This window comes from Xenopus laevis, chromosome 2L (genome assembly GCF_017654675.1).
Source record: "Xenopus laevis strain J_2021 chromosome 2L, Xenopus_laevis_v10.1, whole genome shotgun sequence".
Lineage (NCBI taxonomy): Eukaryota > Metazoa > Chordata > Amphibia > Anura > Pipidae > Xenopus > Xenopus laevis.
In genome coordinates this window covers 65046170-65118258 of record NC_054373.1, presented here as the reverse complement: position 1 = coordinate 65118258, position 72089 = coordinate 65046170, and the positions used below count along the sequence as shown (strand labels likewise).

The 72089-nt window shown below is 38.4% G+C and overlaps 2 protein-coding genes across 2 annotated transcripts; both read right to left on the bottom strand.

Moving 5' to 3' along the window:
- Positions 1 to 3805: 3805 nt before the first annotated feature.
- On the bottom strand, positions 3806 to 6172 carry LOC121399947. The gene is made up of 2 exons (XM_041581963.1): positions 6056 to 6172; positions 3806 to 5871 (listed from the first exon to the last, which is right to left on the bottom strand). Exons 1-2 carry the CDS (start codon positions 6059 to 6061, stop codon positions 4351 to 4353), a joined length of 1527 nt encoding a protein of 508 aa, XP_041437897.1. The 5' UTR covers positions 6062 to 6172; the 3' UTR covers positions 3806 to 4350.
- Positions 6173 to 18686: 12514 nt separating this feature from the next.
- hnf1b.L (HNF1 homeobox B L homeolog) lies at positions 18687 to 42646 on the bottom strand. The gene is made up of 9 exons (NM_001089811.1): positions 42178 to 42646; positions 34496 to 34695; positions 33725 to 33989; positions 32881 to 33125; positions 24572 to 24732; positions 22859 to 23000; positions 22282 to 22473; positions 21255 to 21373; positions 18687 to 19118 (listed from the first exon to the last, which is right to left on the bottom strand). Exons 1-9 carry the CDS (start codon positions 42516 to 42518, stop codon positions 19098 to 19100), a joined length of 1686 nt encoding a protein of 561 aa, NP_001083280.1. The 5' UTR covers positions 42519 to 42646; the 3' UTR covers positions 18687 to 19097.
- Between the last annotated feature and the right edge of the window lie 29443 nt (positions 42647 to 72089).

Here is a 72089-nt window from a genome sequence, read left to right as displayed (position 1 = left end):
TGACATTATTCCACATTAAATCACTAGTGCTCTGTAAACCATATAAACATAGACACATATATATTTATTCAGCCTTTCACTGACATATGGTTTATTTCCTTGTGTGTTTATACTTTTGGATATTTAACAATACCCATTGAGCCATCTTTCTCCTTCTAATTACTATCCTGTATCTTCCTCTTTTCTTAAATTCCCTTCTCCTAAAATAATTTGCAAAATCACTTGTGTCTTAAGTTTCTTTACTACAGTTCTATCTACCACTGTACACTCCAATCATCTGCTTCCCACCTACTCTTTAACTTGCCCCCCCAGTATGGGTAAAAATACACTGAAAATACATTCACATTGAAGTCAATCTGAAATACTTAACTCTAAGGGGGAAATTTACTAACCTGCGTAATTTACTAAAATGCAAAGTTGCGTCCAGTGCGCCGAATGCTGGCGAATTTTCGCTAGCGTTACGTTGGCAATCAAAGCAAAGATGCACTAGCGTTCAATTATGCTTAGCACAATTTCATAAGAGGTCTTCGCTCATGCTTATTTGCATACGGCGGGAAATTATAACGTTTAATGGACACATATGTTGCAGCAAATACATTACATTACAGAAGTCCAGGGAACCTTAATAAAGAAAATATAGTTGTTATAATGCCCTACACATGACCCACTGCATAGTTTGTGTTCCATATGTTAGAAAATGTATGGGGGAACCCAGTTACTCAAAAAATAAATTTTAAGCACTTTTGCAGGCTATCACTCTAAAAAAAGGAAAATACGCCAGAGGTTTTTTTTGGGACTTTGGGAACGTTTTTCCACTAATAATTGAGGAAGTTCTATGCACTCCCTTGCACATCACCTGGTCTGAGCTGGCGAAGGCAAGTCTTGCGAAAGAGGTAACGTTCAGTAAAATCTGCATCTTAGTGAATTTGCGGAGTTACATCCATTTGCCAGAGCGAAAATTTGGCTGGCATTTGAGTGCGAAGCAACGCTAGCGTCTATCTCCTTCGCTAGCGAAGTGACGCCTGCACCCGTTAGTAAATCGGCGAAGTAATGAAACAACGTCACGCTGGCGAATCATCACCAGCGTTAGTGACTTCGCCCTTCAGTAAATATGCCCCTATATATCAAGTGAAAATGCAGAAGAAGGCAATTTCACACAATTACATGACTCAAATCATGTCAGTTTTCTATGCATTAAATTAATAGGTTAACATATCACATGTTTGTGGACCAGATGATATAAATATAAAGATCTCATACTTAAAGCTATAGAGGAAGCAAACCCCATGGTTCTACACGCCTTATCCCTGGGCCCCCCACCCCACGACCATGGGGTCTGCTTCCTCTAGTTAAGCCACTGGCTGGAGCATAAATCCATATAGAGAGCAGAGAGACAAAGCTCATCACAGATAGAATGTCAGAATAAAATGCCACCACTCTATTCATTGTGTGAGATAATTAGGGACATATGTATAAAAGGTTAAACTCTCACCTTAAAATTCAATGCAAGTGAATAGAAAGGGGGGATTTCACTCAGACAGACTGTAGTGAACTCTATCTTAACTCTTTGATAGATATGCTTCAATTGAAGCTTGTGTCCCCTAATTAAATTTGAGTCCTACACTATTCATTTAGACCCTTTTATATCATTATGCACGTAAACCCCCTAAAAATATGAGTTGAGTAAATTTATTCAGAGTAATTCTCTGAGCATGTTTGCAATTTACATTTATATTTTATTTTATGTGGTTTCTGAGAAATTAGCAGTTTTAAATAATTTTCTACTGCTAGGCAGGCTTGGCTTTACTGCTTGTTTTGAAGGCCCAAAGTGCCAGTGACCCTGTCTATGACATAACTTATTTTCCTAAATTCATTTATTAGATAATGTCTTTGTATAAGTGTTTTAAGAAGTGTAGTGTAAGTAAGTAAAGAGAGTATTAAAACAAATTTATTAAAACAGCCCTGCCCTTTTTTGTCTGGATGACGTGTCCTAAAATTGTTGAATATCACTATGATTCATATTGACTTACCAATGTTTCCGTTTGTTAGTTTTGGTATTTATTATACAAATATATATGCATTTACCTGTATTTTTCATTTATCAACACTGTAAAATAATTCAATTTTATTTTATATGGTCCTATTGTTTTGACTGTAATTGTCAGCAATGGAGTAATGTAATAAAATTAGCCAACAGGTAGCATTTACGGGTCAGTTTACGGGAAACATAGGCCTTTTAATACATTACCCTTCCTTATCACATTCACACACACTAAGGTCAAATACATTAAGAGCCAATCAACCTTCCCATTTATTTTTGTAGTGTGTGAGGAAAACAGATGAAACACAAGCAGGAGGGGAATATATATAGTTTCAGCTCAGATCTGAAATGAATACCTCAATGCTGTTACCAGTGCTTGGCTGTGTAAAATATGTTTTTTATTACCGGTTGCATTTATTTTTCAGTTAATTTTTCAGTTAATCAGAAAAATTTAATCTAAAGCTTGATGCATGAATGGTGAGAAATTGTTTAATCACAGTGTTTTCACAGTGATTGGATGCTTTACATTACTTTTGTTGTATAGGTTTTCCCGCAATGCAGTGTTATTGCAATAATTCCAGTGTGATTGCAGCTGTAGCATTGCAATACACCTGATGCAATAGCCACACTGTGGTCACAAAAGATTGACTTTGGATTGAAGTATCTTAAATGAATAAAGAGTGCAGTAAACTGAGCTGGTTAAGCTGCCGATTAAATGAAAATAAATGAATCCAGTTATTTAACACACTTGTCAGATGAGCAACTATTTGCCTGATATGTGCAACCAGGTGGTCTGCCAAATCAGGAGGCAATTATTTGGTACACTTGATTAGGTAATTATTATAAGGTCTATGCCAACCCACTGGGAGAGGTTTGGGTGAAGCTTTAGTTGTATAGGATGGTTCTCCAAACTGACAAATCTGATACTCTACTACTGGTCATATATGTTGAAGGCAACATTATGTTCTGTTTGTTAGGGCCAATAGCATAATGCAGTAAGAGGAGCAACAGCTGTTTTTCTCTTCCCCAACTGCCAATGCAGCATACACTAACCAACATGGTGAATCAAATAAGAAAGTTTTTCAGAATGACAAGTCATCTGCACTCCTATGGGATCAAAACCTCAAACACATGCCCAGACAATCAGGCGGTATGGTCAAAATTGACTAAACTGCCTGACCAAATATTGGTATGTATGACCAGCTTAACATCTAATATCTTCTCTTAATATTTTTGATAGCTACCTTGCACCTCTTCTTATATTTAGCTACAATTTAAATGTTCATTTGGTTTGTCCAATGTCATTTCTATTAAGAAGCCATTTTAATGCATACAAATGACAAAAAAAAATATTTTAGTTGGAATTGTGACTTTTAAAACATGCAGCATTTAGAAGACTTCAGCCCCATAAAAAGTGTGAGCTTGAAATAGTCTCACTCACACTATAAAATAATTTGTTTGCATTGTAAAACTGGATTGGATATAATTGAACTTTGCAATGTACATCAGTTACTGTATTGTCCTCTAATTATTTCCATGGCAGGTAGGGACTAGAAAAAGAAAAAATTTATACTTACCGAAATTTTCTTTTTCTTTAGTCCGAAAGGCAGCACAGATACTAATGGGTTAAGTCCCTCACCATGCCTGTAGCACAGGAAAAAAACACAATCATGAATAATTAATCAGCCTACAATTACCCACCTCAGTACCTCCTTCCCCAGTGTTATATACAAGCCAATGAAAAAAACAAGCCAAAACACTATAGAATGCTTATAATTTTATTCAGGGAGGGAAAGAATGTGCTGCCTTTCGGACTAAAGAAAAAGAAAATTTCGGTAAGTATAAATTTTTTCTTTTCCTTAGTCCTCCAGGCAGCACAGATACTAATGGGATCTAGCAAGCTAGTATAACCAGGGTGGGTTTAAGGATCTTGAAGTACTGCCTCTAGGACCCGGCTGCCAAAGGCTGCATCATTCAAGGCTGCTAAGTCAAGGCGGTAGAATCTTGTAAATGTAGAAATGCTGCTCCATGTGGCAGCTTTACAGATTTCTTCCAAACTCAAGGCTGACTTTTCTGCCCAAGACGTAGCAACTGCCCTTGTTGAATGAGCTCTTAATTGATCAGGAGCATCTTTTCCTAAAGAAGTATAGGCCAAAGAAATCGTATTCTTCACCCAGGCTGCAATAGTGGATTTTGCAACCTTGTTTCCTTTCGACTTCTCCATAAAGGAAATAAAAAGATGTTCCGAGTCTCTGAAACTTTTTGTTCTCTCGATATAAATAGACAGACATCTTCTTACATCTAGCTTATTAAGCTCTTCTTCCTCCACAGTGGAAGGCACCGGAAAAAAAGGATGGAAGTATAATTTGAGCATTAATATTTTGCGTAGAAGGAACTTTTGGTCTAAAAAAAGGTAGAGTTCTGAGCACCACTTTTTCTGGAAAGAATAAAGTATATGGTGGATTAGCTGCCAGTGCTTGCAACTCTCCTACCCTTCTGGCAGATGTTATTGCAACTAGAAACGCTGTCTTCAATGCCAAAAGCTTTTGACTAATAGAATCCAAGGGCTCAAAAGGATGTTTGCATAATGCTGACAATACCAAATTGAGATCCCATGCTGCCACAGGAATTTTTACTGATGGTCTCAACCTCATCATTCCTTTAATAAAACGCTTGATCAAAGGATCTGAAGTTAAAACTCTAGAAGTAATAGCTGAGATGGCTGCTAAATGGACCTTTAAAGTAGCCGGCTTCAACCCTTTGTCAAATCCGTCCTGCAGAAATTGTAAGATCCCTGCCACCGGACAAGTCATAGACTGAAAATCTCTCTGGACACACCAAGAACTGAAGATCTTCCAAACTTTATTGTAAACTTTAGAAGTGGACTGTTTACGAGAATGTAGCAGTGTTTGTACAACTTCCTGAGAGAGGCCTTGATTAATTAACAAGTCCTTGTCAAATTCCATGCTGCCAGTTTCCATCTGGATGGATTTGGATGACACATTTGGCCTTGTACTAACAGATCTCTCCTCTGTGGCAGTATCCAATACGTCCCCTTGGATAGAACCATCAGGTCCGTGAACCAAACTCTCCTTGGCCAAAAGGGTGCTATCAAAATGATTGATGCCTGTTCGTGCTTGATCTTCTTCACTACTCTCTGTATCATGGCCAGAGGTGGAAAAATGTAGGCTTTCTTGAAATTCCATGGAAAAGACATTGCATCTAGGAAGTTTGGGTTCTCCAGTCTTGACAAGGAACAAAATTTGCCCACCTTCTTGTTGTGCTTGGTCGCCATCAGGTCTATCTGAGGCATTCCCCACCTCTTGACAATATCCAGAAACACTTGCTGATTCAGTTCCCATTCTTTTTGGTCTATGATCTCCCTGCTGAGATGATCTGCAAGACAGTTCTCGGACCCCTTTATGTAAACTGCTTTGATCAACTTCAAATTCTCTTCCGCCCAGAACATCAACTTCTGGCATTCCCTCATTAGTAAAGGAGCTCTTTTTCACATTAAATAAATACATATCTTTATTTTTAGTGGTTGAAGTAGAAGAGGAAAGTTCAGAAGAACTTATTTCACCCAATTCAGTCTCTGATTCAGACTCACTAACAGCTCTGGAATGACTGGGCACTGATCTTGACTTATGAAAAGCTCCAATTGACTTTTCCATAACATCTTTAAACCAAGACATAAATTCATCCGTTCTATCTTGGCTGGGGTTGGTACAGGCCTGGCAGCTGTTTGATGCCCATCCCTCAGGAATTGGTTGATCACAGCCTGAGCAAATCCTATGCCTGCTCTTTCTTTTTCTTTTGCCTTCTGACATCTAACAAAACACAAAAGAAAACAGGGATAAACAAAATGTCCAATCAGCAAAGTAGCCATAACCAACCCTGCTGCTACAAGATAAATACCTTAGCAGCCTTTGAAAACAGACTGGCAGCCCTTAGCCACAGTACTGCAACAAATGAGGCACAATACCACAGTTCCTGCAAGTTTAAATACCTTACCAGCATCAGAAAAAAATGCCTCCTTCTCCTTTAAAATCTGAGCCGCATCTCTCCCAACACATGTGTCTCACCGCCATAAGTGATGATGTCATCCTCCTGTGCATGCTTCTGTGCTGTGTACCCAGAGTTAGGGAGAAGAGAATAAACGGCTGCATTTTCATTTCCAGTCTGCCAAGCATCGCCTGCAGCCCTGAAAAGCTTTATTTGTCATGCCTAAGGGAACCTTCCCCTGGGGAACTCACCCTCAGGTAGTTCCCCATGCGGCCATCAGACACCTCAGTGCCTGGATCTTCGCCTACACGGCCTCTAGGACTTGTGCAATGGTATGGCGCAGGAAAAAGAACACTGGGGAAGGAGGTACTGAGGTGGGTAATTGTAGGCTGATTAATTATTCATGATTGTGTTTTTTTCCTGTGCTACAGGCATGGTGAGGGACTTAACCCATTAGTATCTGTGCTGCCTGGAGGACTAAGGAAAATAAGTTTTGCATGAGGTCTAGGACTAGGAAACCATTTTTCATTTCTAAACATGAAAACAACCAAAATAGTTAACAGCGTGAGTGGCCCAAGTATAAATATTGACACTGTGGGTTATGCGTGAAGTTTTTTAACTAAAGAATACACATAGCCTTTACCCCACCATAAATGAGCAAAAACAGTTATGAAACAAAACTTGTATGTTTATCCATTGTTTCTTGTTTGTTCTTTTTTATTTCTAAATCATATAAGATCATGCAAAAAAACACTAAAAAAATCACTATGAAGATTTTGTCAGTATCATAAAAATATAACATTATCAGCTTGTATTATTATATCATCCAGTCATATTTTTATCAGCGGCCCAAAATATGGCCTTTGCTTAAGTAATGTTGGCATCAAGGAGGGTGATTGCATTTAACCTAGTTCCCTGCACTCTCTGTAGTACTAGCCCCTCCTAGACTGAACTATGTCCAGAACATGATTGTAATAAGGTGAAGCTTTACTATTGCTATAAGTATTGCTATAAGGTTGACTACTGTAAAGCTCCATAAATCTAGTGCCAATTCTATCCCCCCATGCCACCCTGAGATTCAAATTGATGTCTACACCTCTCCCCTTCCACTCCTGTAGAGCCAATGAGGGGCTTCATCGCTAGTGCAGAGAGGGCAACTGCCTTCTGTACATGTCACTGTCACTTAGAAAATAAGTACAGGTATGGGACCTGATGCCTACAATGCTTGGGACCTGGGGTTTTCCAGATAATGGATCTTCATAACTTAAATCTACTATAAAATCATTTGAACTTTAAATAAATTCAACAGGCTAGTTTTGCTTCCAATAAGGATTAATTATATCTTGTATAGTTTTACCATTACAGAGAAAAAGGAAATCGTTTTTAAAAATTTGGATTATTTGGATAAAATGGAGTCTATGGTAGATGGCCTTTCCTTAATTAGGAGCTTTCTGGATAAAGGGTTTTTGGATAATGGATTCAATAACTATTCATAAGCATATATACATTTCTATAAACAACTGCATTATGACTTTTACACCATATAACACCAACCAAATGTTTAATGCCAGCATTTGCAGATCCTCAATGTATAGGGTTAGTTCATATAGAGAACTTTAACAAGTTAACTCAAGTTGATCTAATATTAGGATGCAATTATATAGCAGTATTATATTATATAGCAGTACTCTCTCATTTGATTCTCTGTTTTGAGCAAATATCTCCAATACATTTCCTCAGATGCTAATCTTTTGTGGGCTACAATATAGAGCCCATGTATAGACAGGTTCTGAATAGGTAAATATGGTTTAAGCCACAATATAGCTCAGGAATATTTCTTTTTTTTAATCTCCTTAATATATATATATATTTATATATTTGTATATTTTACTTTATAATGCAATTAGCATTTTATATTTAGGGGTGCTTTAATGTAAAACATTTCACTTGAGCCCTTGTTATCAAGAATGCTCTGGATCTGGGGTTTTCTTGATAAAAGATCATTCTGTAATTTGGATCTTCATACCTTAACTCTAATAGAAAATAATTAAGTAAACTCAAGAGACTGTTTTACTTCTAATAAGAAATACAGTATATCTTAGTTTGGATCAACTGGTACATTGGATACAAGGTATTGTTGTATTATTACAGAGAAAAGGGAGAAAAGATTTGGGGGCAGATTTACATATGGTCGAATATCGAGGGTTAATTAACCCTCGATATTCGACTGCCGAATGTAAATTCTTCGACTTCAAATATTGAAGTCGAAGGATTTACCGCAAATAGTTCAATCGAACGATTAAATCCTTCGAATCGTTCAATTCGAAGGATTTTAATCCATCGATCGAACGATTGTTCTTCAACCAAAAATTGTTAGGAAGCCTATGGGGACCTTCCCCATAGGCTAACATTGCACCTCAGTAGGTTTTAGGTGGCGAAGTAGGGGGTCGAAGTTTTTTTTAAAGAGACAGTACTTGGACTATCGAATGGTCGAATATTCGAATGATTTTTAGTTCAAATCGTTCGATTCAAAGTCAAAGTCGTAGTCGAAGGTCGAAGTAGCCAATTCGATGGTCGAAGTAGCCAAAAAGTTTTTTTTTATTCTATTCCTTCACTCGAGCAAAGTAAATGGGCCCCTTAGTCTATTGGAGATGGCCTTCCCATGATTCTGAGCTTTCTGGAAAATTGGTTTCCGGAAAACAGATCCCGTACCTGTAGTTTGTATATTTCTGATTTTTGTAATTCTCTCCCACTTCAGATGTAAGCCAAAGGTGTCCTACATTGCTGGGGCCTTTTTTAATTCTGGTCCTTCGTGTTTTATTATGTGAGCTAAAATACCAACCACCCAGGGACTGATGACAGGGACAGATATTAATACATTTGTCATTAGCGCAAGAGAAATGTGCATAATGATTATTTTGGAGCTACCATTTTCTCTTAGTGGCTGCCTACTTTATATGAAGTAAAAACAGATTATATGATAAGAATTCACCTTTCTTGTTCTTCATTATATGTTGACACATCTATCATTTTTGGTTCATTGCTTAGGAAAAAATCCAACACAACCTCTGAACTTGTGGTTTGCTCAGCAGACTATGTAAGAATTCTCAACAGATTATTTAACCCCCTTTAAATACTCCCTCTTGTGCTCTATAGTCTTGTTATGTTTTAGAGATACAAAATGCTTACAGAATATACTATACTATATGTAATAAAATGCATTCAATTTGCCCAGGTGCAGTAACCTATATTAACCAATCAGCAGGGAGCATTGACTGGTCACCTGTTTAAAAGAAACGTCTTGGTTTTTATAGGTTACTTTACCTGGGCAAATGTTGTTTTTAGTAGTAATAGTTGGGTGCTGTGAGCAATGCAGGAAAACATAGGTAAGACATGTCTGCACTCCTGGTTCTTGAAATAAGCAAAATTTGTTAACTGGCTTGACAACAGTGTGTATGTGTGTGCATGTGATAGGGACCAAAACTCCATTTGGAGGTACTGTTGTGAATGATATATAATATATGTAAAATGCAGTAGAACATAATAATAGTAATTGAAATTCTGCTTGTTGTGGTACTGTAATGGAAATGGAGGAACTTACCCCATGGGACATCCAAGATGGCGACCTCCTGCTCCACCATGCGGTTCTTCCTGGTCGCAGTGGGACTGCCGGCGTCAGAATGTGCGTCGGCGTCAGGACACCAACGTGAGGACGCCGGCGTCGGCGTCATGACGTCAGCGCGTCAAGTTTTGGCGCCAAACTATGGACTATTTAAATCCATTTGCCCATCCTGTCATTGCCCAATTATAGGTCTATCTTGTATAGTTCCTGGGTGCGATTTCTTGCTATTTGGATTCTCCGTGTATTGACTTATTGCCTGTTTAACGATTCTGATTCTTTGCTGCCTGTACCGACCAATTTGCCTGCTTTTGACCATTCTTCTGATAAACCCTCTTGTACTGCGAACTTGGTGTTGTTTTGTCTCCTCCTTGGTCCACACTACAACAGAGCCTTCGGGCCCTGACAGTATAATTGGGCCATGGACCCTTCTGAGGAGCCTCAAGTTCCTACTGATGTCGGCAGAGCTGTTCGTGGATTGGCTTCTCGCATGCAGACCTACGAAGCCCAACAAACCCACTTCGGCCAGGCACTAGAAGCAATCCTGGAGAAATTGTCTGCCTTGTCTCCAGTGGTTCCAGTTCCTCTGCCTGTCCCTGCTACTCCGCTCCAGGTTTCCGAGCCTCGCATCCCTGCACCTCCTCTGTACAGCGGTGATCCGGAATCATGCTGTGGTTTCATCAACCAGTGTGAGATCCAATTCACCCTGCTTCCAGGTCAGTTTGTCTCGGAGCGAGCGAAGGTGGGCTATATCATCACCCGCCTGCAAGGGAAAGCTCTGGAGTGGGCTTCTCCTCTCTGGGAGAAGGAGGATCCGGTTATTGACGATGCCAAGGCCTTCATCCATGACCTTCGCACGGTGTTCGATGCTCCTGGTCGGGCTACCTCTGCCTCGGCTCGTTTATTTCAGCTGCAGCAAGGGACTCGTTCTGTTCCGGAATACGCCATCGAATTCCGCACTCTTGTGGCTGAAACTTCTTGGAATAATGATGGTTACCATGCTGCCTTCTACAACGGCCTGGCAATGCGCATCAAGAATGATCTTGTATCACGGGAGATTCCTTCTCGCTGGGAAGATCTTGTTGCGTTGGCTGTGAAAGTTGACACCAGACAAAGGGAGTTCCAAGTCGAACTTGACAGGGAACGCGTTAGGAAGTTTTCCAGGTTCCAACCCACCATGGCTCCACGCTTCCAAAGACCCTTACTCTCCAGTCCGGCTTCCAACCTTCTTTCTCCACCTCCTGCGGCATCTGCTACTTCTTCTTTACCTCCTGAAGAATCAATGCAGATTGGACGGGCACGTCTTTCCGAACAGGAGAAGCTCCGGAGAAGGGCTGCTGGGTTATGTCTCTACTGTGGGGGAAAAGCCCACTTCGCCCATGAATGCCCAGTGAAGCCGGGAAACTCCAGAACCTAGGTAAGATTGGGGAGACTTACCTGGGTAGAATTTTTCATTCTCCCCATTCCTCTGCTCAACGTTTTCTCCTTCCTATACAAATCCAGTTCGGCTCCAAGAAAATCCTTTCTCAAGCCTTCCTCGATTCTGGCGATGCGGGCAACTTCATGGATCGAGCCTTTGCCGGTAAACATGCTATTCCGCTCCAACCCATGGCAACCCCTCTTCGAGTCCTGGCGATCGATGATCGTCCTCTTTCTTCTGCCATCATCTCGCAGTCTACTCAGGAACTTTCTTTCAAGGTGGGCACTATGCATTTGGAAAGACTGTCTTTTCTTCTTATCGATTGCCCTTCCACTCCTGTTGTCCTGGGATTGCCGTGGCTGTATGTTCACAATCCAGTCATTGACTGGTCCACCACACAAGTGTCCCGTTGGAGCTCATTTTGTCTACATAATTGTTTGCCTGCTGTTCCTGTTGTTAAAGTTTCTTCAGTATCTTCAAATTCTTCTCTTCCTCCTGTGTATCAAGCCTTCTCCGATGTCTTTGATAAGAAATCCGCTGAGATTCTCCCACCTCATCATCCCTATGATTGTCCTATTGAACTCTTACCCGGCTCAATGCCCCCCCGAGGCCGCACTTACCCGCTTTCTCCCTCTGAAACTTCTGCTATGAAGTCGTATATCCAGGAGAATCTTCAAAGAGGTTTCATTCGTCCTTCTACCTCCCCTGCTGGAGCAGGGTTCTTCTTTGTCGAAAAGAAAGACGGTAGTTTGCGGCCCTGCATTGACTACAGGGGGTTAAATAAGATCACCATAAAGAACAGATATCCTCTTCCTCTCATCTCCGAACTTTTTGATCGGCTTAAGGGTGCTAATTTCTTTACTAAGCTGGATCTACGTGGGACCTACAATCTCATTCGGATCCGTGAGGGAGATGAATGGAAGACCGCTTTCAATACTCGCGATGGACATTACGAGTACCTTGTCATGCCATTTGGTCTCTGCAACGCTCCTGCGGTCTTCCAAGAATTAGTCAATGACATTTTTCGTGATCTTTTGGGACAGTGTGTGGTCGTGTATTTAGACGACATTCTTATTTTTTCTAAGAATCTTCTGGATCATCGTTGCCAAGTGTGTGAAGTTCTTTCCAGGTTAAGGAAAAACAATCTCTTCGCCAAATTGGAGAAATGCATCTTCGAAGCTTCTTCCATTCCTTTTCTTGGCTACATCATTTCTCCACAATGCTTCAAGATGGATCCCGCCAAAGTCTCTGCGATCTTGGATTGGCCCCTTCCTACCAGCGTCAAGGCAGTTCAGAGGTTTATTGGCTTCGCCAATTATTATAGACAGTTTATCAAAGACTTTTCTTCCAAAATCTTTCCAATTCTTGCCTTGATCCGTAAAGGGAGTAAACCTCAACACTGGTCCCCTCTAGCTCTCGAAGCCTTCAAGACCCTCAAAGAAGCCTTTTCTTCTGCTCCAATTCTTAGACACCCTGAACCTCTACTACCCTTCTTCATGGAAGTTGATGCCTCTGATGTTGGAGCTGGAGCAGTTCTGTCTCAAAGATCTTCTTCTGATGGTAAACTTCATCCTTGTGCTTTTTTCTCTAAAAAATTTTCTTCCCCAGAGCAAAATTACGATGTTGGGAATCGCGAGCTACTTGCCGTTAAGTTGGCCCTGGAAGAATGGAGACATTTACTTGAAGGTTCTTCAGTTCCTGTGACCATCTTTACTGACCACAAAAATCTTGAATTTATTCAATCCCTCAAGCGCCTCAATCCCCGGCAAGCCAGGTGGGCACTTTTCTTTTCTCGCTTTAATTTTGTTATCACCTTTCGTCCTGGCTCCAGAAACAGGAAGGCTGATGCTCTGTCCAGAAGCTTTGTTCCTGAAGATTCCTGCCCTGAAGATCCTGAACCCATTGTGCCTTCTACCAAGATTATTGCCGCCTTGTTTCCCTCCTGTGCCTCTCAGTTACTTTCTGCTCAGTCTTCGGCTCCTGTAGAGACTCCTCTTGGTGTTGCTTTTGTTCCTCCGGAATTCCGTCATGCCATTTTATCCCAATCTCACAGTTCCAAACAGGCTGGTCATCCCGGGATTAAGAAGACAACCGAGCTCTTGTCTCGTTTGCTTTGGTGGCCGACCCTAAGGAAAGATGTTAAAGACTTTGTCTCTTCTTGTTCTATTTGTGCTATTTCCAAGTCCGGACTTTCCCCCCCCCAAGGGTTTACTCTTGCCGCTTCCCATTCCATCTCGACCTTGGACTCACCTGGCAATGGATTTCATTGTTGATCTCCCTGTTTCCTCTGGCCACACTGTCATCTGGGTGGTAATCGACAGATTCAGCAAAATGGCTCACTTCACGCCGCTTCGGAAACTGCCTTCTGCCCCTGAACTCTCTGAACTTTTTATTAAACACATTTTTCGTCTTCATGGTTTTCTTGCCGAGATTGTGTCCGACCGGGGTTCCCAGTTTGTTTCCAAGTTCTGGAGATCTCTTTGCAAGGCTCTTAACATCTCTCTTCAATTTTCTTCTGCTTACCACCCACAGTCTAATGGAGCCGCAGAACGGGTCAATCAGGCCTTGGAACAGTTTCTTCGTTGTCATGTGTCCCTGTGCCAGGATGATTGGTCGAATCTTCTTCCCTGGGCTGAGTATGCTCACAACAACGCTCTGCATTCTTCTTCCCAGAAGTCTCCTTTCTTCTGTGTGTATGGTCTGAATCCCTTGGCTTTTTCCCAGGATCTTCTGCTTACCAACGTTCCTGCGGCCAATGACCAAGCTGCTCACATGTTGGCTATTTGGCATGCTACTGCGGCAAACTTGGAGAAAAGTTCCCTGGTGCAGAAGAGGTTTGCCGATAAAAGAAGGATTTCGTCCCCTCCATATGTTCCTGGTTTTTCTTTCCACACGCAACATTCGTCTCAAGATTCCTACACCCAAGCTTGGTCCTAAATTCATCGGTCCTTTCCCTATCATCGAAATCATCAACCCTGTGGCTGTTCGTCTTCAACTTCCTCCTGAGCTGCGGATACCCAATGTTTTTCATGTTTCCCTGCTTAAACCTGCTGTGTCTTGCCCCTCTTCTTCTTCCTCTCCAGCTCCTGTCTTGGTCGACGATCATAAGGAATTCGAAGTCAAGAGAATCTTGGACTCTCGTATTTCTAGGGGCATTCTTCAATACCTTATCGAATGGAAGGGGTTCGGTCCAGAAGAGTGTTCCTGGGTGAGAAGTTCTGACGTTCATGCTCCTGTCTTGGTCCGTAAGTTCCACAGACTTTTTCCTTCTTCCCCTAGCCTCGGTGGTCCTGAGGCCCCCCCTAAGGAGGGGGGTACTGTAATGGAAATGGAGGAACTTACCCCACGGGACATCCAAGATGGCGACCTCCTGCTCCACCATGCGGTTCTTCCTGGTCGCAGTGGGACTGCATCAGAAACGTGTCGCCCCAGGATTGGTCGCCGGCGACGGAATGGACGCCGGCGTCAGAATGTGCGTCGGCGTCAGGACACCAACGTGAGGACGCCGGCGTCGGCGTCATGACATCAGCACGTCAAGTTTTGGCGCCAAACTATGGACTATTTAAATCCATTTGCCCATCCTGTCATTGCCCAATTATAGGTCTATCTTGTATAGTTCCTGGGTGCGATTTCTTGCTATTTGGATTCTCCGTGTATTGACTTATTGCCTGTTTAACGATTCTGATTCTTTGCTGCCTGTACCGACCCATTTGCCTGCTTTTGACCATTCTTCTGATAAACCCTCTTGTACTGCGAACTTGGTGTTGTTTTGTCTCCTCCTTGGTCCACACTACAACAGAGCCTTCGGGCCCTGACAGGTACATCATGCATACATAGAGTTGCCGGTAAAAATGATGCTTGATACCAATAGGAAAAAATGGCAAGAATATAGGAAGGCCGGTATTTTTTTCCAGAAAAGGTGGCAACCCTAAACAACATCCCAGGAAAAGTCTATCATCAGTTGCAGTCAAAAGCATAAGGGCCATTATACCTTAGTATATATTTAGTATATTTAGTAATTTTTGATTGGTCTGCTAAGATCAAATGTAGTATCTGTTCTTTGGAGGTGTTTCTGGCTAATTCTTCATATAAGGCAGACTACCTTGATCCTCTGGCCAAAGGGCAGGCAGAATGAAATAGATTTATAATTATTTAACTGTTACTTGCTTATGCCTAGTTTCTCTGAGGTTACTGGATTATTCACACATTTTGCTGAATTTTCCTGTCCGCACCCGCCACCCGCCATCCCGCACTCGCCCCGACTTCTGGGTTCCTTTTATAGACCCGTGCCGCCAATGGCATCACAAAAGGGGCACGCTGGCGCACATCTATAAAAGTTCAGGTATCGGGCCGGCCCGCAGATATTGGGCAGGCACGCTTATGACAACTTTGCATGGTGCAGTAACCCAAAGCAACCAATAAGATGTTTGCTTTTAAACAGGTGGCCAGTACATGTTGCCTACTGATTGGTTGCTGTGCATTAAAAGAACTGTAGCAAGCTTAATATTTTCTAAGTTTCCATTATTGAATTCCATAGCTCTGGGCACAGCCTAGTGGCCCAGAGAGTCTGTACAGTCAAACGTGGTCAGTTTGGCCATACTCCAAGCATGATAACAACAGAAGCAACTCCTAAAGTATGCTAATATGCAGTACAAAAGGGACATGCAATTTTACTAAAGGGCAAAGAGGCCATCGCTAGCGAAAATTCGTCACAAATCAAATCTGCAGGGACATCGCCAATTTTCTAACAAGCATAGAGGATAATTTGCTAGCAAAAGAGTACATCGCTAACAAATATTTCACCCTTTCGCCAGGCAAATTTCCGTTCAGGCAAATAATCGTGACTCCACAAATTCACAAATCAGTGCGAATTTTCCATTATGTTACCCCTTTCGCCAGAGTTTTGCCAGCTTATATCGATGACACCATATCCTGTGTGCCGAAAAGTTATAAATTAAGTAAAAACGCTGTTGTTTTTTCATATTTTATAGTGGGATTATGTTTAAAAGTTGTAACTGTTAAATATATATACATTTTTACATTTAAACCAATTGAAGGTCATACCAAATTTGTTTTAGGATTGGTTCAGGTCTAGGACAATAGAGGATTGTCCTAGACCTGATTTTGTTTTTATGTTGCTTCCTTGGACATTGTTTATGGTAAGTGGCCACTTCAAGTATTTGCACCAACATCACTAATAAAGTGTTAAAATATGTATTAATGGGTGTGCTCTCATACAGATCCCATGCTGATCTGATACTGATACAGTGTCATGTGACATGATCTTTTTCTGCTAATGAAGAAGTGTTAATAAAGTTATGTCTGCAGTTTCTCCTCTGTCTAAAAGAAAGCTGCAGGCTCATGTGAGATTGAGCTATCCCATCTCTTAAGCAGAATGGCAACATAAAGACATATATGACCCCGCCCTATTCAAATTGACCTAAGAGTAATTGTGGTAACGAAGTTTCAATGCGAATTAACATCTCATGAAATAGCACGAAGTGTTGCAGAGGCTTCTGAGGCGAAAATTTGCTCTTTAGTGAATGTCAGACATTTATTAAAAAGATACGAATAAAAAAAAGTAACGCTGAACAATGCACTAAAAAATCCGAAAACCTCTAAAAATTTTAGCTTTTCGGACTATTCCTAGCAAAAAAAATCAGAAAACCTCTGCAAGTCCAAATTGATTTAAAATGGTCCAATAGGATTAGCGCTGCTCCCACTGACTTCTATAGGACCTCGAAAACCACAAATTTGTGGGGGAAAATGAAATTCAATTGAAATAAATGGGCCCCTAAATTTTCATAATAGCTCCCCTTTAAATAAACAAATTTACATATAAAAGCCAGCAAGTTCATACAGAAGTTAATGGGAGTTTTATTTTCAAATTTCAAGCTGTTTTTCAATTCAACTTCTCAAGTTTCAAAATCTAAATTGACTCAAGTGAAATGAAGGGTAGAATGTGATTACACTGCATTTTTTCCCATATAATACATAGGGTGTTTTGCCAAACAGGTCTGTTTCTCCATAGTAGTCAAGGATAATAAACAAAAGCAGACAGTTGTTTATTTAATATTTGCACTTTACTTGAAACATTAGCTTTACAACAAATATAAATACAATTTTTTAATAGACTGATCTAAATTTTGTACAAAAATAATACAATAATACAAATGATTTGGAGAGAAACATTCCTTTCCAAAAATAGGTTTCAATCTTTGGCAGTGGGGAAATCGAAGTGAGATTTTGTGAAATGGCTAGGATGAAAACTTGAAATTGGAAGCAGTTGTGCAGTCAAAAAGCATGAATTACATGTAATTTTACAGGTGTACATGTTTTTTTTTTTTAGCTGGGAAAAGTACCCATGTCCATATATGGATTAATACTGTTGCATGCCAAACATTACTTAATGTTCTACTGAAAATGTAAGTTGTTCGTATATACTATTACGCAGGCATGATCGAAATCATTAAAAATTATAAAATAACACTGTTTAAATAACGCCTATTCTTTTTTAAACCAGTTTCAAAATACAGCTGTAAACGAATTAACCGTCATTTTTCCTGGACATTTATGAATTATGCCATTCATTTTAAGGCAATTAAAAAAATTGAGTTATAAATATTGTCAGTCTTATACAGGCAGTGTTATGATGATTGTCAGATAAGAGTAATAATAATTTGGCAATTGGAATAATTATGTAAACATTTTTTTTTTCCATGAAGTCCTAAATTATTTATTCTCTCTTGTATGTGGTAAAATGGCAGCCTGTTTATTACAGTGCCCTGTCATGATAAGGGTGTTTAGATAAGCCATTTTATGGGAGCCCTTTCAACAGACCTTTACCACAATAACAGAAGTGGGATCTTAATATTTGGTTTTCACAGCAGGTCTGCCATCCAATCTGTTGTACCATGGTCCAAGGGGCAAATTTGCATATGGCTAATTTGCATACGGCGGGAAGCTAAAGTTGAATGGACGTATATGTTGCAGCAAATACATTACATTACACAAGCCCAGGGAAGCTTAGTACAAGAAAATAGAGTTGTTATTTAAAAATGACATCACGCTGGTGAATTTTCGCCAGTGTTAGTCACTTCGCCCTTTAGTAAATTTGCCCCCAAGAGTATTACGTCAAGCTTTAAAAAAAAAAGCATACTGATACATCTTGGCAAATTTGTCAACATCTGTTTACTGTATATTAAATAAGAATGAATCTAATGAAATAGCATGCTTTGTTTTGTGAAATAGGTGTCTTTCGGTAAAACATTCACACATAAGGAATCTCTATGCATTTCTTAGTACATATTTTTGTTATGCCAGCTGGAAGTTTTGTGTCTCATGACTAGCAAATATTGGCAAATAAAAAATGTTACTTCTTTAATTGTGTGGAGAAATTGTACTATTATAATGCATGTACCAGCTAGAACTCATACACAAAAACACAAAAAAAGATGTTTATAACAGCACATAGTTTGTATAACCAATGGGTGGAATGTTTTCTCCTCTTTTGGATCATTGACCTTTTTTGTTTAAAAAATAAAAAAAAGAAAACAAACAGGCCCAAGCATTATTTTTTTTATATGTACAAAAAATTGTACTTTTTTTTTTTTTACATTTTTACAATTATTCAACAAATTACCTTCTTATAAAGAAATATTTTGTTTTCATGTCTTAATAAAAAAAATATTTACATTGGCTCAGTTCAATGTATGCATAGCTTTCCACATTCAGTTTTTAGTTGTCCATTTATCTTTAGTCTTCCTTCTCTGTAGTTTCCCACTAAAATTTGTTCTGTTCCCAGTTGTTTGTTTAAAGAAAATAATTTGGCCTTGAATGCTCTTCCTGGAAATACTGCAAAAGGGACTACAATGCAAGTGTACAGAAGCTCACGTGGTATATCCAACATTAGAGGTCCATCATTAAAGGCCTTTTCTTATTATTCCTATCAGCAGCAACAAGCAGCAGAAGACTTCAGGATGCAAAAATATGAAACCCTTGGATATTGTTCATCACCATGCTTGCAAAGGACACTGAAAGGGGGAAGAGAGGAAATAGCATATATGATCAGTTATGGCAAGTCAGCATCATTTGAGAACATTAGTTTATGGTACTGCTAGATACATTTTATTGCAGTACTACCAGGCCGTAAACGCTTCACATGTCCTATATGACATTTAGCTACAATAGTAATCTGTATGTATGTTTGACATAAAATACCTTGAAAGATTTTTTTTCTTTTATTACTTTAAAAAGTGGTATGGTAAAGATCGTTCAGCATTTCGAACTCTGCAGCAACTACACAAATATACACAGAAAGCAAGCTGTGGCCTTGGAGACATTTTACCAGAGAGCAAATATTGTTAGACCAAGATAAGAAGACGCCAGGAAGATCCTGTGTATGGTAGTCAGTACAGACTGACCTCAAAGTCATTAAAGGGCCAATAGCATCAATAAGGGTAATGCCCTATATTTATTGACTGTATTTGTCACGTACGTATATTGTAATTTACAGTCTCTGATGGCTATAAGTGCTTCTCAAAATTATAATAATTTTTTACACAGGTAGCTGTCCAGTTTTTAAACTCTACCAACTCTACACCAAACAAAGTTCCCCATGATCATATAGTGAATAAAGTACCCCCTCTTGTAAAATATAAGGATATTATAAGTTACCGAGGAGTTTCATGACCATATAAAAACACGAGGCCGAAGGCCGAGTGTTTTTATACAGGTCATGGAACTCAGAGGTAACTTATAATATCCTCATATTTTACAACTGGGGGTACTTTATTAATTATAATACACAAATTTTAGTGAGTCATGTGACAGAAATTACATCACTACTCACCGTTTATAACTGATGACATCACTACTCACCGTTTATAAGGATATCATTTACAAGATATTCACAGCTTTTGTGTATTATATACATATAAATCTCAATTATTTTTCAAATGTGTAGGAGAAATATTTGAGAGCTAAAAAGGTAAAAATATTGAGATCAATTGTCTATAACAGCTAAACTGCCAACCAAACCATATATGGCCTAATTGTTTTTAGTTTTTTTGTTTAAGGTTAACTTTCATAATATTCTATATAACTTAAAATGTATAAGATGCCTTAGTATTGCAATAACTTACTAGAGATGCTATATTTACAATGCGGGCTAAAATTGCCTAGATCATGTATCTTGCATGTAAACTGCACTGAGAAGGCAAGGCAACCTAGCCAAGGAAAGGGACAGTAATTACCAAGACTGTAACTTCAGTCGGTTGCATCATGATGCATTTTGATTAGACAATTATGTCCTGCATTTGTAGAGCTTGTTTCAACAAGCATCAAAGTGTGCTTCGGCAAGATAGAATAATTAATCAGGTTTGGTTAGGGCTGAGTGCCCTGCAGATGGATTGATAAGACCTCTCAAGGAAATAGTATGCCAGTGAGTCTTGATGTGCTTGATTGCCTGACTGATTAAGATTTGTGGGTTTAAATAAATGTTTTTTCTCCCAGCTACAAAGAGTGGGAAAGCTAACAAGAACTGATATGCGGGGAAAATGCAGAACTGCAATTTCTGCTGTGTACATTATGGAAGTAGGAGGATTCATAAAATAAATTTTGTTTATTTAAACACATGGTTAGTTTTATGGGGCTCCTTGTTATAGTGAAGAATGAAGTTCATTTTTAAAAATAGTATTAATATTTTCACATTTAGATGCAAACCTATATCGTCCTGAGAAACACAACAGTAGAGTAAAACTCAGTGCTTTTGCCCCTTTAAACAGAGCCGCTTCTGCCATGAGGCAAGGTGAGAACCTTGCCTTATGCGGCATCGAGTGGCCAGTTACCAGGGGCAGCAAAAAGCCGCCTCTGGTAACTTTAAGAGCCCCTGAAGTGCCACTGCCTTTAAAAACATGATATTATTTAAATGTTTTGGAGCAAGCCCATAGACCCTTGTATACAGGCCTTCTTTTAATTATAGAACTTAGAACATTTAAATTACTAATACTCATACATTCTTAGCACTTATATTTGTATATAGGATTATGCAAACATCTGTCTATGAAATGATTGTTCCTCTCTATAAAGTACTCCAGATATTTTGGCCCCATATAACAAATAAACTGTATATACAAGAAAGCTTATATTACAAGGAAAACTAAGCATACCTGTTTACTGGAAGACATGTTGGATAATGTGCTGATGCTGCTAGTATCTGTGACAACCATGGCTGAAGGAAAACGAGATGTGTGGGAATACTGGGGAGGCTCTTGCTTGTGCGCATACACTAGACAACACATAATATGAAATGTTAATGACAGTGCAAAACACATTTTTATAATTTACAGATACAGATGAAAATATCTATCAACAATGCATAGATGTTCTTGTGTCTGTAAGCTCAAATCCCTGTGTCAACCACATGGGAGAGAAATGTAAAACAGATAAACCCTTGCTTACAAATTACTTTATACTTTACTTGTATAGCCAGGCCTGGATTTGTGGAAAGGCCACCAAGGCCCGGGCCTAGGGCAGCAGGATTTTAGGGGGTGGCATGCGGCCCAACCACACCAACATTGGTTAAAAAAACACTGGGGATTTGCAGGAGATACAATAATTTTTTAAATTTCCCATGCACCAATACCCATTTCTCTGGTCCCAATGATGAAAATTTGCATGAATAGGGGAGGGGACAGGGGCGACAATCAGCAGTGGGTCTAGGGGAGCCCGCTATGCAAATCCAGCCCTGTGTATAGCATTTTTGGCACTATTATATTTAAAAGCATATCAATTAAAAATAGAAACCCAGAAATGTGCATACCATTCAGCACATATAAGGTAATTTAATCAGTCTGGGCACAATATAATTTCATGTTATTATCCCCCAAATTATAGACCCAGAAACTAGCTATGAGCTATGCCGCACAGCCCTGTACCACTTCTAAACAGGTATATGTTATATATAAATCAAAGAAAGAATAAGGCAAAATCTCTATGCATATCTATAGTTTCCAGAGGAGACCAAGGTTTCCAGTCTGTCTCATATAAAAAATAATTGGGAAAATTCAGCATATCCGCCATTTTATGCCCCCCCATTTTATGCCCCCCCATTTTATGCCCCCCCATAAAAGATCAATATATAAAATGTTATAGCACCCCTTAAAACAACACAAATAATTATAGAGTAATACTTACTGTGTGAATTCTGTAGCTGAGTCACAGTCGCCATAAATGGCTGCTGTGCCATATGCCCCGGAGACTGTTGCATGATTTGCTGCTGATGTGGACTGTGTAGTTGCTGTGAAAACTGTACAGACTGTAAAGCTGCAAGGCTCCCTGCTACACTGTTGATAACAGGTACACTTTGTGCCTGAGAGGTGTTTAAATCTAAAGACAAAAATCATGCACATTATTTATTATGTATACAAAACTATACTGAAGTAAGACATTTACTATGGTACAGTTTGTAACACATCTAAATATATATATAAACTTTACAGTATGGAACTGCTATCTTCTTTGGCTAGTCAGATTTATTGGGTATCAGGACTTTTAAATCCAATGAGCCATTGCTTAATTATTTCCCTAAACTAATGTTAAAGTAAAAATTGTAAAAAACAAAATCACCAAATGGTGCTTCCCTTTTGGATAACAATTTTTGTTTATACAATAGTTCAGTGTTAGCTCACAATGATGCAAGTGCATTCTACATTCATATGTATTACTAACTGAAATCAAAATCAATGTAGAAAAAAATAATAATTCAACTTACTCTGTGTGATTGCCATCACCCCAGAGATTGGTGCCATGATAAGGTTTTGAGATTGCTGTGGATTGTGATGAACAGACTGGGATAGGTTGTGAATATTTGTCAGCGTACTCACTGGCGGTAATCCTCCTCCAGAAACAGATATCTAAAATAAATATGGCAGAAAAATAACTACATGAAGCTGCTGTGACACTGAATAAAATAGTTTTTGACACTTTACATTTATGAATGTCTAGAAAACAAGACTCATACAATTATAATTGATACATGTGGTTTACCTGTAGTAGTTACAACAGAGGACTACAATAGTAAATATTAGTGGAGTTAAAAGATTAGTTAATTTATCACAGCAATAAACTAAGGCACACAAGCTGAGACAATATGTGCCAGTGAATGGGAAGTTATACACAGCTCCAATACACATTTACTCACATTTTCAGTGTTATTAAGTTAATTGAATTGCTACTGAAAACATTATTTGTCTATCCCTATTTATATAATTAGATTCCAGAACACCACTATTTCTAAGTGAATAACAAATGATAATCTCATCATGGTCAGTTACACCCAGAAATAAATTTCAAAATAATATGCAGTCAAAGAGTGAACCCCAATCTAAGACCAGTATAATAAGGTCAATAATAAAAGAAAATATATAATTTAAAATTGGTCAGACTTTGGGCCATAGGCTGTTCAAGACATGGGCCCTGGAGCTATTAACAATACCAAAGTAGACCATATGAAAAAGCACTATTATAAGATACTATATAATTTGTTCTATAAAAATGGACAAGAAATTAGATGTTTTCTGTACGAAACCGCCACATTTTTAACAGTGGATGGATTTAATTTGGGCTTGTCTAATGATTACTACTGCACAGAAGTAGCCTCAACTTAAGTTTGATGGATGGTCTATGGGCAGCCCCTGTTAAAATTTACCAATGGAAACATAACATACCGTATTGGTTACATATAGTACATTGTATGTGCACGGCAGATAACATCCCACCTACTTTCCAAATTAACATGATATTTGATTAAAGGGGTTGTTCACCTTTAAATTAATGTTTAGTATGATGTAGAGAGTGATATTCTGAGACAATTGGTTTTCATTTTTTCTTATTTGTGGCTTTTGAGTTATTTTTATTCAGCAGCTCTCCATTTTGCAATTTCAGCAATCTGGTTGCTAGGGTCCAATTTATTCTAGCAACCATGCATTGATTTGAATAAGACACTGGAATATGAATTAGAATGGGCCTGAATAGAAAAATAAGTAATAAAACGTAACAGTAAATATGTAGCCTTAGAGAGCATTTGTTTTTTAGATGGGGTCAGGCATTTGAAAGCTGAAAAGAGTCAGAAGAAGAAGGCAAACAATTCCCAAACTATAAATAAAATAATTATAATAATGACCAATTGAAAAGTTGCTTAGAATTGACTATTCTATAACATCCTAAAAGTTAACTTAAGGGTGAACCACCCATTTAATAGGCAGAGAAAAGGCTGACAACCCAAACTTTACAGTGTGACCAATAAAAGTGAGTCAGAGTACTGCATTTAGCTTATACTGAGAGAGTTCACTATTTTCCCCTACCCTACAATGCTTCATTGTTTACAGCTGACCCTGTGAGGAACTGGAAAAAGAATCTTGTTTGTTTTCCCTGCTATGCGCTTATCTTATCAGAGTTGCAGCTACAATAGGCCAGGTGTACTAACCAGTTTGCCATCAGGTGAAAGCATGCTGTGGCTGTGATCCAAGCACACTGGAGAAACTTGCTGTAAAATAGATTGGCTGGTCACCATAGCATTGTTGCCATGGTGACTGATAGTTGATGATGAAGTGACTTCATTGTTTCCTTGTTGACTATATCTCAGCCCTGAAAAAATGACATAGTGTTTATGAAATGATGTGCTATATACCTTTACAGGGGAAGCAGTATAGACATGGAAACAGACTTTGCACATTTTTTACATGTCTAGTGCTTTTAAAACAATACATTATTTGACACTGCAAATTCATCCTAAATTGATCTGATCAACATCACAGAGGGCCCTGGGACCCTGTCTCCTGGGACCCCAGCCAAACAAAGACTGATATTAGGACTATCTAGAGAGACAATATGATAATGTCATCTATGTTAAAGGCAAAACAACATTGTTGAATTGATTTGGTTACTTGGTCCATCTCATTTCTTCATCTACCAATGTTCCATCCACCTGCTGAGAATAGGCATTGAAGATGACATTTTCATTTGGGAGTGACCAACTGCAATCCGTATGTAACTATGTATAGTAGTAGTAATATCAAAACACCAACCACCCCTTGTCTCCAAGGTTCTCAGAATGTCTGGCAGTATGGTGAGAACTTGCCAGTCTTTTCTACTGTATCAAGCTAGTTTCTAAAACATGAATGCCTTCTTTGATTTGTATCCAAAAAAAATCATCTCCCAAAAGTTACTTAACAAAATGATTGTAAACTAGGCTGAAAGATTGGTTTACCCAGCAATGTGGGTGAGATGTGGCCCCTCTTTGCTGAGGGGTAAGTTACTGCTCATCCAGAATGACTAGCTCTTAGTAATTCTTAAATAATTTTTTGATTTATTGATTTAATGCGATTCACATTATAAGTATAAACTGTATTTGCATATTTTTGATGCTTGATTTAAACCAAATAGTGCAGAAAAAATAATGCAAATAAACCCACTCTCATTTGATGTTAAAATTTGAGTTCTACATTATTGATTCTTTTACTCTCAATTGAAATATCTGACCCTTTTTAATCTTTAAATTGCTGGAAAGAACTAGACTGCCTGGGTTGTTCGTGACTGCTTATCAAAGAATGCTCTTCAGACAGGTAAGTGGACTTTCGCCAATGGAAGTGTCCCAGCTATGAACAGTGTAAACATTAATTAACCCAAGCACTGGTGCACACACATTCTTCTAGCTGTATTTCTAACCTCATGCATAGGCTGATGAATTTCTGGTTGGTTAGAAAACCTTACAACATTATTTAAACAAGAGATGGAGAGATAAAGGGCATAGTATTCTGTCACATAAATTATGGGTAGTTGGCTATTTTATCTCATGGGAAGCTCTTGCAGAAAAGCATTCCAAACATTAGTCAGTTTGAAATGGATCAGGAAAATAAGCAGACAGACCCAATATAACTAGTGTTTTATATACAAATATCAATATGTCCAGTTGCTATATTATTTTTTTTCTTTGGCTGTGCAATGCTTGGTAGCCATATAATTAAATGACAATTTTTAAGTTTTTGCATCTGACTGCAAGATCAGGTACTGTTGTGAAAGTTCAAAGTATATCTGAGGGCAAATGCTATTAAAAGATGTTACACAAATATGTGTATGGAATAGCCTGAATTCAATAAAAACACTTAAATGCAATTAATGCAATTAAATGAAATTGTATCAGAATAACACAGCATCAACACTATATAATAGAGAAGCAAACTGGTCTATCAGTATACTATTGTTACATTACATACATTTATACAATGTGTAAATGTATGTGATAAATAATGATTTAATAAATAATGATTCTGTATTTACATATCAAAGGCCAGAGTTAATCCAGTCACTGCCACTTTAAATTTTTTTATGTTGTCCTCAAACTTGTAAGAAACGTGTAAGACCCATATCTGTATTTCTGTCTGATATTTTAATGTTCAAGAAAGTAGCCAAGGATCCTTGCAATATAACAGACTTAATTAACATAGAAGTGAGTAAATTGGGAAATGTCACATATTAGCATACCATAGGAATCTCTCTCTATTCAGGATGTTTTACCCTGGATCCCTTTTTCATCACTAAATACTAGTCTAGTGAAATGCAGATTTTGGTTTGTTCTCACAAGCTTAATCCCCATGTAACACTTTTTATATACAAAGCCTCGAGCATTGGCTCCCTGTGTTTCCCAGCAGGCTCTTTTCCACATAGCATTCTTCCAACTAGCTTTCATCCCAGCCAGGTTTTTTAAAGACCCATCCCTACATAAAGACATCTGGCTCTGAACACTAGTAGCACTTAAGTAGATATTCAGATTATTGTAGTCATTATTAGCCATACATTACAAGCTATTTTTTAAAGCTAATGTTATATGTAGAGTTATTGTCACTAGCATTAAACAAACCATGTTACCATCCTGTTACCAACTCCAAGTGGTTCTGGCAGAGTTGTCTTCAGTATCTACCTTACCAAAAAGCACCATATACTTTTATATAATCTCTGTTATATAATCTTCCCTATCTTAATTTGGTATTTGAGATAATCAACGAAAGGAATAAATTCAGCAGCACTGCCCTGGAGCCATACTGCATACTATGGCAAACCAGTATTTTGTTAATCTTTTTATTTATACATGACTGCAAATTCATTCAGCACTGCAAACCAACATCTGATTCAGAATCAATAATGTAACTTCCTTTAATTACTAGTGTCTGGTAAAAATAAATAGTATTATTTTTTGCCAGAACTTTTTTGCCCCCACAGTTTTGAATTCTAGAAATATGCATTTGGTCCTTTTACTAACTAAACAGTTCCTACTAGCTAAATAGCAATACCTTTCCATTGCATTTGTTGTTTTGGTCATTATTGTCTGTCCTCGTGTTCAGATCCCAGCATGCAACTGAAAGCAGTTGATGTCAATAAAGTTATAAGGTGTAGCTTTTATGCCCATAATAAACTTGTTTATTGCAACCAGCCCAACCCATTCTGCAATGGTTACAAAGCTCTTATTGCCCCAATAAAAGTAGAAAATCTTTTCAAGACCAGAAAATACTGACACATCAATGCAGTGGAATGAACACAAAAAAATGGTTACTGGTCAATGGTAACCATTTTGTAGCTCTGAATGAATATAATGCATTTCAAGGTTACCGATAATGTCAACTAACAGTATTTTATTAAGATTAATATGCAATATATAATTTCCCAAAGTAACTGTTTAGGGAAAAACCAATTAGTCAGAAATTTTGAAATTTCATATTTTAATGGAAGGACACAAATTTCTAGCAAAAATGGATAATAAAGGCATATATTAACCTCACATTGTCAATAATAATACCATGAAGCATATATACCTGATCAAAATATATTTAAAAATTACAGTCTGTAGGCCTTCTCATTTAGTAAATTAGAAACTTGCACCTAAATATGAGATGCATGAGATGTTCTGTATAACCCAAAACACTGCATATTCTACGGTGTTAGTGCTATGTCTGTATATCCCTTATTTAAAAAAATTACAAATCTAATTTTTGATGCTTGAAGTTGTATTTTATAAAATAACTATTTAATATTGTATACAACTATTTATGTATCTAGTTCGTATTTATGCATCTTGATCCTGAATTGCATTTGTGAAAAACTATGTGTTAATTTCCACAGAACATTGACAATAATTTAATAGTAGAGCTGGTGTTTCTGGCATTGTAATTTTCACATATTTTGAACCACCTGACCTTTTTTAATGTCAATTTGAAGGTTACATATAATCATTTGTTTCTATAAACAGAATGGTGGTTATGTATCTTCAAAACATGAACTTGGTCACAGTTTCCCAGTCTCAAAACTTGCATAATATTTATTTTATGGAATTTCTTTCTTTAATTAAAGAAATGATTTTGTTCTAAGATTTCAGTGTGGGAGAAACTGGTTTCATTCTTTACTATTGCCGTCAATCAGTATGAGAAACCAAGGAAATGCATTTAGTCTGCTGTAAACAGAAAAGTATAGTTTGAAAATTCAACCAGTTGAACTTGCCTTTACTCTGTGTGTGTCGCAGGGGAAAGTTTAACTAAGTGTGATTCCAGTGGATCTCAGTTGATCCTATTGGTGCATAAGAAATTCTGAAGTGAGGGGGAGCACCTCTCTTCTCTGTTTCTATGAGAATTGAATTTGTAACCCATAAGCTACACAATCAAATCAATATGTAGCCAGTACTAGTTATAATAATGAACATGCAAGCTAATTCTTTGGCAGATAAATAATACCAAATGAAAACATATGATTATTCCTTTGTTTTGTAACATTGGGTCCCCCAGATGTTGTTGGACTACAACTCCTAAAATTCTCAAAAATATGATTAAGACAACAAGGGTTTAACCAAAGGCTGTACAAGGATAGTGGCTCCAGACTAAGTAATGAGAATGCAAAGGCTAACATCTTCTTCCAGTTAATTCAAAAGTGAGTAATCTGCTAAAAACCTAGCATGCCATGGGAATATTTACACATTTGCCTGTGAATGTTACAATGGTCAAGAAACAGGGGCTTAACCAAAGGCTGTACAAAGATAGTGGGAGTTGTAATTGAGCAACATCTTGAGAGCTGCAGGTTGCCCATCCTGGCTCCAGACTAAGGAATGATGAATGCAAAGGCTAATTTCTCAAAAGTAGCCTCAACTCAAAAGTGAGGAATTCGCTAAAGACCTAGCATGCCATGGGAATGTTTACACATTTACCTGTGAATGTTACAATGGTCTCTTTCAAAAACCAGCAATTTGTCATTTTAGCATTATTGTCCCTTTAAGCTCCAAGGTTAGATATCCAGATATATTGTGCCAATTTCCTTCTTCTCTGGAATCTAATCAATATGAACACCAGTCTCCACTAAATTCAATCAATTTTTACACTGACCCTTCCTGACCTTTTGAGAGTCCTTTCTCCAATTCAGAAAGTGGATCTTAGAGGTAACCATCACTCCTCTCTGCTGAAAGGGAGTAACAGAATAGGCCTATATCTCGGGACAGCTCCTGCTGTCCCAGTCTAGTGCTAGTAAAATAAAGGCCAAGGCTTAAAGGCCTTCTTAGTAAAGATAAATGAATACTGGTACAGTGATTGCAGTCCCCTAGTTGAAAAAAACAAAAGGTGTCATGGTGTGACTGAGTACGCACTGGAAGGATGAGAGCACATCAAAGGCTACAAGGCTTGTCCAAAGTCTCAGTTTAATTGTCAATTAGGCATGCATAAGGGAGACAATGTCATGACAACACTAGGCTGCATGCTGATGTATTATTGCAAAGTCAGAGAGAAACACTGAAAACAGCTGACTTTGCTAACAGTGAGCTTCTGGGGTACCTTGTAAGCAATCTGTCTGTGATAGAGAGACAAAGTTCTCCTCTGCCATCCTATTATGTGCCACATTCTTGGATAAGGGTCACATTTTGGTCACTCTATACCTCTACAGTACAGATCACAGCAATGAACAGTAGTCTAGCAACTGAATACCCTGTGACACATAATCCTGAATGTAAATTATAAAATATACCAGTCATGCATAAGGAGCTTGCGAATCAGAATATCTGAAATATTGTTACTCAGAACAATTAGGAATTACACAATATTTGTGCCAACTATCAAAAAAGAGCTTCAATACTTTCAGTGATAGCCTTGGTCCATAGGTTGCTGGTAGGAAGATGTGTAGTATTTTATAAGAAGATTACTGTGCATAATTATCATAATGGCATGTGTATATATATATATATATATATATATATATCTCACAACAATTTCTAAAATAGAAAGAGGACAAAAAGCCCCCCACCCAAATTACCATGTTCATTTTACAAAATTTGGCAGATTATGAAAGTTTGAACACATTTCTGTGGATTTTTTGTGTTATTACAGTTTTGCTAATGACTGTCAATTGCCCTCAAAGCTGCAGGTCAGTTTCCCCAAGAGACCTGCTTATCTTAAATAAATACAATTGCTTCTTTGCTTATCTTAAATTTTTACAAAAGTATCTATAAGTGCACCTGCCACATATTCTGGGCTCTCTGGCAAAAGCCGATTAAGTTAGAAACGTTGTATCTTTTTCTGGCTGTTCAGTGCAGGAGATCAAAGAGAAATTCGGGACATTTCAGTATCAATCTGGGACTGGGGGTTGAGCTGTCAAAATCTGGACTGTCCCCAAAAAAACAGGGACAGCTGGAGGTATGCTTTCTATCATTAGGCAAGTTATCCTTTACATCACACAACACAAGCATCATGGACTTGGGACATGGATTGGAAACAGATAATTTGCCTATGATATTGATATTTTATCTGCGTGTATTTGAAGTGTGTTTGGTACATTTCAGTTGGCATACCACTTCAACATCAGTAAGGCAGATCTGTGAATAAGCTAAGAAAGAGAAAATAAAAGAGGACACCTTACCTCTGCTTATGATCTATACAGGAAAGCACAATATACAATAAAGTAATGAAGGTATGACTGAGTCATGCACAGGAATGCATTGCTATTTGCTCTGCACCAGATGGCTGAGGGTGACAATATTTTTTAATATTCCACAGGGTCATAAACCATTCATGCCCGCCTTACAGTAACACTGGTGTCAGAGAGCTGCAGATAAAAGTAATTTGTTCTTTGAAAAATGATGCTAACATATAGATAGCATTTATATCTACTCATCATAAATTCAAATATGTGAAGGCCAGGTTCACACTCCTAACAAACAGTATGTGACTAATATTGTGTGATTAAAGTTTGTAAAGTAGATTTGGTCGGTCACCTTGGTAATTTAAGACTTTCGTCTTATTGTATTTCTACAGAAAAACAGCTGTGACAAAACATACAGAATTGTCATGGATAATTTTCTTTGTCCACAATGGGAAATACTGTGACTACAGCTCATTAAAATAACTGAAAATGTATCTGTCTGCATTATTATGGGTCAGTTACTCATACGTGCCATACCCTGGATGTTCTTTGACGGTTCCTGAGTTTTGGGTCCATTACTGTTCCTCAAAAAAGAGTAGTAAAGTAATGGGACTTTTTTTTTAATATCAGCCTTAGGCCAAACTGGTGCATGTGTGAGGTTTCTGATGCAAGCAGGCTCATATTTTTGGAAAGATTACTTTTTACTTTCTACTTCTGTGCCCCCAGAAGTTATAGGGTCTGATTTCCTTTTTTTCCACTCCTTGTTTTAGCTCAGGCTTTCCTATATAGACCTGTACTGGTCTATAACTGGTCCCACAGCCTATGATCCCCTATTGGCAAGGCACTCAAACCTCTTCAAGTAAAAGGGAGCAGTTCATCAGAAGAGCTAATTCAGAATGAAAGATAAGAGCTTTTGACCCAGATCTGACCCTGTTGTGACCTTTGTGCTTGTAAGAGTCTGCTTTCTTTTGTTTGCCTCTTGAGTTGGCTGGTGTGTAGATTATAGGTAAATGGACAATGGGACTTTTTATCATACAATGCCTCTTGCCCTGCTTCTCTCTTTGGCCTTTCACTGTTTATCTTCTACTGTCTTATTGTCCACAATATTCTACCCATGTCTTTTTTTTTCGACTTCCCGTAGACATGAATCCTATCACCTGGTTGCATATCAACAAATGAACAACACATTTTCCCTAAATAAGCACTGGGGCATGTTTATTACCATTCCGAGGTGTAAGAAGGTTTATTAGCTTTAACAGTAGAAAAATATATACTACCCAAGCCACATTGTTTATAGATCATCCACTTAATCAACATAACTGCAGGATCAAGTATGGAATAATACTGTACACAAAAATTACAAAAGATTTTTAGTGCAACGTGCTGAGAGTACTCATTTACTACATTAAGATGCCAAAAAATGCCATTTACACAGCATTTACTCACATGAAACATGCATTAGGGTGTATTTAATTTCACTTTACAATAAGTAAAAGTAAGGCTAAGGGTTTGGGGTTTTATTGGGGTTTACATACATACCCACTTTCGCTTATTCTGGCTTAAGTTCTGCCCTTTCCTTTGCCTACAGTAATCCACTTTTAGTACTTTTTTTTTGTAGTTTTTAGTACTAAACACAAAACAGATCAGGTACCATAATGCCCAGCAATGTGTGCTGGCTATGCAAGAATACCGATTTTATTGCAATTGCCCACCCATGTAGGAATCTTTGCTTTTACCAATTTTCCTTGTATTTAATGTGAGTTCATTTTATCCAAGGATATTTCAGTACTAAATACAAAAAAGAACCTTGTAATTAATCAATCTATGTAGCAATGAACAGTGTATGCTTACCTTGCAGTTTACTTGGTGGAGAAGTGCTTGGTTGTGTATGGTGTGGTGATCCATGTGATAGTAGAGAATTCAAGTTGTGGGGGTGTGATGGGCCAGTACTATAGGCATCCATAGCCAGTTTTTGTCGAAAAGCCTCTTCTTTCCTTCTGTTTGCAAACCAGTTATAAACACGGACTTCTGTTACCAAATTTGATCCAAGGCCATGAGCTTTAGATGGAGATACACCACGCTGAAGACATTCCGCTCTGCAAGTAAGCAGGTTATTAGAGCCATAAAAGACATAGGGCCAGATTCAGTTCAAAGAGAAAAGGGTTTATGATGTGAAAAGTCATGGACAAGATTCAATTTGAGATGTGATTCAATTCTGAGAAAATTATCTCACGGTTTATCACATGAAAACTATTGAAGTCTATGGGGAAAAAATGGAACTTTGCAGATCATTTTTCATTATAGCCAACAGGATACTAACCAAACTGTAATTTGTGTGTTCATTTCACTATAACACAAAATAACTTTAGGTTAACCCCTGCATTTTGTCACAATACAATTCCCTGTATAGTTTCTATCCACTTGTAAATTACCTATTTTGTGTTCAGTCTTCTGTAGCATGTAACATGTTGAAATATGTTTTACTATTTTTCAGCAGCTGATTAGAAAAAAGATGCTCTGGTCTCCTTGCTGATTCTTGTTATGAGATATAATAACTAAGAAGTTGAATAGATAGTACAGTGAAAATACATTTTCCCTAAAGCTTTCTTTAGTAACTATTTACTGCCATGGATTATGCACTTTGCATATAGTATCATATTGTCATTAATTTAGAAAAACCTAGACTCGATTTTACCTGTTACATTCTTCCACTAAAGCTTCTCTTTCTTCTTTGCTGGGATTCTTTTGCCTTTCATAGGCTTGATAAAGAATATGCTGTGATGCAGGCCCCCATTTGAAACGATTTCGTCTCATCTTCTTGTTGGAAGGCTCTGAGCAGGTATCATCAGGCTGTCCTTGAACTTGATTTTGCTGATTAAACTCTGGAAAGAGAAACAGCAGCTGATCCTGACTGCTTTTGTCTGTGATATTTTCAGAACCCTGGACTGTCTGGTTGAATTCTGAAAAGAAAGAAAGAAGATTCGATTGGTCCTATATCAATAGCCACTAAGTCAATTCATTTTGGAGGTGCAGAATTAAAAGAATAAATATACTGAAGAGGGAAAGTTAAAGGGAAGCAATAATGCCATTTATTTAGATCAGATTTAATATAAATTATAATGAAAGCATAAAAAATACAAAGAACACAGGCTGTTTGCTAATTTTATATTTCACACTCACAATATATATTTTACCACCTCCTGATTTTCTGACCTACCTCTGTGCTCTTATTCTTTACTCATCTGTCTCTCCCACTCTTGCACTAAATGCAAAAGAAACTCTACAAAACATGTCAGCTATCATAGAGACATTCACGGACTACCCTTGCCTAAGAAAATTTTCTGTAAATGTTGTCTAGGCTGAACATCCAACCATAGACCTATCTTCCATTAGGACTTTCCCCCAAGAAGACATTTTTTTAAATTCACTGCTTACATACACACTCAATACACACAAGAATACTTACGTCTTAATATCTCCCTTTGTTTCCTCACATACCAAGTGTACAATGCAGCACGTTTTTGGGTCTTCATTGGTGTTCCTTTGTTTAAGTGTTGGGAGAGATGGGACTGGTTTAAGCCAGTGATATCCACCACTTCTCTCTGAGGAATGTTGTGTTGTTGCATGTAACCCTTTATCATTTTTGCAGCCCTCCATGAATCCTCGCTGTGAACAAAACACAAATATTGCTATGTTGCCACAAAATAGTGATATTGAAAGCAAATATACATTATCACAAAGAGTCATTGAGACCTTTATGTTCAACTATATTTGCCTCAGCAAAAGCTCCTTTAAGAGACTTCAAATCAAATCAATTGTATACTGTTATTCTGCATAGAGAAAGAATATGGACAAACTTAAAGATTTGCAATGGTCATCTTGCAGCTTTTATCCTTTGACCCACTAACACAACCCTCTATGCATATTTACATCTGAATTTTCCCATAGGCCCAGCAAAAAGGGAAAAATATCATGTTCTGTGATCCATCTAAGAACATGACAAAAATGAAGCCTCTCCTGCTAATCAAAACTAAGCAGCACACTCAAATTTAGCATACAAAAGATACAGTGGCACTATAGAAAAATGTAATGTTAACAATAATCACAGTGCATACCCTGTATGAAAAAAATACTGGTTTAAGTTCAATGCTATATTATGTGTTTATAGCTCTGCATAGACCACACTTGGTAAATGATGCACATAAACTGATTTAATTGATACCAAAGGGTTTCACAGTTAGTGATCACTGATTCCAGATTTAATAATTTTGTTTATTAGGTGTTCTAGTGATTTAGCTTTAAGTCCTTGTTTTGTGTATGGTGTGTATTGCACATGTGTGTATACAGGCATTTTGCCCATGGGAATTAGACAAAATAATGTGTTTTCTTCCCTTGGACCACTGTGCTGTGTTACTGTTTAAAGACTTTTCTACATTTTTTATTATGGTACATAGGAAAATATAAGACTTAATTTTAATGTTATACACACGTTCAATGGCACTGCAGAAGGTGAACAAAGCTGTTGTAGGAAGAATCATTCTATGTAGCATGAAATACACTGAACTAGACAAAACGCCCAGGTGTCTTCCACATTTAAATTAACGTTTATCACAATTTTTAACTTTTTTTTGTCTACAACTTTTATGATATAGACAAAAATTCCGAGACAATTTGCAACTGATCTTCATTAGCTTTTCTTCAGGAGATCTCAAGTTTGTAATTCCTGCAGCTAACTGGTTGCTGGGGTTCAATTTGCCTTACTAACCAGGCTTTAGAATAAAAGACTTACAGTTGAATAGGAGAGGGCCTTTGTAGAATGATAAGTAATAGGACATTATATTCTATGGCACAGTAGAAGTTACTTTAAATGTGATCAATCCTTTAAAATTGTTGCAATCAACTAAAATCGAATCAAGATTTAATAAATATAAACAGACCAACACACACAAAGCAGGAATGGCATGCAGCAATTCTGGATAAACGCCCACAGGAATAATAAAATTGTTTGTATTTTGATTGCATTGTTTTGCTTTATATGTTCCATAAACTATAAAGAAAGTTAACAAGCTTAATAAGAGGTGACTAGACTTAGTAATGGATCTGTGGTGTGTGGCCACACAGATCCATTCCAGCATTTCCCACTAACAATGGAGTGCTTGGTACATTAAGATCCTGAAGCATGAACGGTAATAGCAAAGCTCATATTCACAGCATCCTGACCAGACTGGTTGTTGCTGGATATTTAATGCAAGTACAGCAAATGTCCTGTACTTTGTGACATTCTGCCTTTGTGTTTAACCATCCATACTCTATAGGGGGAAATTATGATTAAAGAGTATGTATTATTTTAAAGATGTGTTTTTGCATTTGGGTAAATACATTAATATAATTTGTATTTACACTATCATAACTCCACTAGAATAATATAGAATATTAATAAGGCTTATTATCTAATTGCCTACAGTTAGAAAATATTATATAAATATAATATAGGAGATATAGAGTGTTGAGCCAAAATGCTGACCTTCATTACCATTTTCACTTCAGTGCCAGCATTTTTTTTCCTTTGGAGTTTTTGGATATTCCTACATTTTTTAGTAAGTGACAAAATATATGCCCAAAAAAAGGAAGAAAAAGGAAAAAAATGATAAACCTTGAGTGCCTAAAAACTAAGGGGAAATGTATTCTGAATATTTTGGCATTTTCACAAATGTGGATTATAATTATTTTATTATTATGTGCATCCTTTTGGAATGTATTTTGTTAATGGCCATATTCTTTGCATTCAGCAAAATATCATAAATGCATCTTATGAAAAGCTACACGACAAACGTATTGTTCTATCTAGAACAGGATAATTATTTAAATATTTATTTAAAAATTTAAATAATTTTAACCTTATATTAACACTTGGTCATATAAATTTATTTTTTACAAGATTATTTTTCTGTATTTTTGTGCTTCTTGTTTTCTTTTTCTTACTATTCTTCATCTTTCTAAATTCTCAGCTGAATGTCACTGCTATGGAGGACTACAACACACATGTGCCCTCCCTAGAAACCTCAGCTGACAATTTCAAGTGGGACTAAAGGCAACATTAAAGCAAGAACATAAGGCTGTTGTAGTTTTTGATTGGTGACTAGTAGCTAGATGTCACATGATTGCCAAGCACTGTGCTGTACCCCAACAAGCAGATGAAATAACACAAAGATATAGAAAAATAAACTTGTATGTTCACAAAAAAGAGCACACATCATTTAGCTGCTGGTAAATGGCACTGTAGCCATGAACAGAAATGCAAATGCTATTTAACTTAGTGACTCTCTCACTAATATCCACACAGAGAAAAACAGAAAGCTTTTTATGACCACAAAAGTAAAATTCCAGTTTTAGATTTTCCTAACACATTACTAACACCACTCACTCAGCATAAGTAAATATGAATGGAGTTGCTAAACAAACAAAAACTTAAGACAGCTTGCAAGAAACGATGATAATATTAATTAGCCAAATCTATTTTGAGGCAATTCTTCCAGTATGTAATAGTGGGTATGACTGTGAATGTTTCACAACTGCACACAAGTGTGGCAGTAGACAAAGGGCTGATGTACAAACATAGGTACTAAACTGCAAGAGTGCAGTTCATTTATCATGAAAGAAGAGAGAATTCCCTCCAGTCTTTTCATGAATGCACATGCTACCTGGCTTTTGGGATATATGTTTCATAAGGAATTATCACTTGAATTATTAATACTGTATATTCTACTCCGAATATAGTCTAATGAAACAAACAGGGGCAAGTGGCAGCCGTATGCATTATAGTTTTCCTTATTTAAACAGTTTAGAAAGAAAACTGTTACTTTGTGTAAATGAGCCTGAATGTTGTACAGGTATAGGATCCCTTATCTGGAAACCCGATATCCAGAAAGCTCCGAATTACGGAATGGCTGTCTCCCACAGACTCCATTTTATCCAAATAATCCAAATTTTTAAAAATGATTTCCTTTTTCTCTGTGATAATAAAACAGTAGCTTGTACTTGATCCCAACTAAGATATAATTAATCCTTATTGGAAGCAAAACCAGCCTATTGGGTTTATTTAATGTTTAAATTATTTTCTAGTAGACTTAAGGAATGAAGACCCAAATTACGGAAAGATCCATTATCCGGAAAACCCCAGGTCCCAAGCATTCTGGATAACAGGTCCCATACCTGTATAGTGATGGGTGAATCTGACCAGTTTCACTTTGCCGAAAATTTTCCATAGGCACCAAAAGGTATAAATTTTATGGTGAAATTTGGCAAATAATTTCAGTCAGCAATAGTTAGAAACTTGAAAGTTGAGTTTTAATCTATGAATTTTAATGCCGATTTGGGAAATGTTCCGCCTGTTTTAATTAAAATAGTTCAATGTTGGGATTTCAAAGAGATGAACATCTCCAGCAGGACCTCCACCTGCTCTGGTAACTTTAGGCTGGGCTGCACAGCTTCATAAAACAGAGTGACCCTAGCTTCTCCACCAATGAAATACATTCTAAATTGATGAAAAGTTGGGCAATATGTTTTAAACTACTAAATACATTTTATACATACGTTTTGACAAGTGTATAATAATTCAGCATACCAACAATACAATTATCTCCTACTTAGATGCGTTACTTCTGAACAATACATACTGTATAGAGGACTCCTTTTTGTAGAATTTGGGGTAGTTCACCAAAAACTGAGTAAAGCAAATTCCTGGTGCTAATAATTAAAACGTAAAATCTGTCATTAATATCATTCTTTTATTAATGTAGCACCAACATGTTACTGGGAACTTTACAGAGATAGATCTTTCCTATCTAACCCTGTCCCAGGGGTGCTTACAATGTGAGGTTCCTATCACACAAACTTAGAGTAATGGCGGATTGGGATATTAGTCACCTGCGATAAAACTGCACGACTGCAGGCTACAAATCTCCTGAAAATGCTTCTCCACTGGCAATAATTGAAATTGCTGGTGGTAAAAACAAAGTGACGTGAAGTCACCCGAAGTTTCCTCGCAAGGCAACTTCAGGCGATTCGAAAATGAAGCGTTCCAAGTGCCAATTTACATTCTAGCCGGCGGGAGGCAGTTTGGGGAGATTAGTCGCCCCAAAGAAGAGGAGATTTGTCACTGGGCGACTAATTTCCCCAAATCTGAGCATGTGTCTCTGCCCTAAAGTGACACGTATGTTTTACTACTGGTGATTTCAATTATTGCTAGTGGAGAAGCATTTTTTTGTGAGATTTGCTGCCTGCAGTTGTGCAGTTTTATTGCGGACAACATTTCTCCCTGTCAGCCATTAAGTGAATGTTTACCTGCCTGTAAGTTTTCATAGGAAATCCATACATATACAGGTGAAACATGCAAATTCCAAGTAGATTACACCCAGGTTGAGATCAAACTCAGGACTCCAATGGTATAAGTCAGTAGAACTAATTACTGAACCACATATGCTAAATCAGTTTTTCTAAATACTGGGGCCATTATTTTATCATGAGGGCCTAGTAAAGAGACTTTATGTAGCAGTATCCAATATCCCAACAGGCGCCTTTACAGCAGAGTGATATAGATGGAGGATAATAATCCAAGAATAATCATATTATGGGGGGACAAGAGGGTTTCAGTTTTAAAAATATGTTCCTTCCTTTTCCAGCTGAGCAATGGGTAGATATCGAAGAATGCACGAATACCATATACACACTCCTTTTTGATTTATATAATCCTAGAAATGAATCAGACTGACTGTGCAGGAAGTATTTCTGTGCAGTCAATGTATTATTTGTTGAGATTGTAAGTGGGAACAGGCAGGAGTTTAGAGATCTAAGGTGAGTGTGTAGAAAGGTGAGCATATGGCCAAATCACACACTGGCAGCTGGCACACATACACACCCACCTCCAAAATATACAATATGAATTCTTTCTGAGCTGCCAGGAAAACGCTCTGCAAACAGTCGCTAACAATCAAAACAGAGCGCGAAGGCCTGAGCACTTACCTGTGCGGGATAAAACAGTAGACTTCTCTGGCTCTCGCTTATATCACAGTAGCGGACAAAGGACATAAAGGAGAAGCAGCTGTAGCAGAACTTTACTGTCGGGGGTGCAGGCGTTACTACAGGGGTTAAACTGACCGAAACAACAAAACATAAAGAATTTTTCTTCAATGGTTTTCCTCTAAATCAACCGTGTTCGTCCTGCAGTTGAACTACAACTATCATCGTGCCACTGACTGTGAGATGACACGTCGGCACGTAGCAATCTCTAGAGGACTGGCTACAGGTGGCCCATGCTGATTTTCAATTCCTGTAACTACCAGCGATCAGAATAATAAATCAGTCGATCGTTACCTCGTTTCCCACGTCGTCTTTAAATACATAAAACTATATATATGACTAATGTATATGACCCCGAGCTGTGCCGTCTGTATTTGGCCACATTCAAGGCTCAAGGCCAAACAAATGAGGAAAGAACTGATTTTTATTCCTTTGTTTCCCTTATGTATCAACCAGTGTTGGCGAATAAGCAAATGAGCAATTTGTCTGCCCCATTTTATCGCAGTCTAGTCGAATATCCTTGCAACAAACAATCCCTCCATACAAGCACCGACTTAAAGAAATTTAATCCCCACTCTGCTAAATACCTGCAGTCACCATTAAGTAACATTCAACAGATATGAAGATAATATGTAAAAGCTCCAAAAAAAAAAATACCCACTTTAAAAAAAAGATACCTTGTTCGTAAGAGTCGGAATAAAAACGAACGAGCAAAGGCCAATAAATCGTGTACAATGTTGCTGCTGTCAGTCTGCCCCAAGAGCTTTCCCTTCTAGTACTTGCCAATGAATAGCCCGCGTTTCTAATCAACCAAACCCCAATCCTTTGTGTATCTTTCTGTTGATGATTTATAGAAATAAATTAATAACAACCGGACACCACGTGCTTCAGTTTATAGTTTATTCTCCCCAGCAAAATAACCTGCACAAATTGCTTTACATTACACCTATGGATACCTACTGATACACCACGGATAAACAACCGTATACTAAAAACAGTTACAATTTAGAGGCTAACGTGTTGCATTTATGTTTTACTTTAATTTAATAAATAAAAAGTAATTTCATACAGATAATAGTAAATAAGTGCATTAATATTACATTTACATTACTGTATAATGTATATTATTTATATTTCTTTAATAATTTACAGTACAACGAAATATACATTTAAAAGATTTTAGAAATTGCCTAGGCCTTCGCACCACCCTAGCAGGCACAGCATTTCTGGTGTTTGTTTGAATTCATTTTTTAATTCTGCTATTTTTAACAAAAATGGAAATTTACATTTCCTTTTTAATTTATAATAAATAACGTACAATTCACAAAAGGCATGTTTATGATTACGCATACACTATCTTTAGGAAATAATGCCAAAAAGGTAAATTACACTTTTATTTAGTTGCAAAGCCCATGGGAGCGAAGTTAGCTTACCTCTGGAAAACTGCACAACTTAATCAGGACTGCCGATATAGTATTAGCATTTTAAGTTACTTCCAGTGGTTAATAATAAATAACATGGTTGCATTTCGTTGATATTTTGCTCAAGAGAAGGAATTATAAACTATTTGGATAATTAGTAACTAGGCTGTCAGATTAGGAGAGTTGGCGGTTGCCTTTTACTTGTGACAGTGATGTGGTACCAACACCTAAAACTTTTTCCAAGAATTAGGGAGATGCTGATACATTTTAAAATTGATTTCTAACTTTAAAGATCTGTTTGTCCGTGGGAAATTTGTGTTTATCGAACGCCACGTTACATTTCACGTTTCTCGATAAGCATTTCCATACAATGGATGTTTTTGCAGTTGGGCATTTTGGCCAATATTCTAAACACGATTAAAATAACAATTTCCCTACTAGCCCTGTGATCATGAGGATTTTGGTTTTAAATAGTATTTCTAAAGAAATAAACATTGAAAATTGATGCTGTGGTGTTACTATAATCTTTAATAGCAGGAGTAAATCGTGCAGCTATATTGCTAGAGACAATACTGTCCTGTGAAACGAATTCTGGTTTAGAAATGGTAAATATGATTAATAAATTAGACGGCTGGCGCTTGGCTCTTACCTTAGCATCCTGTCCACTTCTGCCCTTTGCTCAGCTGCCTCCTCCGTATTAAGGGACTGCAGTTCTTTAAGGATTGGAGGGGTATCAAAGTCGTCTCCATCCTCTGAGCCCTCATCCCCGGAGAGTTTGCCCTTGTGGTGGTGGCCATTAGTAAGAGTGTGGAATACGGGCTTACTGTCAACCTCATGTTCCGGGGACATGTGCAAGTTCTCCAGCTTTACCCCAAAGCTTGGGCTGGGGATCATATCTTCCAAGGCCTGGATCAAATCCTCTTTGGTTACTCCAGAGTTCAGGAGAGCATTGAGGAGTTCCTGCTGCAAAGGCGATAGCTTGGACACCATTTTAGAAGGAAGAAAAGAAGGAAAAGGGATAGGGGAGTAAAACAAAAAATCAAGGGATCTGGAATCCCCTTGTCCCAGAGCACCTGTCCCTCTAGCGCTTACAGAGAATCTCCCTGCAGAGAGTCTGCTCAGTCTAACTGGCCATGATCTCCTTCAATGGGCAATATAACTCATGCAAATCAGTGGGAAGGCTAACACAACATACAGGATGCAATGAAAGGAGGAGGCTGGGCTCCATTCTCCCTGCTTGTGCTGCCACTACAAAGTATTTTATTGGGTTTTTTTTATCGGCCAAACTTCAAGTGAACTTTGGACCTAGAAGCTATGAAGTGCAATTAAAATAGAGAGAGACTGAGACAGAGGGAGAACGAAAATCATTAAAACTCTCACACATGCAAACGCATTCAAACACACATACACAGTCACACACACACATAAACACATTATATACACTCAATTTTACATTCAAATGCATTCACATTTATACAGATCACTTATGCAACAATACACTCATGCACACGTGCTCATACATACATTCACATGATGTACACAGACATACATTAATATATTAGAATTACACATATACAAATGCATACATGCACAGTTATACAGATGTAACTCACTGTGAATATACACATTCGTTCACATGTACATGATGTAGCAATAAATAAACACCAAAATAGCTCAAAAACAGGCAACTGTACAAAAAAATAGAGAGATTAAAGGGGCTGTGCACCTTTGAGTTAACTTTTGTATGATGTAGAGAGTGATATTCTGAGACAATTTGCAATTGGTTTTCATTTTTTTATTATTTGTGGTTTTTGAGTTATTTAGCTTTTTATTCAGCACTGCAGCTCTCCAGTTTGCAATGTCAGCAATCTGGTTGCTAGGGTTCAAATTACCATAGCAACCATGCATTGATTTGAATGAGAATATGGAAGATTAATAGAGTAAAGCCTGAACAGAAAGATGAGTAATACAAATCAGCAATAACAATAAATATGTAGCTTTACAGAGCATTTGTTTTTAGACGGGGTCAGTGACCACCTTTTGAAAGCTAGAAAGAGTCAGGAGAAGATGGCAAATAATTGGTTTTCATTTTTTATTTTTTATAGTTTATGAATTTTTTGCCATATTCTTCTGACTCTTTCTAGCTTTCAAAAGGGGGTCACTGACTCCATTTGAAAAGTTGCTTAGAATTGGCCTTTCTATAATATACTAAAAGTTTACCTGAAGGTGAACCACCCCTTTAAGAATGAGACGTTTCTTGCTATTTAAGCTAAAATAATTGGGTTGGAAGCTTTCTAGCATTTGTACATTTTTATTTTTATTAGAAACAGTGAGTAGTTATATTCTTAGTGTGCTATTTTGTAGTTTTTAAAGAAAATTAACCTTGTCATATTTAAAGTGAAAAAAATTAGTGTGCAGTGTGATCTCTTTATTTTTTCCTATTGTATTTAGCACAGAGTGATCTGGATCCCCCTAGGGCAAATCAGAGAACTTGATATCCAAGGACCACTAGCGGGGGTATTACTTGTAGCTAAAGCTAAGGTTATAAGTGTTATATATATAATGCATAGATTCTACCTATCCTTGTGAGCTTTCAATTTCAATCCTTTCTGAAACCCATTGTTTACCATTCTTGTAATTTGATCCTTTAATAGTAAGGAGTTATTGAGATTATGGACAGATTCACTAATGTCGATATTTCCTAATTTCTAAAATGGAATTTTAATGTTTATTACAAATGTTAGAATTCTGACCAGATAACTTAAAAATGGGACATTTTTATTGGCGCATGTAGGCGTTATCAGTACTGTAGTTTGCAATAACAGTAACTGTTAACAGTGATAGTTTGGTCCTTTATTAAAAACTGTTTTTATCTGCATAATGTCAAGTCTGACTCAGCCTTTACTTTTTCTTATTATTGCCTTAAAACAGCTTTTAAGCTTAGTTAGTGCCCAGCTTCACTGAATTGGGCATTATTTTCCTAGAGATCGTTCCGAAATTTAGGTGTTGAGTAAAGGAAACAATCCCACTCCAGATTTAAATAAAAAAAATGTTGTGAAAATGGATGTATATAGTGGTATAAAGACCAATTTAAATATTGTTTTTTTAAAAAGGATACTTTGTTGTGAAGCTACTCCTTTATATGTAAGCAAAACAATTGCAAAATGTATCCAAACATTCTTGCTTGCAGTAGATGTTTTTCTTACAGGTTGTGATTGGCAGGGGATTACTATAAAGTGTACAACCTTTCCAAAAATGAAAATAGTTCAGGTAATCAAAACAGTTACAGTACAAAAAGGGCTCCGGTAATATATAATTGTAATGTGGTGTCTTACAAAAGAATCACCAGTTAAATCACTTGGTAATAAACCAAAAAAATGTGTAGAAACCCCTTGATCGCAGTAAAAACATACAGAATGTTCAAAATGTGACATGGTGAGTGCTGGGTTGTGTGTGCAGCCGGCCACCACGTTTGATCAGTTTATGGATAATAATGTTGTTATCTAGACCCAAGCTGGAACAGACTGTTGAAACAATCGCCTGGCTACAAATATGCAGTGCCATTGTGAGCAGGTACTAAGTCAGTCACTGGGTGCATTGTGTGTACAGCAGTCTGATTGTCAGGATTAGAAATATTAATCTGCTCAAAGGATACACGTGTTAATGGGATAGAGAGGATAAAACGCTGTCTATTCCAAGTTAATGACATTTTATCCAAATAGACAATCTTGACTCTAACAAGATAAAGTCTGATTATTTACCCCAAAAGTATAATATGGGCACATAGACAAAACACCAGCAAACAGAAAACAATATTAGTGTTTAGGATGAGCCAAGAGCTCTGGGAATTCATATTTAAGCCTGTATTCTTTTTATCCAACTTATATTATATATTATATTATATGCACGTTTAATACGTTATTTATTCATACAGATAAAGTGTAGGTCATTCTACCACAGAACTAAGCATTTCCAAGCAACTGCAGGCAATGAATAAATTGACCGTTCTGGTAAACCATGTGCAAAGCAGTCCGACCATATGTAATAGCCCAAAATGGCATTTTAATACTTGTTTTGCATTTTGTAGAAGTCAATAGAATACATGTTTATCACTTGATAAAACAGAGCAACTGCTCTACTGACAGCAGATTTCACAAATTATCAATAGATAAATATGTAAATATCTAAGCCACAGTTACCAAATCGTTTTCATTAAAGTCGGTCATTTGAAATCGGTTTAGATGCCGGAGGATTTATTCAAAGGAGGAGCAGATGGGTTACAAGAAGTTAACGATCCCAGGTGAACTGAGGGCTTCCCATGTCGCACAAACCGAGTACTTATCACTACTTACATTTCATGACACGTCTGGGTGAAAACTGTGTTCCTATCTTTAACTCTTTCCGTGCCAATAGTTTCGCTAAAACATCTCCTAATTAGGCATATACGAAGCCCAAGCTCTTGCGCCTGCCGTGGAAATCCCACTTTGTGTATTTGGGAGCTGCAAACAATGTAAACACCATTAACTGCTTTCTTCGTGTACGATCTATCTGGGACAGGGATACTCAAACTTTTTTTTACCCGTGAGCCACATTCAAATGTAAAAAAAGTTGGGGAGCAACACAAGCATGAATAAGTCCCTTGGGTTGCCAAATAAGGGCTATGATTGGCTATTTCGTAGTCCCTATGTGGACTGGTAGCCTACAGCAGGCTCTGCTTGGCACTATACTTAGTTTTTATGCAATTAAAACTTGCTTCCTAGCCTGGAATTGAAAAATAAGCACCTGCTTTGAGGCCACTGAGAGCAACATCCAAGGGGTTGGAGAGCAACATGTTGCTCACAAGCTACTGGTTGGGGCATTACTGATCCGGGGCTTTCATACTGTATATGTCAGTTTGTATAACAGGCCCACCTACGTCACGTACTGCCTCTACTTTTACTACTGTGCTGCTACCTTCACCCTCTATTCTACTTTTCTGGTAACCTCACACAACAACACTTGGTGCCACTGTCATAGAGGTCCCGGTTTATCCTGTGCGACAGTTGCAGGACGAGCAGTCTCCCAGTCCACCCCTCACAGCCCACTCTCCTAGCAGAGCCACCTGTGTTTGGCGCCTTCCTCACATACAGATTGACTGTAGTGCAGGGAGAGCAGATTCTGCTACTGGGACTGGTGTGAGGGAGGGGGAGAAGTTTGCACTTGGTGACTCCACTTGTATCATTGATACTTATTGTTTCTCTTAAGTGTTGTCGATTTATGGTTTGTGGGCAGGAAAGGCTTCTTCCAACACCTGAGGTTGTTGCTATATTTAAACTAGAAATGTAAAACTGAATGGTGTTGTCCACGTCCAGTATATCACTGCCAGTCTTCATTGTGTAGTGCTGTGAACAGTATTGCCTGTAATTATGGCCTTGGGCTCTCAATGGTGGGTAATGCTGCCCCCGCTGGGTAAGAGGCGGCACTGCAGAGGGCACAACCTATACGACTCACTTAGCTTATTCATCTAACACAGGGGTCCCCAACCTTTTTTACCCGTGAGCCACATTGAAATGTAAAAAGAGTTGGGGAGCAACACATGCAGGTCTGGACTGAGAATTAAAATTGGCCCTGGCATTTCAGGTACACAACTGGTGAGCAACTTGTTGCTCATGAGCCACTGGTTTGGGACCACTGATATAACATAATACACATGAATGGACTGATGCCCCTCCCCCTTTCCCTGGTCTTCGGTACCATATTTGCAATACTAGCACTTTAGGGCCAGTGCCTAGGGCAGCAAGCTTAGGTAAGGATAAGGACACAGAAGGCCTATATTTTCTCCCATACCCAGACATGTGTCAACATTTTGATTAAAAAATCTGAATTTCAACTCCTGAAGTTACCAGGAGCAGCTTTTTGCCACCCCTGGAAACCTATTGGCTGCTGCTATCTGATGCCAGTTCCTCAATTTACTTATGGCAGCAACACCCCTGCTGGTGGGCTCTTGAGTGGCTTTGCTGTATCTTGATCTGCATGTATACTGAGGGCAAGAAATGCCTTTGACACCTCATGGATGGGAACAGTGTTAGCCCTTAACATTTAAAGCCCTGCTATGTAGACTGTTTAGGACCTGGGTTTTTCTGGATAGGGGATCTTTCTGTTATTTGGATCTCTGTGCCTTGTCTACTACGAAATAATTTAAACATAAAATACACCTAATAGGATTGTTTTGCCTCCAGTAAGGATTAATTAGATCTTAGTTAGGATCAAGTACAAAGTACTATTTTATTACTACAGAGAAAAAGGAAATCATTTTGAAAAGTCCATAAATCTGTACTTTCTGTTTGGCTGCTTTGTATTTAAATCTGTATGTTCAATGTGTACACCCATCTATTTTACAACACTGCAGAATATGTTAGCACTTAATAAATACATAATAGTAATAATAAGCTTCTCCCTGGGAGTACTATTTGCTCAGTTTTTCAAATGGCTTTTGTATGTAAGTTGCAGAACTAAACATGTACAGTTTTACATCATTTGTTGGTAAAAAATAAACTGTAAAATGTACACATTATTATGATGAAAGATATGGGCAAAAGTTTAACTAGATATCCTTTGCTCTACATAGTTCATGTACATTTATAGTAAACCTATAAATAAACTTGAGGTAGTCAGTGGTAAATGTTGTTCTATGTGAAATATTATAACAGATACCCAGCATCATTTGGTTAAAAACTGTATACAATATTTACATAAAGAAATATTTCCTTTGGTGCATACTTACAAGCTAATATTTAATTCTGCATAGTTTACTGTAAGCCTCGTCTATTACATGTGATACTCCAATGACATTACAAACTGCAAAAAAGGCTTGTCTTATTTATAAGACAATTCAAACAAATATATAATACATTATCACAAGCAGCTTGATGTTTTGTGGCATACTTATTAAAGGGCAAAAGTTAAAACTTGGATTATTTTCACAAAAATTCAAAACAACATTGACTAAAAGCAGAATACAAAAATTCTGGTGAATTATACTGACATTGATGAACATCCTCTTTTTATTGGCAAACATTTAAATTTTTTCATCAGGTGAAATTTCTTAAGTGAATATTCTCCAATTTACCAAGAGCACAGAGATGTTGTTGCCAGGAGATTTCACCAGTTCAGGCTCTTCCCTTTCCAAGAAGGATATGCATATGCTAAGGTTGGCTAAACAGGAATCGAGTTTACTTACAATAAAGATATTTTTTGGTCAGCACTCTACAAGAGTGATGGGAGAATCTGTCCCGTTTTGCTTCATCGAAAAATTAGCAAAATGGCGCCAAAATTCGTAAAATAGCGAAAAAAATTTCAAAACTGCAAAAACTTTGAGAAATGCATTGAAGTCAATGGCCATCAAAGTATTTTGACTTGCGACAATTTTTAAACGAGTGACCATTTTTATACACGTGACAATTTTGTCCATATGTCAATGGGCGTCCAAATAATTGTGATGCTCAACAATTTTGATGTGCGCAACAATTTTGATGCGCAACAATTGTTTTTGTCTCAGCAAATTTTTCACTGGCGAAATATTGCTGCAGTTTCGCAAAAACATTAGTGGGCAGCGAAACGCAAAATAGCCGCAAATCCATGCCTGCTGAATAAAATTGCCCATCACTACTCTACAATAGAAGGGTGTATACACAAATATACATACATTATGTACAAATACCAACCGATTCCAGAGTTCGAGGTTGCTGCTCATTAGAGATTACAATTGGAAAAAAGAAGAGTGTATGAAACATGCATTCCACTACACAGCGGCAGATCCTACTCCAGTTTAAGGCATAAAACCATAAGACAAATATTCTTATATTGCTACTTGTTATGGCTTACAGCTTATTCATACTCTATATTGTTTTCTGCAAAGGGACATGATGGCTATATATATATATATATATATATATATATATATATATATATATATATATATATATATATATATATATATATATATATATATATGGCACTGCCATAGAAACTGCTCCCCTTGCTCACCCCCTGTGGATCCAACTGAAATGACTATAGTGCGTGTACTGATCGGATCAGAGTGGGCTATCATTCCTTTCCTCTGCCGGATTTGCTACAAGTACTGTATATGTTGGAGGGGTTAGGGCTTTTGAAAATTGATGAGCATTTTTCTCCCTGTATAGACACCCCCTCAAATAGGTATATGTACAGTTTAATAAATATAAAAATATGTCTTCACTCCCTTGCTGGTGCTCTGTGCTACACCCTGGCATAACAGCCAGTGGAAAAATAGGAAGAGGAGCTCCAGTAGTTTAGTGCAAACCTTATTTTATCAAGGAAGTGTTTAAGATCATAGTTTAAGATCATAGTTTCTTTATTCATACAGTAAGTTGTGCAGTGACTTACATTAATTTAAAATGAACAGAGATCTTCCAATAATTTAACAAACAAAGGTTACAGAGTAAAAAGGACCAAGTGCCAATTCTTCCCTAGGCACATACATTTAGTTAGACCAAAGTTTTAGTACATCTCAGCTGCATGGCTTCTGGCAATGGAAAGGGACTAGATGTGGTTGCACTGGCTGCTGTACATTGAAACCTTATTACAGATTTCTGGAAGAACAATAGTGTATCCCCACTGAATAAAATTGCAAATGTCTTTAGCTGGCATTTGAATTTACTGTCCACTGTATGAACAATAGTGATCATACATAAACAGTATGAGTCTGCTAGACTAAAGGGTCCCATACACAGGCAGATTTAAGCTGCCGATATGACATCTTATCTTCCAGTGTATGGGGCCCTCCAATAGGCCTTTCCCAATTGATACCTAGCCGAAAAAAATCCAGATCTGGTCTGGGAAAAGGCTCAATTTTCAGTTCAAGGACCGCATCGGCTCAGTGAAAGGCCAAAAAGTTTCATTCAAGGGCGATCCTGGCCCCTCCCCCACCTGAGGCAGCTTGCTGCTGTCCCCCCTCCCCCATGCACTCACCTTTTTGGGCTAGAGGAGTCAAGGGGGTCCAGGATGCTAGTGCAGAGAGCCAATAGTGGTCTCTGTGCTAGAAGAGACACATTTCCAGTTAAAGTTACCAAGAGCAGCAGTTTTGCCGCCCCTTGTAACTAGTGGGGCTCTCCTGCCTGAGGTAACTCACCTCATTGGCACAGCACCCCTGGTTTTGCTCATTTGGCGACCTTGCCAACCGACCAAATCTTACAGTGTATGGCCACCTATATGTGAGCAATACCAGAAAGCAGATTAGAGTAATTTTTTTATTACTTGTTTTTTTATTGGACTGATCTCTATTCATCTTCATTGTCTGCCATGGAAAGCACTGCCTGGTAAAAGAAAATGCTAATTTTATTCATAAAGTAACAGTTCTGCCACTGGGAATGCAGCTAACTTTAGAACATTGAATGTTGACTGTCAATACAAATTTTGTTGTTTTTTTTTATTTTGAAACCCCACTCTTAACAATACTAAAGGATTTAAAATTATTTAGTAACTGGGTGTAGGAAGCTAAGCAAGGCAAAATAAAATAATTGTATCTATTTAGTAACAGAAAAATTACATTGTATATCTAGTGCTAATTACAAGCGAAGACATAAAAGACATACAAATGTTTTAAAAATGTAAATTTGAAGGGTGATTGTATCATTTTAAGGCAAAATAATATCCTGTTCAAACTAGTTGTTTTCAGATAGAACACCAGAAATAATGACTTTTTCCAATTACTTTCTATTTTCTGCGTGTCATTGTTATTCTAATGTTGAAGTATATGTGTCATTTTTCACCTTCTAAAGCAGCTCTGGGAGGGGGATTGCTGACCCTGTAAACTGTTCTAAATTGATACATTTAGTTGATACATTTCTTTGTCTCTGCTGAGCAGAATCTCTGGGTTTCATTTCAGGCAGCTGTTAGAATTGATACAATAGTTGGTAATACTCCAGAGATGCTACTGAGAATTGTATCAAGTTAATGTTGCAAAATTATAACAGTTTAGAGTCTGCGCCTGAATTACTGAGCTGCCAGAATGAAACACCAGACAAAGGAACATTCAACTTTAAACTTATATTTTGGAAAAACAGTAAAAAAATAAATAGTAATCGAGAAAAAGTAGTTTTTTTGTGTTAAAGGTTAAATAGCATTATTTAAAAGGGAATTAATCACACCCATTCATCAACTCACCTTCATGAAGTAATTAGTTAGTGTTTTCTACTAGTGTGCAAGTACATGTTAAATAATTGAGTATTCTTGGTTTCCCCTGTCCGTTGCACTTGGCAAAACGGAGATAGCAGCAGCACATCGTTCATCCTTATCATGAAGTGGAAGCCTCTCCAATATTCCCATCACGGTGTCTGTCATGGAGAACATTTATTTTCTGAGATGCTGCTCTTGTAGAAAGAACCCACTGTAGCATATCAAGAAAGGATACAAGCAAGATTTCATCAAAGGAAAACTGCTTGAGCTTTGACTCGCCCTTTGCTCTGCTTTCATGGCATGACATCTATATTGATGTTCTTCTGTCACAAGTGGATAATTTGGACCTTGGCCTGTTTCCACACATTTGGAACCATAATTCTAATTATGTGGATACTGTTTTCTGGTCCATGTCTTTTACCCTCCCCTTCTGGTCCTCTTTAGTAATGTTTTGATTGGCCTTTTCCCATTACTGTCCCTCACACCTCATTAATTCCTCACAACAGGTGACCTATTTAGTTAGATTTTTGAGAAAGCTAAAGGTTCTTCAGGGAGAGAAAGAATATATAGTTTCCCAGAACAGAAGCTCCTGAGCCAAGTGCTATTTCACTGGAATCAGGGGCGTAGGGAGTAGTGGAGGGCGGGGGGAGTTGTTACAGGATATTTAAAAATGGAGTTTTGTGTAACATGACCCAAATAAGATAAGGACATTGATGTATTTAATTGTAAATGTTTGAATATCTTTTATAAATGAAAGGTAGCTAGATACAGTATATGTGCTATATAGGGTTGCCACCTTTTCTGGAAAAAATACCGGCCTTTCTATATATTTAATTTTTTTTCCCTATTAATAACATTGGGATAAAATACCGGCCAGGTGGCAACCCTAGTGCTACATCTTCTAGAGGTTTTCCTGCTATAAACACATATAAATGGATGTGTGTACTTTATATTCTTAAACCAGGATCTAAACTCAAAAATGTATTGATATACATTTTCTCAGGGTGCTTCTCTGAGCTCATTTAAAATTAATAAATTTTTTCTATTTTTAGCGGTGTCCGAGATATTTGCAGTTTTAGACTGCTATAAACTATTGGCTCAATCAATGGTCAGCAACCGGAGGGTTAATTAAATATCGAATATGCATAGAAAATGGCTAGACAGTTGGGGTCACTGAAACTCCAGACCTTAAAAAGTCTGCTCAGCTGAAAGACATGTATAATACATGTCTAAAACTGATAATTTCTCAGAAACCACTAATAATAAACCATGAATGTAAAGTGGAAAAGTGCTCAGACAAAGAGTAAAGTATGTGTTATGTTTCTGGGGGATTTAGATGCCCTTTAATAAATGTATAAGTGTGTACTTTATATTCTTAAACCAGGATCTAAACCCAAAAATGTATTGATATAAATTTGCTAACTATACACTATAAATGTACTCAGAGTAAAGTATGTGTTATGGTTCTGGGGGATTTAGATGCCCTTTAATAAAACAACAATGTTTAACAAAAGGGAAAGTATACCATGTGTGCAAGTAACATTTATAATTGCTTTTCCCTTAAAGGAAAACAATACCCCCAAAATAAATACAGATAGTTTACATCAGAATCTTACCAAACTGGTCTATATATTTAAGAAAATATTGCCCTTATACATCTTTTGCCTTGAGCCACCATTTTGTGATGGTCTGTGTGCTGCCTCAGAGATCACCTGACCAGAAATTATGCAGCTCTAACTGTAACAGAAAGAAGTGTTGACACAAAAGACAGAACTATGTCTGTTAATTGGCTCATGTGACCTAACATGTATGATTTGTTAGTTTGTTTGTGTGCACAGTGAATCGTATTGCCCTTATTTTTTAAGATGGCAATTTTCTATTTATGATTACCCAATGGCACATACTACTAGAAAAGTATATTATTATGAAAATGTTTTTTTTATATGAAGCAGGGTTTTACACATGACCTGTTTTATGCAATATCTTTTTATAGAGACCTACATTGTTTGGGGGTATAGTTTTCCTTTAAACATACACTAAAGCAGGAGGCAGTAGTTTCTGGAATAATCCAAAGACAGCAGCACCCCTAACGCTAATAACCACTTCATGTTTTCTCTACCTATGAATGTTTATGTCTACCGAGACTAGCAATATGTCAGTTTCCATTCAAAGGGGCTGCATGTATTCTTCTGTGTGTACCGTGAGCTGTATTCTTGTATATATGGATTATAACGCTTACAAATAAAGAGTATTTCAATGCCAGCCTTTTATCTGTATTGCCAGAGTTCAGTCAAAAGGTACAAACATATCCATACAATCCTCCAGGATTGTAGTAAGGAGAGACTATGGGGCAAATTTACTAAGCAGCAAAAATTCGCCACCAACGGCTTTGTAGGCAGCGCAACACTTCACCAGGTGAAAATTCGATCAGACACCGCTAATTCACTAAAATGCGAAGTTGTGTCCAGGGTGCCGAACGCTGGCGAAGTTTCGCTAGCGTTAATTCGGCAAACAGAGCAAAGTTGTGCTAGCGTTGGCTAATTTGCATACGGAGGTAAGTTAAAGTTGAATGGACGTATATGTTGCAGCAAATACATTACATTACACAAGCCCAGGGAAGCTTTAAAAAAGAAAACAGAGTTGTTATAATGTCCTACACATGAGCCCAGTGTATAGTATATATGCCATTTGTTAGGAAATGTAGGGGAAGCCTATCACCCTGAAAAAAGGAAAAGACACCAGCGTTTTTTGGGACTTAGAATTTTTTTTAACTAAAGTTTGAGGAAGTCTGTTGCACTTCGCCTGGTCTAAGGTGGCGAAGGCAAGTCTGGCGCAAGAGGTAATATTTAGTAAAATACGAATCTTAGTGAATTCGCGCAGTTACGTCCATTATCCAGAGTTCAACTTCGCCTGCCGATTGAGTGCGAATGAGCGCCAGCTAGCGAAGTTACTCCTGCGCCCGTTAGTAAATATGTGAAGTACCGAAATTATGTCACACTGGCGAATTTTCACCAGCGTTAGTCACTTCGCCTTTTAGTAAATTTGCCCCTATAAGTACTATATATATATATAACATATAATGGGGGGAATGTAATATGTTTCACTAACGCAAAAAATGGTTGCAAAGACGCTTGCGAATGTTAGCTGCCATGTTTGTGCCATTTTTGATCGATAAAGACCTTACTGACTTCCTCGCAAAGTTTGCGACCAAATTGCTTCTGCAAACGTTTGCAGTGGATGTAATGAAATATATTTTGCAACAAAATATTTATCGAAAATCCAGAGGAGGTGTTAAAGGTTTGCAATGCATAATTAAAATTCACAATGCAATGAAAGCCTAAAGAAGAATATTACATTGCTTGTAGTCACTCTTGAAAAGATAAAAGGCTTGGAGCATTTACTGAGGGGCTGCAGTGTGTAAAGTGGCTGCATGGATACATACTTTGCACTTGTGGGATAATAATAATCCAAGCCAAGCTAGTGTCCCCTTGAAATTCTGGGAAATAAAATGGCTCCAGCACTCGTTCTGGAACAGATAGCTTAGTTCTCCATTAATGAAGCTCCTGATTTATACATAGCAGTAAAAAATACAATCTTCAAGACAACTGTGGGTGTTCTTGCTATTGCAGAATATTGAGAAACTCTCAGCTGAGGCAAGTAATATGCCAGCTCTTACTAATGAAACAGATTTCAAGACTACAATAATCTATTAAGAATATTGTATTTATTTAAGAATATCAAAGACATGCTATTTCATAATGAAAATTAAATGCAAAGTAACTTTTGTTCAGTTGTTATGGTAATATTATTTAGAGGAAATGATTGTACAAGCAGCTAAAATAAAAAAATAAATAAAAGTACTGGGATCATGTAAAGCTTTTATTATGTATGCCCATAAAGGCATAATTTCTGGGAAAGCATCCAAACTAAAAAGCCTTGCTAAAGCCCATACTGAATATTCTCTGTGAAAGGTGAAAAGTGCTTTTTAGGTGCATTAATGTCCAGCTGCCTAGCAGGTTTAATTCAAAGTATTCAAAAGTGCAGTGGGGTGTGGTGGGAATAAAGGCAGAAGAGGTTAGATAAGGGGCAGTTTGGCTGAATCATATAGAAACCAGCAGAGCAAAAACAGTTGGGGGTAGCTGAGGGGGCTTCCCTGGAGAGATGAGGCTTCAAGTGGCTTTAGAATATCTGTTATATAGGATGATGGACAGGATGATGAGGCAAGAGAGCTGTGTCAGGAAATCATCTGTGCTAGAGTCTAAGCTGGCAGAGAAGTGGCAGTGCAGATGCCATTGCAGGAGCTTTGAGCATATATAAATGAGGTACAGAAGGTGCATTGGGAGATAGGTTGCACCATATGTCTTTTGGCTAAAAGACAGCTCTTTAAAATTATTATCATTATAATTTTTTTCTTTTACATAGTTATAAAGCAACAGCCATGGCCACTGGGGCTGCCTCTACCTGGTGTACTCACTTGGGGACGTGACCTTGATATCCATAGATATGACTCATATCCCATTACCACCATCTTTATCAATGCCTACAGGGCCCCTCTCATCCTGAGCCATTGTGGGGTCTCCTTCATTGACAGTGCAATGTACTCTCTACATATTTCAGGTTTAAAAAAAATGAAAATAGATCTCTTAAATGAGAAGAAAAGTGCAAATCACTGGGGCTGCCAAATGTTAAGCACCCCCTCCCCAGTGATTGTAATCACTTACATGATACCCTGGCCAGTACTTCTGTTAGCATAAAACTGCACCAGCCTGGGGTTCTTCTTAGTGAAGACCACAGAGCAATCCTCCACGGAGGACCAATGAGCAAGCTGTTTTTTGAAAATAGGAGCAATGGAGTATTATGTAAACTGTTAATTTGGCACCCAAAGTGATTTACACCTTCCTTCTCCTTTAAAGTTACCAGAGGCTGATTTTTACAATCCCTGGTAAAGTGCTATCTGAGGCAAGTTTTTAACATTGCAGAAACACCACCCACATTACAACTGCGGGTGCATTGGCAAATGAGCAAACGAAGAGGAATTGCAGTCACTGGAGACTGTGTCCATCCCAAATTACTCTGCCAGCAAATTTTATAGTATCCGTGCCATTACATTTTCTCCAGTTTGTCTTTAAAGGCTCCCTTGAAATATATCTTGTCTTAAAAAGCTTTCCCTAAAACTATTTAAATTAAAATCAGCTTTTTTTCTAAACTACCCTGATTACATCTCAGATTTCTCAAAGTGCAAGCCTTGCCTTCAAATATTGTGTGATATGTAAATAAATGTCATTATATAGTCTTGAAAATGTGCTGTGTAAGTGCAAGTGTTATTGGGATATCCCACATGAAAGTGTAGTCTTAACTAGAGTGAAATGATTTTTATCTTGTCTTGCAGACTTTGTTATGTAATACACGCCCACTAACGCCTTTAATAAATATGACCCGTATTTCAACCCAAGATCAGCTAAAGGGAAATTGTGGTTTTTTGAATGGATTAGACATAAAAGAGTACGATGACAGCTCAGGTGCAAACTTGGTCAACAAGCGTAACAAGGGAGTGGCGTAGTTGTGTACCTGTTGACTCAGGCCTAGTCCTAATATTTACAACTTGGAGATTGCTTGGGTTCTCTGATAATGAATAGGAAATCTGGCATACTGTAACCAAATGATTTAGATATATAAAATACAGAACTGAAAGGTTTAAAAAAATTCCAGATTCCTTTGAAGACTAGTCTTCTTATCCAGTTAAGATTTATTGAATGTGCATCTTGGCTAGATTTCATATTTGCCTTTGATAGTTTAGCTTGGCTGCATTTCTTTAATAACTTGTTTGTTGTAAAACAAATTTATATTTAATGTAGTTTCTTTTGGAAAGACAACTTATGTGAAGCAACTTGTGTGAATGGGTTAAGTGAGGGAAATGTCTTGAAAATAAATGAGACACATTACAAGTTTTTTTAATTCTGGAGAAAAGTTGTTAACATTTTCAGACTATCAGGAAAAGTTTTCAGTTTTGTCATGAAAGCTTTCATAAATTTGAAAAGCTTTGACCAGCTGGAAAAACTATTTGACCTTTAATAAATGTGCCCCATAGTTTCTGTATTTATTTGGAAATTTAAAAATGTTTAATAATGTAAAACCATAGAACTGAAACTCTCTCTATAATAATAGATTATACTCTGAGGAAATGCTTGGTAAAGGGGCACGAAACGCGTCAGTGATGTGTCGGGTACACTGTGCCAATGCTGACAACTTTTATCCGTTTGTACTAATAAATAGGGATGTAGCGAACGGCGGAAAAAATGTTCGCGAACGTCGCGAACCCCATAGACTTCAATGGGAAGGCGAATTTTAAAAGCTAGAAAAGACATTTCTGGCCAGAAAAATGATTTTAAAGTTGTTTAAAGGGTGCAACGACCTGGACAGTGGCATGCCAGAGGGGGATCAAGGGCAAAAATGTATCTGAAAAATACATTGTTGACACAGCGCTGCGTTTTGTGCTGTAAAGGGCAGAAATCACACTACGTCACTCAGGTGATGTTTCTGGACACGGAATGTGAAAAAGCTCACACAGCTAGGTGGCACTTGGTTAAAGACTGGGCAAACAATGCCTGCAAGGGCAACGTATACAGTAGTGGATACGGAATATATTATTGCTGCTGTAAAAACATCACTCAGGTGATGTTTACGGACACGGAATTATTATTGTTATTTAGACAGAATGTGAAAAAGCTCACACAGCTAGGTGGCACTTGCATACCTCCCAACTGTCCCTCTTTTGACCACTCAACCCCCTGTCCCTCTTTTGCACTGGAAAGTCCCTCTTTTCTCTGCACTGAACAGCCAGAAAAAAACAGTTTCTAACTTAATTAGCTTTTGGCAGAGAGCTCAGAACAGCTAACAGGTGCAAATAAGATACTTTGTAACAATTTTGACTCTGGTTGGTGCTGGTAGTGGTGAACTACTAGGAGGAGCAGCACACCAGTCCCACTCCCCAACACAGCTAGACTAATAGCACTGGGCTCTTATAGTAGCAAAGTAAAAAAACAAAAAAGAAAATAAAAGCAGTCCTTACAAGGACTATTGGGTTACAGGCAGCAGTCAGCAGATGAGAGATCAGAAGCAGTGCCCACAGCAGCTACATACAGAGCACTGCAGTAGAAGGTAGATTACTAGCCAGCAAAGCTACCTAACCTAAAATGTCCCTCAAATCCCTGCAGAGTTCTGTCCCTACAATACAGAGCAGTATCAAGTAGATTACTAGCCAGCAAAGTTACTATCAACTGTCCCTCAAATCACTAACAGCTCTCTCCCTACACTAGCTCTTCCAAGCACACACAGGCAGAATGAAAAAACGCTGCAGGGCTTCAGTTTATATATGGAAGGGGAGTGGTCCAGGGGGTGTGGGGGTGGTCCAGGAGGGAGAGCTTCCTGATTGGCTGCCATATATCTGCTGCTCTGGGGTGAGAGGGCAAAAATAAGCGCCAGCTAAGGCGAACCCAAATTGGCGAACGTCGCGCGACGTTCGCGAACATTCGGCGGACGCGAACGGTCGATGTTCGCGCAAATTAGTTCGCGGGCGAACAGTCCGCGACATCCTACTAATAAAGGATGTGAATGGGTTAATTGAGGGAAATGTCTTGAAAATAAATGAGTCACATTACAAGTTTTTTGGATTCTGGAGAAAAGTTGTTAACATTTTCAGACTATCAGGAGAAGTTTTCAGTTTTGTCATGAAAGCTTTCATAAATTTGAAAAGCTTTGACCAGCTGGAAAAACTATTTGACCTTTAATAAATATGCCCCATAGTTTCTGTATTTATTTGGAAATTTAAAAATGTTTAATAATGTAAAACCATAGAACTGAAACTCTCTCTATAATAATAGATTATACTCTGAGGAAATGCCTGGTAAAGGGGCACGAAACGCGTCAGTGATGTGTCGGGTACACTGTGCCAATGCTGACAACTTTTATCCGTTTGTACTAATAAAGGATGTGAAGATTGTAACAGATCCCGAATGAAACGTGTCCTTAATTGATGCCCATGTTGTGAGAGAGTAAAGGAATCCGAAGGCAGGATGTGGGACTAGAGGTCACATGAGCTGTCTGGACGAATGGCGGTGCCCACCCTTGCAATAGTGAAGTATATACTAGACATGTCACATTCAGAAAGAATAATGGATAATTGAGTAGGGCATGAACAGAAAGGTAGATTAGTTGTCTGCTCACTAGACATAAACTAGGTGAAAACAGATACAATTTATTTTTATATTTTTTAAGTTTTTTCAAAAACTTTGGTATAAATCTTATTATAGCCAGGTCAGTGGGAAGAATGGATAACAAATATATGTCATAATTTAATTGTATCTTTCACTGATAACATATGGCATTGAGTAGTTTGTATTCTAATATATGTCCCTAGCATGCTCCATACTAGCTGATGTTCCCAGTAGTTCACAGAATGTGGGGCAGGCCCCACTGAAGAAGGCATGGAGCAGTGGCAAGGGGCTCAGCCTAAAGGCTAGTTGGGATAAGAATTGAAGAGAATGGCTATTTGCTCTCTTGTATACACTTGAAAGTCTAGCTTGAAGGTCAGTGAAAAGGAGATTTGGAGTGAAAATGTATTTGCTGCCCTAAATAAACTTTTAATTATGGCTGAATGACTGATGGACCATTTTTTAACATATCTGCACCCTTGTGAAATGATATGGTGAACTCTGACCAAAGATTGGACCTTCAAGGAGGCCCCCCTCTAGGCTCCCTGCTGTAACTCTAGTTTACCCAGCCTGTTTTTATTGTGCGGGGAGCGGGACTGGGCCGGTGGGTCCACAAGAGCCAGGGCCCAGTCCAACCCTGTTGGGACCTGGGATTTTCCAGAGAAGGGGGGTATTATGTAATCTGGATCACCATACCTTAAGTGTACTAAAATATTGAAGCATTAAACATTAAAATTACCAATATTTTAATTCTTCTACAGGTTGGGTCTCCCAAAGACCAGGGGGCCAGAAGCCCAAATAATATGGAAACAGAAACAGCATCCTGAAAGTAGCTTTGAAATAAATTTGCAAACCCAAACATTTGTTCTCTGACTATTCATGATTTCTTGTCTGAGAGCTTTATATTTGGTCTTAATCAAAATTAGCTTCTATAGGTTTTAGTTCAAATGGAACTTTTCTAGGGATAGTTTGGTTCTTTCTCTTGTTTCTGTTGCCTAAACAAGCTGGTTATAAACAGGAAGATCTACTCATTTGGCTAAATTGCAAAGTGTATGGACCAAATTGCACTGATTTGATCCTAAGGCCCCTTGACCATCCATCATATCACACAGAGCTTCCACTCAAACCCAACCCACACAATCAATATATAACAAAGCCAGTGTCAGATATTGTTCATGACCATGACAGCCAGATGGATTCTATATTAGTTCAGAAAGGGGCAGAATAAATTTTAAGTTGTCAGTTTGGTCTCATTAACCTGCTATCTTGGTCAGAACAGCCTGAATTGGAAGCCTGTACGTTAGTCAACTTTACATTCATTTGCATGAAACTGACTCTGCATTAAGACTAGTTTTAATGCACATTTTTGGAATTGTTCAACAAATAATATAAAATATGTTTGGTTTGAGACAAAAGATCCTTTTCACTGTTTATTTCATTACAGCAGTTTTAAGTTATCTGTGTATTTTTAGGTAGATATTACATATTAGATTCATGGGAAAATCAACAACCCAAAACTAGCATTTCGCACCGGAGCAGGGCAGCAGATTCTCTGGCAGCGGAGAATCCACTTTTGCAAGGATAATCTGGCCCTAGCCTTAACAGCCTAAACTTTCAAAGAAGCACTAAAATGCTGGTATCATCACAACCTTACAGCCGCAACCCCCCGCGGGCTTGACAGAGAGTTATATCCATCTAAGCCCCCAGCAGTGGGCACAAATTATAATGCTAAAGATCTGTTTAAAATCAAGTTGAATCTCTTCAGTCAAACAGAATATTCAGGAAAGGACTTTACCGCACATATAAAACAAAATACTGACAGGTTACAATAGAGCTTTACTAACTGGCTATTGACTGCCAGCCTAGCCCCCAGCACACCATTGTTTTGACTCAAGCACCTTTAAAGTAATCACACAAACAACCAGAATTGGTACCAGAGATATCATAAAAGCAATAACCATAGAAGCTTAAGCAAAAGAAAAGGATAGATGGCCCTCTTCTTTTTTTGTTTGAAGCTCAGTTTTGTTAATGATCATAGCCCCCCTAACCAATCCTTATATTAATATTCTGAGGAAGAATAAAAAGAAGAAAAGCCCTTTGATTTTCAGCACTGCCTACACCAAACACGATGAAGAAAAAACTACAAAGAACACTGTAGTGTTCTTTTTTTATACTCTGGAGAATTGTTTGTGGAAGGATTGAGGGATAATTTGTCGTAAGAGAATACAAACCAATAAAGCTATCACAAAAAGTTTTGTGCTGAATATATATGAATATATTCATTCCATTATAAAACACTAACAGCAATACCACAGTGATACCCAGCAAAAAGTACGATGCCCCAGCCCCAGTAATAATTGGTACAGAGACCAGTGTACAGTAAAAATGAAACAAAGGACAGGAGCACAGGAGCAAACACAATGGCTCTTCCACTTTCCTCTTCTAAAAAAAGATAAAACAGGCTATAGCTGGGGGGAGGGAGGAGTTTATTTATACAGAGGCTTCTCAATGGGCTGCTGGTTTATATAATTTTAATTCTTGGGATTAGGAAGTAGAATATGGCTTCAGTTTCATTTTCAATTGTTGCCTTGTTTAGAGAAAGAAATAACAAAATCATATATATTTCCTAATTAAAAGAATAGGTAAAACATATGTTCAGCACAAGACATATTTATTAAACCAATGTTGAAAAAGGGGTTATACTGTCCCTTTAAAGGCTTGTGTTTTGTCTCACCATTTTTCCATAAAGGCTATGGTACATATGGCTTGAATGTGAAGCCCTTTGGGTCAGCTGGCTAATAATAGGTACTGCTTTATATTGAAATAAGTGAAAAGCAAACCAAGGCGAGTAATAAGACTAAAAAGTATGTATTATCTCAGTGATCCAGAGCTAGGAAAGCAAAATTATATTTTTCTTTTTGCTTTTTATTTGTTTTCACTTTAAGCAAGATACTGTATCAGGTATGTTCTGCAACAAATCAAAATTAATTTTACAGTCAGTTTAAGTAAATGATTAAAAAAGTTCTCCGACACAAGGCTTTTCTTGAGCATTTTTGTACCTTTCAAAGAACAAAAAATTTATAAAGCCAATATAAGCGCTTTGAGGCATCAGCATGCATTTCAATAGATGCACATTTAAAGAAGAGGGGTCCTCTGTAACTTTTATGTGTATTTTCCTGTATGCTGTTTGTAGTTCAAGCTTCCATTTTTTCTGATTTTGCTCTAATGCACGTGTGTGTGTAAGACTCAGGTAGTAAGTCTGGGCAATGTTGAACAGATGGTGTAAAAAGTGTGCTGTAGAACGTCCCTGGGCCAGTGCTTTTTTAAGTGTTTTTGCATTAAAAGAACAGTTTAGTGTAAAAATAAAAATTGGGTAAATAGATCTTTTTACCCATTGAACAATTCCTTTAAGGCACTCCAGCCAGGGGGAAACCATGGCAAATCAATATATGTAGTGGATGGAATAGTACAACAAGCAGCAACAGTGTGTGTGACAAAGGCTATGGACAGACTTAGGGTATCCACAGACAAAGAATCCACTCCTCTTTTCCAAGTGCCTGCACCCAGATACATTGCCTCAGGTGGAGGCAGACCCAGCAGCTGCCTGCATCCAAGCGGAGGCAATGTTTCCGGGTGCAGGCACATGAAACAGCAGAGGAGCACAGTAATTTAACCAGCACTGGCAGGCCAGGGTGCAGGACATGTAGCTGGGCCCCCACTCCAGATGCATTTTTCTTTACAGATGCTGGGCCCCCCCTCCAGATGCATTCTTCTTTACAGATGTGGATGAAGCTCCGAAGGGCCCTTGTGCAATTGCGCCCCTCAAACCCCGGTAGTTCTGCCACTGGAGGAGCAGGCTGTGTTTATCCGCAGGCCAATATCCACTACTTCTGTCCCTAGTCTTATATAATCTCCAATGTAATGATTTGTTGATGACCTGCAATTATTAGGCAATTACAGCACATATCAAATTAAACTACAGTTGCAAAAAAAAAGCAGGAGACAACGATTTAAAGAAAATTTACATTTAAATACAGTTATAGAATTGCATTTACAGGGAGTCCCTGGGTTAAAAACAACCGACTTACATACAACTCACACTAACGGAGGCTATTACAGTAATGTACTGTGGTTTCCTTGGCCTTTATTGGCATTTTGATTGAATAAACCACCTGCCCCAACCCCCTCTGGCATGTGTTGTCTACTGCGGAGCACATAAATATGCACAGAAAGGTAAAAATAAATACTATGTTGCATTTAATAGGTAAATGTACCTATTCCAACTTACATATAAATTCAACTTACAAACCTATAGACCCTATCTTGTACATAACCTGGGGACTGCCTGTACTCTGTAAATGCTATCTACTCAGAATATACAATACAGCTATACTTGATCCCCCCAACACTGTAAGTGCACAGTGTTTTCCCCTGGCCCTCTCCATGTCTATACTCCTCGGGATAGCCCCTCCCCTCTCACCAAGAGAACCCAACCCCCAACTTAATAAATTAGGGGAACTCCCTCCCCTCGGTGTCTTTTTTTTGGTTCTTTCCCTCTTTTGGCTCCTGAGGACAGGAGCCTGCTATTTTTCAGGGGAAGGAGCAGGGGCTGATTACGTCCCAGAGACGAGGGTTTTTGCCTACGGGCTTTTCCCTATGCAGCCTACCTCAAGGGGACGCTGCGAGCGTCCTGCTGAGTCTCCCTGTTCCTAAGCTTCATCCGGCTTGCCTCTCCAAGGGCGTCTGATAAGCTGTGGGGCTGCTCACTGGCCAATAAATCCGCATTTTTTAGGAACAGGTGGGGTGGCGGAAGTATAGTTTAAGCCACAGGCGCTGCACGAAGAACCAGCGCTAAGTGATGACGTCACTTCGGGAGCGTCGGCAAAGCTCCCTGCCTTGTTGGAGACGCGCGTGAGACTGACGAGTCACTTCCCAAAGCTGACACCTTGCGCAATCAATACACAGCGCTTACGGTGTATGCAGGACACCAGTATTGGATTGGTGTCTTAGGGGGAGGAGTCATAAGGCCTATTAAAGCCCTATCCTGGATGCAGCCTCGTGGCTGTTAATTGTTTGGTGTGCTTTTCTCTGCAGTGCCTGGAGGTAGGTAGAGGGACATGTTTTCTTTGTTTTCTTTTTTTGTTAAAGGGCACCCAGATTCTTAATATGGGGTTTTTTTCTGTGGTTTTTTTTTTGCAGATTTTTTTTTGAGCCCTATCGTGTCCCAGCTGCCACCCCAAATAAGTCTTCTTCCCCTGGTTGAGGTAAAAAAAAAAAAAAACATTTTAAAGACGGGTTTTGGAGCACTTTTATTACCATGTGTATTTTCTGGTTATAGTGCCAACATGAGATCGTCCAGATCAAAAGAGAGGTCTAAGGACTTACCGGAAGACTATGAGGAGGTTCAGCAGATTTCAAACATCACTTGCCTGGGTTGTGCAAATCCTCCATTACAGGACAAGAAATTATGTCAATCATGCCTTACAGCGGCATCAGGCATAGAGGCAGGTTCTAGTGCAGGAATCCTAGCCTGGATAAAGGAAGCAGTGGCTAAAGAAATTTCGAGTGCTACAGCATCTACATCAAAGACTCCTCAGGTGGTGTTAGACCTGGAGCCGGATGACTCTGTCGATGCAAGACTGGCAGATGACCAATTATCTTTATCATCTGAAGAAGAAGAGGAAGTCCAATCTTCCTTTGATTGCACTCTAATCCAACCCTTGATCAGGGCAGTTAGGGCGTCATTGTCATTAGAAGATGAGAGTCAAGCCTCTACTTCGACATGCTTTTTACCATGCTCCAAATTGAAAGGCCAGACCTTTCCATTACATAAGGAAGTAATGGAGCTAATAAAATTGGAGTGGGCTATCCCTTCTAAACGCATCACATAGCAATCCAGAAGCAATAAGCTGTATCCGTTTAAAGAAGAGGAGGTCAAAGACTTTTGCATCATGCCAAAAGTTGATGCTCCAATCCTGGGTATTTCTAAGAATACGTTGTTACCCATTGAGGATCATGCGGTTATGAAAGACCCAATGGATAAAAGATTGGATGCAGATTTAAAGAGAATATTTTCCACTGCGGGGGAGAGTCTCAAACCAGCAATTGCTAATCTATCAGTAGCAAAGGCGTTAGAGGTCTGGCTGGGCAACCTGGATGCAGCCTTAAGAGAGGGGCGCGAGACATCAGAGATCCTTGAAGGTCTTAAGGAGTTGAAGCTTGGATCTGTATTTCTCTTAAATTCTTCGGTAGACCAGATCCATTTGGCGTCCAGGTCCTTGGCTCTATCAGTCTCGTCAAGGAGGGCATTATGGCTGCGGGCCTGGGAAGCAGACTTGGCTTCTAAAGCGGCTCTATGTTCCTTACCATTTCAAGGTCAGGTCCTGTTTGGAAAAAAGCTGGAAGACCTAAGGCCTCAGGTGGCAAGAGTCAGTTACTTCCTCAAAGGAAGAAACGCCAACCATGGAAACAACCAGCAAGGGGAAAGTCTTCGGCTAAGTCTAGATTTGTGCCTTATGACCGTCTGCCTTTTCATACGGCAAAAGATGCCCCAAGACAGGATAGCTGGAAGGCAGGCCGATCAGGTTTCTTTCGCCTTCCCAAAAGCAAGGCAGGAGAGAATTCCAGCAAGCAATTATGAATGTGGTGCAACCCAGGAGCCTGCTCTAGGGGGAAGACTACACCTTTTTCAGGCGGCCTGGGAAGCATCCATAGACGACAGATGGGTCTTAGGAATCATAAATCAAGGCTACAAGTTGGAATTCAAAACAAACCCTCCTTTCCCATGCTTTCTAACTTCTCCATTACCAATGAATGTCGACAAGAAGGCGGCTCTAAGAGCTTGTCTTGTCATGATGGAAGAACAACAAGTGATAGGCCGTGTTCCACTAGACCAGAGAGGAAAAGGTGTATACTCTCGTTTCTTCATAATCCAAAAAGCATCAGGTTCATGGAGACCAATGCTGGATCTAGGATGTGTCAACAAAGTATTGAGAATCCAACATTTCAAGATGGAGTCAATAGAGTTGATAAAATCGGCCATATCTCCGGGAGATTGGATGTGCACCATGGACATCAGAGATGCCTATTATCACATCCCCATATTCACAGCAGACCAGAAATTTCTCCGCTTCAAGGTGGAAGACCATCATTACCAATTCAAATGTCTATCCTTCGGGCTAGCAACAGCCCCGAGAGTGTTTTCAAAGGTCCTGGTTACCTTAGTGGCTCACCTCAGATGGAGGAAGGTCCGCCTATTCCACTATTTAGATGACATAATCTTGCTGGCATCAACAAGGGATCAAGCGATCATCCAAAGGGATCTGTGTCTGAAAACCTTGTCAGCTCATGGATGGCTTATCAATCAGGCGAAGAGTCATCTCATTCCATCTCAAAGAATTACTTACCTGGGAGCCTCAATAGACACTGTGACGGGACATCCGAGGCTATCAGTGGAGAGACAAACCTCTCTGACGTCATCAGCAGAAAGGCTAATAACAACATCAGAAGCCCCGGCAGAGACATTTATGAAGATCTTGGGAAAGATGTCTTCTTCAATCGGGCTAGTCCCATGGGCTCATTGGCGGATGAGACCTATTCAAAAGGCATTTCTACAACAATGGGACGGAGAATCACAGTCCCAAGTGATAACATTATCATCACAGATAAGGTCATCTCTCCTTTGGTGGAAAGAAAAGATCAACCTCAACAGGGGCACCGAATTATTTTCAGATGCCTGGGTTGTAATGTCCACAGACGCCTCAGGTCTACCATCAAACAAGACAAGCTTGTATCTCCTTTCAAGATCAACTCAGAGGAAAAAGGCTAAAGATAAAGTCGGACAATATAACAGCAGTAGCCTTTATAAGAAGGCAAGGGGGTACAAGGAGTCTTGGCCTACTGGAAGAAGTCCAACCCATATTTCAATGGGCAGAAGAATTTTTAATAGACCTTACTGCCGTCTACGTTCCAGGTCAGCTGAATGTAGTAGCATATCTGCTCAGCAGAAGCTTTGCAGAAAGGCACGAATGGGCCCTGAGCCAGGAAGTCTTCAGAGCACTAGTGCAGAAGTGGGGTCAGCCTTCGATAGACTTGATGGCATCGTCCAGCAACACCAAGTGTCCACAGTTCTTCACAAGGAATTGGGACCCGAGAGCATTGGCAGTAGATGCCCTGACTCAATCATGGAAATTCCATTTAGGCTATATCTTTCCTCCTCTTCCTCTGATTCCGAAGGTGATACAAAAGATCAAGGAAGATCGAGCGGAAGTAATTTGCATTGCTCCAGCCTGGCCACGAAGGCCTTGGTTTACAGACCTGATCCAGTTGTCAATAGACCATCCATGGAGACTTCCAACAGCAGGACACCTATTGATCCAGGGACCATTTGTCCATCCGGATCCAGGGTCCCTAGCCCTCACGGCATGGAGACTGAAAGGCAAAATTTAAAAGCCCAAGGGCTTTCCAATAAAGTTATTCATACTTTACTACAGTCCAGAAAAGCTTCAACAAGCAACAGATATGCCAGAGTGTGGGATTTATTTCGATCTCACTCAAAATTAGGATCTATAGAGTCTATATCAGCCTCAAAGATCTTGGAATTCCTTCAGTCTGGGTTGGATAAAGGCTTGAGTGTCAGTACACTAAGGACACATACTTCCGCAATCTCTGCTATATCAGAAACATCATGGGCTCGGCATCCATTGATTATTAGGTTCTTCAAAGCTGCGGTGAGGATTTTACCAGTAAAACGTTCTACATGCCCAAGCTGGGACTTACCTCTAGTTTTACACATGCTCTCATCTGGGCCATTTTCTATCAGGAATTCGATTTCCCTGTGGCATCTAACTCTTAAAGTGGTTTTCCTGGTGGCCATAACGTCTGCTAAAAGAGTGGGCGAGCTACAAGCCCTAAGATTCGCGGAAGACAGTCCGGCCATTTTTCAGATCAGACTAGTATTGAGACTTTGTCCCACATTCAAACCTAAAGTGGTTTCTCCATTTCACTTAAAGGAAGAGATTGTAGTCCCGACTTTTACACATCAGAATCCGGATTCGGAATGTATGGAATTGGATGTGGCAGAACATGTCAAAATGTATTGCGAAGCAACAACAGCAATCAGAAAATCAGAAAGGTTCTTCATCTTGCCAGTTGGGGCAAGAAAGGGCGAAGCAGCAGCCAGTTCAACAATCTCCAGTTGGATACGGTTGGTTATCAAGAAAGCCTATTCTCAGGCGAATCTGACAGTGCCAAGTAAGATTAAAGCACACTCAACCAGGGGCCAGGCAGCCTCATGGGCAGCAGAAGCGGGCATCTCCCTGGAAGTTATTTGCAAAGCGGCATCTTGGGCTTCTCCAACCACGTTTATCTCACACTATAAGTTGGATGTCAGATCGTCAAAATATACACAATTTGGATCTAGCATTCTGAAATCAGCTTGTTCAAACAAATAAATAATTTTGCAGCATTGCGTGATTTCTTCTTACCCACCCAGGGACAGGCAGCTTGCTAAGTCCCGAGGAGTATAGACATGGAGAGGGCCAGGGGAAAGGGAAGATTGTTCCATACTTACCGTGATCTTCCTTTCCCTGGCCCTCTCCATGTCGGGTTTTCCCCCCCCTGTTTGGTTATTAGAGACATAGAACTTGGTACCAGACACCGAGGGGAGGGAGTTCCCCTAATTTATTAAGTTGGGGGTTGGGTTCTCTTGGTGAGAGGGGAGGGGCTATCCCGAGGAGTATAGACCTGGAGAGGGCCAGGGAAAGGAAGATCACGGTAAGTATGGAACAATCTTCCCTTTGTTGTAAATCATCCAGATGTTGTAACTTCTAGTGCTAAATGGGCTTGAACAGTGCAGTGTCCTCTCTTACAGTGGGGCTGGTGCTTGGCATAGTGTGACTTGTTAACCCATTCTGAACCTGCACATTTAGGGGCCCGATTTATCAAGGGTCGAATTTCGAAGTTGAAAATACTTCAAAATTTGACCATCGAATTGAATTACTTTGACTTCGAATATTGAAGTCGAAGTTTTTTTGCATCGAATTTGGCCATTTGCGGTCGAAGTAAAATCGTTCGATGAAGCTTTTCGAAGGATTTCATAGATCGATCGAACGATTTTTCTTCGACTTTAAAAAACTTAGAAAACTATTCTAGAAGGTCCCCATAGGCTAACATAGCACTTCGGCAGCTTTAATTTGGCAGTATTGAATTCAAAGTTTTTTTAAAGAAACAGTACTTATGGATTATCGAATGGTCGAATATTCAAACTATTTTACTTAGAATTGAATTGAATGAAGTCGAAGTCGTAGTATCCTATTCGATGGTCGAAGTATCCAAAAAATTACTTCGAATTTTTTTACTTTGAAAATTCCCTCGAATTCACTTCGACCCTTAATAAATCTGACCCTTATTGTCAATCCTGCCGTAGGTAAAATAAATAGAAATCCACCAAACCTAGATAATATGCATATAAGGGTACTAACAGCATGTAGCCAGTCCATATATACAGTAGTTAGTGGTTAAGTCACATTTTGATGATAAGTTTATAATTTGTAAAATAAAATTGAGTACAAGTACAATAAAATTAAGTACATTCAAAGCCAAAAAAAATCCATCAAAAGGACATAATTTTAGAAAAAAAAGAGCAAACCCTTTGAATTCTAAAATTATGCATGACAATATGTAGATGCACAACTTATGATGTTCTATAGAATTTTATGTAGCTTGCTCATGACACAACTTGAATGATGAGATGATGAGATGAAGCAATGTAAATGTTGTCTTTAGTTAATACTAATTAGGGCTCAAATGGTGATGAAATGTTCTAACAATAGTACTGGTTAGTAGAATGGTAAATAAATCACATTAGAAAAAGAAAGTATTTGTGTGTAGGGTTGCAACCAGGCTGGTATTTTACCAGCCTGGTCAGTAAAAACGATGCTGTGTACTCAAAGTACTGTGTTATTATTACAGAGAAAAATAAATCATTTTTAAAAAAATTTAATGATTTGAAATGGAGTCTATGATAAATGGCTTTCCCTTTAATTCTGAGCTTTCTGGATAACATGTCCCATACCTGTATACCAAACACACAGCATATACCCATATAAGGATACATTCTCAGAGCAGAAAAATAAATAACAGCCACAGGATTGTGGCTGTTATTTATTTCCTTTGCTTTGCTTGATTTTCATAGTCATCTTTAGTATTAACTACAGTAGTAACAAATGTGAAAGAGACCTGCATGTATATTTGGCTGTGTAGTTTTATTTTATTTATTTTTTTACATTCAACTATTTATTTGAATAGTGATCACTGGCCAAAAGTAGAGTCCCAAGACTGGACAAAATGTGATGTATGGCTTAAATGTTTTTTTCCCACACGTCACTGGTCAAAAAGTCCATACAGGGAATGACCTTTAGGAAAAGACTGCAAACCATGAAGTGCTTTCATCTGATTTTTCCACTTCCTCTTTAGGGTCTGTCTTACGCCTTACTGAAGAGGACAGAGGGGATAATAAATTGAAAAAGAGATCCTCTTTCACTGAACAAATTTCCTGATATCAGCCCATTTGCATAAAGAAATCAATCTACAAAGGCCACTGGTCGATGCACTCTCCCATAACCTTGTTTTAGCAACAAGCAAATGATGCAGCCCTGCAATGAAAAGAGACCCGAGCCTTAGGCCGAGAGTAGAAAGGGTCTGTATCAGGGCACTGAGAAAATGGGAGGGGGGGAGCAAGTTAAAGAAAATTGCCAAAGTCAATGATCTGGAACTGGAAGCAGCCTCAACAACTGCACTGTGACTTTGATTCCCCTATCATACGTTGAATTAAAAATTCAGGCAATTATCTGCATGGCTTCCCTCTGATTAAGCTGAGCACAGTACTCATTAATGCAGCAGCACAAAGTCAGGCCATTAATACTCATGAAATGGAATGCTGTTCTGAGAAAAGTTCCACTTGATGAAAAAAAATCCCAGTAAGAAAATTTCACACATTTTTTAAGCCAACAGTCATGAAACTGACTGTCATTTGCTCATAGTTCCAAGAAATGTGCATTATTACTATGGAGATATTGATATTTATATAATTCTTTATTTATATAGCAGAAAGATATTTTGCAACACTTTATAATCTAAATCACAATCATATTCATAC

Coding starts and splice junctions, on each gene's coding strand:
- hnf1b.L (NM_001089811.1), bottom strand. CDS start 42,518: ATGGTGTCCAAGCTATCGCCTTTGCAGCAGGAACTCCTCAATGCTCTC. Junction 21,374..22,281: donor TCAGCTACAGAATTCACACA/GTAAGTATTACT, acceptor TGTGTTGTCTAG/TGTATGCGCACAAGCAAGAG. Junction 19,119..21,254: donor ACATGTCTTCCAGTAAACAG/GTATGCTTAGTT, acceptor TCCCCCTTTCAG/TGTCCTTTGCAAGCATGGTG.